The sequence below is a fragment of the Lygodium microphyllum genome, chromosome 7, assembly GCF_053477565.2.
Source record: "Lygodium microphyllum isolate KBCC chromosome 7, Lygodium_microphyllum_v1.1.10, whole genome shotgun sequence".
In the NCBI taxonomy this organism is placed as follows: domain Eukaryota; kingdom Viridiplantae; phylum Streptophyta; class Polypodiopsida; order Schizaeales; family Lygodiaceae; genus Lygodium; species Lygodium microphyllum.
In genome coordinates, this window is record NC_141141.1 from 82,037,498 (window position 1) to 82,109,586 (window position 72,089).

Consider the following 72,089-nt stretch of genomic DNA (forward strand, 5'->3'; position numbering starts at 1 on the left):
TTCAACTTCTTGGCATATGCTTTTACATTCTCATGAGGATCTTGACGTGTCACATTCAAGACCCGCAACCAATATTGGCCACCTCTTTCAGGGGCATATTCTGCTCAGAAAGCTGCATAGAATTGATCAATGGTAGTTATGGTTCCAGACTCTATGCTGTGATACCATACCGCAGCCCTTCCTTTTAACGTCATATTGAAGAACATCATGAGATGTTCCTCGTCTTGGATGTGATAATTGAACATCAATCTCTGAAATTCACAAATGTGAAATTCTGCATCCTCTTCCGTTAACCCATTAAAAATGGGCAAGGGCACTCCTAAGGCTGGTAAATCCGGCATCCCTGCACAAGTTGCAATACTCTGTGCCATGGTGACAATCCGATTAGCAATAGGAGCTTGAATTGACGGATTCACACCCCCACTTGAAGTGGGTAAACTTGGTGGAGGAGAAGAAGATCTTACACTTCCTCCTGCACCTAATGGAATAGGTGGAGTAGTTGCTTGACTAAGACCACTGCTTCATATACGTACTTGACTACTCCTTTGAGGAGAATAACGGCTTACGATCTCTAACCGCCGTCTAGCCCTCTCAGCACGTTCGGCTTTTTGGATTTTAGCTTGATGGTCCTTGTCAGAGGACATAAACCAACTTTCTTTTGGTCCCTAAAAACCCTAGATCCGAAAACCACCACTTATAAGTGTCTCCCGGCAGACGCACCATTGATGGGATCTAAAACCAGTCGACACTGGCTATAGCACTAGCCGGACCTCATGCTCATGACACACAAACACCCTCATGGCCTCGCAGACCAGGAGCGTCAATCTAAGGCTGAAGGACAAACTACCCTAAAGCTTAATTCTCGCGTTTATAGTTTATAGTGCAACATTTCCCTTAAACTCCTCAGTGGGAGAACCCTTATACATAGGCATAACGCCTTGATTACACACACGTAGGAGGCACTCCACCGACTAATAGTCGGAGCCCCACTGCAGCTCTCCTACATCTCAGGGATTGGCCCTTTGATGCGCTGCTAAATATATAACACAAACGAACACAAACTCCTCTCTTTTATATTTCTTGTATTTCCAGGAGATATACTATGCTTTCTCACTTCACAGTCCCTTAGGAAACCGACCCTCTACCTTACAGCAAGGGATAATCTCACATTCTCAATCGTGGGTCAAAGTCCTAAGAAAACAATTGCTATGCAGTCCAAGAGATTTTCCTTCGATACTGTGAACCATGCATAGTGCATAATGTGAATGGTTTAGTGCACAAACAATAGAAAATCAGCATTGTGCATCGTGCGAAACCAATCTTTCCATGATTTCCATGCTAACGTTTATGTGTTGAAACAAGGAGAGACACCGAGCCTTACGCTCATGCTGCCTTTTCCTTTATTTTAAAACGATGTCCTATAACCATGATGCAACACATAAATCAGATTTAAGATTGTACTTTGATACTCAAACTCTCCTCTCACCCTACCGTTTAATGTTTTGCAATCGTTGATAGGTGTAAGAGTCATTTTATGTGTATTTCTTTGTAGAGAAAGCAATAAATATGGACAAAAACATAGAAATGAGGGTAAACCAGGCTAACCTCATGCTCTACCTTCATTATACATTGCACAAACACTTATGTAATTTTTTGGAAATTTTCTTTTATCGTTTCCTAATTTTCCCCCATTTAAAACCCATTTTTCACCATTTTTAGGCATTTTTCCTCTATTATTTTGAATAAAAAATGACTAGAAATTGAAATTGATTATGGGCTATGGCCCTTTAGTTCTTTGACAGCAAAATTTCAGGTTTTATGAATGTTATGTCTCATGTTTCCCCTTTATTTTGCAAAAAACTCCCATTTTGCCTCTTAAACGCGTGTTTTACGGGTTTTATACCATTAATTTCAGTCATAACACTTATGATTTTCTGATTTTCTGAGCATAAACTAATCAAACTCATAGCAAAAAACATTATGATGCATAATCAGCCCATGGGAACAAATATTCACGAAGAAAATTGCATAAAAACATCAATTCCCTTTGTAAAAATAAAATTACCGTTCTTTGCGGTTTGCGGGTTTTTATTTGCCATGTCTCGGGACTGATTTCCAGCAGCCATTAATGTCCATGATAGTCCGGAATTAGCAATCTACCCTCCTCTTGCATCACAGAGCAATCCCATCTCGGTTGGACAAGCATCCGTCAATCCTTCTTCTTCCCACATGAATCTGCCTCTAGAAGAGAGAGAGGGAGGAGAGAGAAAGACTAAAATCAGAGATTTCCATAGAGACCACCATTACGCGAGTGAAGCACGGCGAAATGACCAGGATCCAGAGGGAAATGAAGCCCCATAGTCATTATGTATGGTTGTTCACAGGCAGGAGGAGACATCCCCAAGATCTAGGCGCATTTTTCGGCGCCATACTGTTCACGCCATCCTTCTCTCTCTCTCCTCATGTTTTTTTCCTTCATCCCAACATTTCATGTGGCATTAAAAATTTTCCCCAAGGGTCACTTACCCATTTGACCACTCTAATGTCCACCTCTTCAAATCTTGAACAATTTCTTGGCTCCTTCCCCGTCCGGACTCCGGATTGAGCTCTCAAAAATCCTGGGCATCCGGCTTGACATCCACATTGGCCGATAACTCTTGACAACCCGCATGTCAGTCTGAAAAATTATCAAAAATCAACAAGTGTTGCTCGGGCACCTTTAAAGCACTTTGACGCTTAAAATCACCACTAGCAGGTCTTAAGCCTTCGTACGAAAGATGATCTTTCCTTTCAGTGGCCAAGGATCTTGCTGAGACCTCGAGAAACGACGTAGTGACATGCATCAAGGAGTTGGATGACACCTTCACCACATTCGCTAGGAGCTATGAGAGGCTTGACCTAGGACTTCTTGACGAACCCCTTGCTTCTGATATTCATACATTGCCATGCACTTGGGAAGACTACGAGTTTATGACCATCAAATTTTCCAAAATTGCCACCGAATTAATTGCTAATGGAGAAATCTCAAAGGAGCAAGCTGCTCTCAGAAGACTAATCACCTCTTACCGCAAGCTTGCTCGCTCTACACCTGAACAAGGACTGGAGGAGCTCACGCACAGCTTTCCAACTCTACTTCTTCATTCTTACAACTGTGGTATGCCTTATGACTCCAATGGGAGAAAAAAGACTGCCATATCATGACCAATGCTGAGCAAAGGAGGGCAATCAAAACAATTGAACACGACCCTACTTATGTGGCACCTCTTTCATTTAGGGTTTTGGACATTACATGCAACATACACTTAGATGACCAGGTGTTGGTCCACCCTTACATTGACCAGTTCCTCATGGAAGAGGAGTTACACATTGCTAGTCACCTCAACTCCGGGGACATCTTTCATGATGTCTTGACCTACATCACTCAAGCTTCCATACGACCATGCGAACTTGATCGTCATGCCCATCTTGAATATAACCCTAACCTTTATACTTGGATGTTGGCCAAGTAACTCGCCCCACACAGCCCATGCGAGCCTTCCTCCTCCCCTTGCTAATCCTAGGAAGGACTCCCTTAACACTTGAGGAAAGGGGGGGGGAGAAAATGAGAGCCAAGTGATGTAGCAAGATGTATAATGGATGAAAATGATCAACTGAATTCAAATAGGAAAGAATGAAAGGAGGAAATAGATGTTGGTTGTGAATTATTTCCAAGTTTCATTCCTCTGAATCAGCACGACAAATTGTCACATGCATTCTTTCTTGGGTTTTTGTTAGTGATGAGTCAAGTTATAACGCTAATGTTGACTTGGTGTGATGACTGATACCTACCATGGCTGGACAAAGTAAACTCCCATTCCCTGAAGCGGAGCTAACAAAGTATGGAATCAGCGTCGAGATGCATGGATCTAGCCAATTCACGTTCAAGTATACCATGAATTTAGATGAAGCCATCCTGGAAGAGCCAACCGTGAAGAAGTTGGTGGACAAATGTAACCTCCAAAAGTACGTGGAAAAGGTCAGACAGACTGTAGACTACAGCATATGCACGGACTTCTTAAGGAGCTTTGATGAAGGAAGGAGTTGTGGCATAGTCATAGTAAGGGCGGGTGACCAGGAAAGAAGGGTGCAAGGGCCCCTTAACGCAGACATTGTCGAGAAAGCCCTGGGGCTTGTGCCCAAGAAAGAGAGGCGCCCCAAAAAGAGATGTGTATGCCATGATGGGAATCAGAAAAGAGGGTGTGCACACGGTGGATGGAATCAGTTTGGCTGACATTCTAGACCCTACGACAAGGATGCAAGCTAAGATGGTCAACACCCTTTTCTCGAGCCATAGATACAATGCACTAATGAATAGAATTGGGGTGCCATTGCTGGAAAGCATCGCAGTAGGAGTTCCAAAGGAGGTGGATTGGAATGGCTTTGTCCAAAAAACTATCACGAGTTTAGATGCGCTCCTAGCTCCAGCTGCAGCACCGCCTGCTGGGGAATCTCCAGCCTCTACCACACAATCGACAAGAAAAAAACCTACCACAAAAGCCTCTACAATCAGATACGGAGGTGTCCTCACGGCAATCATCAATGAGGCTATCAAGGATGCCCGCATAGAGGAAGAGCAAGCTATGCACAAAATATCACCTCACCATGAGGAAGACAGCTCGGGCGAAAAGACAGTAAGTGACGAAGGAGAGCCGAAAATACCACCCACTCAAACGGCCAAACCCAGAAGCAAATGAAGACTGAGAAGAGCCAAAAGAAGAAGGAGCAAATACTAAGAAAAGAGGAGCGGGCCGAGGTGAAGAGGGCTCAAAGAGAGTCAAGGAGGGTGGAGGAGCAATGAAGGAAAAAGAAAGAGGAAGAAATCAAAAGAGTTAGAGAAGAGTCAAAAAGGGCAGAAGAAGAGAGGCAAAGAAGGACGGAGGAGGAAGCCGACGAGCTAAGAATGAAAGAACTAGTTGAGTTAGCAAAGGCCACTCGTAGATCTGTTGAAGAAACCCATGGAATAGGAGAGATCAACCCTTTGAGTCCCCACCATGAGGCTGAAGAAAGTGGTAGTGTGGAAGCGGCCCCAGTGATTGTAGGCAAGGGAAAATCCATGTTGCACCCCCTGCCTTCCTCCTTTGTGCCAGTGCCAACCGACACCACAATTGCCCCGCAACCCACGCCCTCTCTAAACACGGCCCAACTGATGAGCATGATGCAGATGCTTGTCAGTAAAGTGGCTGAGATTGTACCGAAAACCAGAGCGAAAAGACCCGCTGCTGCTGCAGATGTTGAGTCCAGGAAATATCCGAAACGGCAAAAGCTAGAGGCATCAACCACTACAACCCCTACTCCCATGCCACCTGGTGCGGACTACGACGCTTATGTGGCTAAGCTCCTAGCACACTTGGACAAGGCAAAGGAAGAAAAAAAGGTGGCCTTGGTGGAGTTGGATAAGGAAAATGAAATTTTTGCAGCCTTGAGGCTAGAAGTTTCAAGGCAAGGAGCCAACCGAAAAAGGGAGGTGAAAGTACTACAAGATCAACTAGAAGCAAAAATGAAAGAAGCCTAGGAAAAAGAGAGCCACCTGAGACAAAGGCTGGAGGAAAAAGAGAAAAACATGGTGGCAGAGAAGTGGAGCTTAAAGTTGCTAGTGTAGCAATATGCTGACCTGGAATAGAGAAATGCCAAACTAGAATGGTATGGACAGTTAGCAGCTCAAGAAGGCGAGCCAAGCGAGCGGCAAGAGGATACCATAGCAAAGCTATGGTATGAACTCAAGGAACAAGACAGACTAGAGAGAGAGATAGAGTTCCTAGCACAGGAAAGGTTGGCAATCCTCGCAGCAGAAGCACAAGGGCTGCAACAGGAGGCACAACGGCTGCAAGGTGCATCGGAGATTGCCAAGGAAGACACAGAGGCCCTCATGGCCATGGCCTTCACACAAAGAAGATTGCACCTTGCGGAGATCCAAAACCACGAACAGCTAGCGTAAGAAAAGTCAGAACTAATTGTTGAGAGATTCAGCATTGCAAATGAAGTGAAAAATTTTGCTGAAGAACAGCTAGCTCGGAAATCCAGGGAGTGGAACCAACTCTAGATCTTAACAAATGAATAGCAGAGCAGGTGGTAATCACCTTGGCAAGTGAGATGGAAGAGGGAAGAATGAAGATGGTCCAGAGAGACAACGAGTGGGAAAAGAACAACTTTGAAAGGGTTAGGCAGTTAACGGAACACTTAGTAGAGGTTGAGTGCGAGAGAGTGCTTGCCGAATCCAGGGCAAAAGCAGCCGATGTATGCGCCAACGCACAAAGGCAAGCCTTTCTCAGCACAATACTACATGTCACCCAAGCAGAGGGCAATGATTCAGTGGAGAAGGTAAGAGGGAAGCTAGAACTGACTACTTGAGCACTAAGATATGGCCTCCAAGAGTGGGAGCTTCCAACAAAAATAGGAATCATGAAAGAGCAGAAATTTCACTATCTACGCCGTGTCGGCCTCTCAACTGATGAGCTTAAGGAACTTGGGTTCGAAGAACAGGAGCAGCCAACACCACCACCACAAGTGGCCCCAGCATTGGCTGAGCAGAATGTCGAAGAGAGTCTAGACTTGGAGCAAGATGCTGAAGAAGAACAACGAAGAATGCCCAGTCCGCCTCTACCATATCTCCCACTTGAAGAGCTCGAAGATGCCCACATGCCCGAGTGCATTGTGGCAGCCAAAAGAAGAAGGCAGGAACTGGCAGAGGAAGCACAATGCAGAGCACTGTCACTGCCCAGACAATTCCCTGAAGAGCCGGTGCCACTACAAGGGGATCCCAACCCTATCGATTGGCCTCAGGAATTGATCATATGGCGTGACAGGGAGTTACAAACGAGACCATTTGAGCTTTCATTTGCTTATCCATGCTCTCTAGACCATGCGTTGCCTCTAGGCATTCTAGCCAAGATCAAGGACCTGGCCAATGATCTTGCAAACAGGTGGATAGAAGAAAGGAGCCTCATAATAACTAGGTGGAGGCAAGAGCCTACAGATTACTGGTAGGACAAGGTAAACAGGGTTCCCAAAACCGTGCAAGGCTACGAGGCACAACCGAAGTGGTAGAGGAGAATTTGGGATGCCAATTTTGATGTCTGGACCGCCTTCTGCAGCTCACTTCCTGAAGAACGCAACGACCCCATCTACATGCCCTACCCCTATAAGCATGGAGTTGATTATGACCGAACCATTCATGGGGATTTTGACTTCCCTAGAATATATAACGTAAATGCCCGGAGTCTCAAGGAATGCCTAGTTTTAGAATAGAGGATCTCCTCCCATCCATCAACCACTTTCTCGCGGATTTTTCTTCTTGCCCGGATCCAACCTTCCTAACCACCTGTAATTATCTTATTCTTATCAAATTCCTATTAATATAGAGACCTACAGCCGAGGAAGCCCATCTCCCTCCCCTCTTTTTTGACATAAACCTAGGGATAGATAGTAGGGCTATGACTAGATTAATGATGAGGGAAACCGTGCTTCCCTCCTTTTTCCTAAAAATCTTAGAGAATATGAATGATACCCACTTCACAAGGTGTAATCATCCCTTCTTGTCATCCACACCTCTGAAGGCATTGGCCGCTATTAAAGAATATCTACAAAGTTGTGCATTTCTATCCCAATGCTTGTGACCACCCCGTACTCTCGCTGAAAGTGATAGGCATTAGCCAGAACGCCTTCTTTGTATGCAGTTCTCAAAAAAAAAAAAAAAAAAGCACGAGGGCTCACTTTGCTCACTACACCTAGGGTTTACCCCTAGCCCCTCCCCCCACTTTAGGCTTAGGACACATCAAGGTTAGGACTTCTAGACCTGTCACCCTAAGTTCTGCACTACACCTCCAACAACACACGAACTAGGTCCTTAAGTCTGGGACATTACCAAGGGCCTACCAAAGGTTAGACCCATCTCCCAGCTCCACTGCACATGCACTTACACCACACCGTGAGACAGACACACCCCTTAGGGAGTGCACAAATTTCTCTTGCAGGCTATGATCGTGACTCAGTGACTGACGACCCAACTATGGAGGACCATCCATGACATCTACTAATAACCAGGAATTTTTCCATAAGTCGGACAAACACCACTACATCAGCTTTAGGAGCTTTTGCATACTCCGACAATTAAATGGACCAACATGCTTGATGTGGCCGACCATCTGCCTACTGATGGCTACCATGACTCAACCAAATCAAGCAGACAGAAAACTCAGTGATGGACCCACCATTGGCATAGATCTTGGAACCACATATTCTCCAAATGATTACAAAGCCCCAATTTTGACAGTCGTCGCAGAAGGGAAGCTACAATTGTGTGACAAATGTCGAGCATCTTCATGAAGATCAAAGCACGCCGGAATCTCTCCCAATCACCAGGATTCAAACTCCATCATCTCTCATTCACAACAACACCTTTTGATTGTGGTCATCTACCCACCAATTCCACCTAGCAGCAACCCCAACTACCCTACTGCTCCCCACCCCAGTGCCATGGGACTAGCACTCAGCTAAGAGGGGGTGATGTTTACCACAACACAGAGGATCGAAAAATGGAGTAGAGGTGCAGAAAAAATGGAAGAAGGAGATAACCGAAAGGGAACAGAACAAAGAAAGGAAAAGGCACCCCGGATGGAGATTAGACCCCGAAAATTTGAATGATGACCTCTCCAGAAGGCTTCAGTGTCGCCTCGAGAAAAGAAAAGAGTAAAAGCACGCCATTAAATGTGAAGGCGCTCCCAAATCCTTGTGAAAAGAGTGCTGGGCTCACTCTTGTGCAAACTGTATACATTAGTTGTGAATGGGATAAGTTAGAAGGGTGAGAAATAGGAAAAGCAGGCCTAGGCTAATGGCCGGCCATGTAAAAAGTGGGGATGACCGCCCAAAAAGTAGGGCATGTATATAAAGTTCAAAAGTGAATGAGAAGCTCATTCTTGTGTGTGGCCAAAGCTTCTTCTTCTTCCTCTCTTGTTTCTTGCCTTCTTGCTTGTGCTTGAGTGAGGGAGTGAGGGAGTGTGAGGGAGGGAGGGTGTGAGAGTGAGGGATCGTGGAGAAGAAGCTCCCCATCTTCTCTCTTCATCTTCTCTTCTCTTCTCTTGCGCGGATATGGAGGATGGAGCCTTACAAAGGGGGATTGAGCTTGCTTGATCTTGCCACAAGGATCTGGAGCTACCGGAGTGCAAGAGAGAGGAGGGAACTCAATCGAGTATCAAGGTAAGCTCACTACACCCGTAAGGTAGGCATTGTGCATCAGCTATGTGAGAGGTAGCCATGGCCGCTTGGCTTGGAATGCTTGATCAATAAGCGGTCCGTAGATCTTGGAGTAGAGCTCCATAGCTCCCCTCCCCAAGGCATTGTCGATGAATTGCTAAACACCCATCTGTTCAACCTTTCCAGTGAGAGAGATTTGTTCAAGGCTGATCTAATGCCATATTGGACAGATGACATCGTCCAAGTTCTGGAGCATGGACTTGAACGCCTCTCGAAAACTCTCCTTCTAGCCACTCATGCTCTCATATGCAAGAAGGCACAACATAAGAGCTGGTTTGACAAGCATGTCAAGCAGCGTGACTTTGAACAGGGCGACTTAGTGCTCCTATACTCACTTGAAGAAAACAAGCAGAAAATGAAGTTTAGAGGTCTTGGGCCTTTCAAAGTTCATGCAGTCAGCCAAACTAGCAACATTGAGCTCAAGACTCTAGATGGCAAGGGCATAGACTTCTTCAATAGCAGTTGCATTAAGAAGTACTACCCTCCCACGCATCCGCTCCATGAGCCAACAATGTTAGAACCCCTATCAAAGTACGAGTTGCCACAATCATGGAAATTGATGATGAGGATGAGGAAGCCGTAGAACCCGCATACCTCCACATCATGGTCACTACTAAGCAAACATGCACTTTCAATGTTTTGATCAAGGAGGGAGCAAACTTCAATGTCTTAACTCATGATCATTGGACTCAACTTGGTAAATTACCACTACAGCCCACTAATGCCAAATTAGCCCATATGGGGGCCGCTCGTATGCACTTCTTGGCAAGTGCAAGGGCGATGTTGCTATCGAGTCTGAGAATGTACCAATGATCCTTTACATGTTTCCAAACACTAAAGACACAGGCAGGAGTCATTGCTAGGGTGAACCTTCAAGAAGCAAACTCACTGTAATGTTGATTATGAGTTGCAGCGCATCCACCTCGCCATAGGCAACGTCCGCATTGTTACAGCCTTTAGCAAGGGCTGCGTGACCTCATCAAAGTCCGCAAGGCCACCAGTAGAAGTACTCGTAGCCAAGTCTAGGGAGCGGGATAGTGCTGAGCCACCATCCACCGAATCTCACAAACCGTCACTCAGAGCAGTAAAAGCTAAGGCCCAACAACCTAAGTTTTAATGGAGGCCTAAACAACCGCAATCACTGCCTAGGAGAAGACATTCACGTCCTCGTAACACAAGAAAATCAAAACCCAGGAGGTTGAAATGCAATTACAGAAATGAAAGCATGATCAAGCCAAGATGGGTTCCTAAATCCCTCTTGCAAGCGCAAGGCTACTATGAGGGAAATGCCTCGATATGGATCCCTAAGGCCCGAATGGTCCAAGGCTCTACTCACACACCACCCTCAAGCTCGATCACCCGAAGCCCCATAGAACCTCATAACCAGAATTCGCAATGCTTCCAGGACTTGCCACCTACAAGATCACCCGTGCATAAGCCCAGAAGTGTTGAGCAAGCCTATCGGCCCAAACCACAAATGCCTTTATACACTTCAACCCCTACTAGTGCTGATAAGACTTTCCAAACCCAATCCGAATGTAGCAGCCCATCCATAGCAGCTACTACTCCGATGCTCATCCACGAGGCTCAACCACTGCTTCATGGGTAACTACCACCATCTGCCACCAAGCCTTCTAGCCCTATCAAACCACAGCCACCTGCAGGCCTTAAACCCTCCTACGAGTGAAAATCATTCTTAACTCTAGCCGCAGACCTAGCCGAAGACAGAGGGGATGACGTTATTTCTTGTCTTAGATGCTTAAATGCCACATTTATGTCACTGGCTCTCAGCTATGACCGTTTGGACTTAGGCCTATTGCAAGAGCCTTTAGCAACTGAAGTTTGCATGATGCCTTATTCCTGGGAAACATTCGAATTCACATTTGTCAAAACACCCCACTTAGCTCCTGCCGAGTTGCTATGCACTGAAAAATCAAGAGAACAAGACATCAAACAGTGCCTCATTACATCCTACAATAAGCAAGTGACTTCTTCCATCACTGATAAAGAAGTCGAGGAGTTGAAAGCAATAGCTGACACCGACTTCCCATTTTTACGAAACTGGTACACTTGGCAATTGCAGTGGGAACTCAAAGGATGTCAAATCATGACCAACGCTGAGCAACGTTGCGTAATCAAGACATTGGAGTATGACCCAACCTATGTGTCACCCACCACATATAGAGTGTTAACCACTCTTTGTGGCCGACCCATGGAATAGCACGTCAAAGAACACCCATATCTTGATCGTCTCTTGACCAAAGATGAGCTACACATTGCTAGCCGTGTTGACTCCAGAGATTTCCTAACAGATGTCCACACTTATATCACACATGTAAGTGCCTGACCCTTCGATCTAGACCACAAGACTCAGTTGGAGTATAACCCACAATTCTATACTTGGCTCATGCGCAAGTAACCCTTATATCTGAATGCTAACTGCCCTTGACCTCCTAACCTTCAATCCTAGGAAGGATTCTTCTCAATCTGGAAGGGGAGGGGGTAAGGTGAATCAAATTAAAACCAATCAAGATCAAGCAAAAGCATAAACACATAAGAAACTGGTGACGTAGGAGGAATGTCACAAAAGCTTTGAGATAAAAGGCAAAAAGTCTAAAGGGAAGAATCTATGTTGGATCTTACTGCTTTCATTCAACAAACATAAAGTCTTTCTTTTCAACAAATTATTATTTTTGAAAGCACTAATGGGAATTATGGTTCATGACAAGAACAAAAGATGTCACAACAAGACCGTGCCCACATCGACTCCCCTTCACAGAAGAGGAGAGGACCTAGTACGACATCTCCTTGGAAAGTCGTTCCTACAACCAACTAAAATTTCAAACCATCCATAATATTGAGAAAGTAGTAGCCAAGGAGGAAGCAACCAAGAGGGTCGTAGAGCAGTGCAACTTTGCTAAGTACCTCGAGAAGTTCGCACAAGAGCGTAACCACACAAAATGTGTGGAATTCCTCAGAACATACAACCCAGATCATGAATGTGAAACTGTAATAGTGGGAAGGGGGGAGAAGGCCAAACAGGTACACGTACCCTTGAACCCAACCTTGGTGCAAAAGGCACTAGGGTTAGGTCCTAAGGTGGAGAAGAAGTAGAAAAGATATGTCTATGCCTTGCTTAAGATGAAGAGGGAAGAGGTGCTGACCAACGATGACATCAACATCCAGGATATCCCTGATGCTAAAGTCTGCATGCAAGCAAAACTTGTGCATGCACTGTCCTCCAACTAGCACTACAATTTCCTCATGCACTGGATCAATGTGCCTATGCTGGAGAACATAGTAGCTCACACCCTAGATGAGGTTGACTAGAATGGCTATGTGCGCAAGACTATATACCAGGCAGCAAAAGCACTAGCCTTGGGGAGCAAGCTAGCAGGGGGGAGTACCCAGCCTCCAAAAGCACTGAGAGGAAGAAAGCCTCATCCAAAGCCTCTTTTGTTGGCTATGGAAGTGTTTTGATTGCCCTCATCTAGGAGGCAGTAAAAGAGGCATAGGATGCAGAGGAAGGATAAGGAGAAACACCCAACAGGTCGCCCCCTCTCACCAGGACCAAGAGTTGTCTAGCGACAGGACCGAAAGTGACGAAGAAGGGGGAGAACATAAGGAACAATCAAGAAAAAATCAAGCAAAGAAACCTAAGAAGAGGATGACACAAAAGAAGAAGCAGGATGAAGGCCGCAAAAAGGAGAAGGAGGACTTAGAGAGAGCAAAAAGGGACTCCCTCAAGAAGAAGAAGAAGAAGAATAATAATAATAATAATAATAAGAATAAGAAGAAGAAGAAGAAGAGATTGCCTTTTGGCCACACACAAGAATGATCTTCTCATTCACTTTTCAAATTTATATACAAAACCCTAAATCCCTTTTGGGCAATCATCCTCTTATCCCCTTTTTTACATGGAAGGCCATGGCCTAGGCCCTTTTTCCCACTATCCTCCCATCTTCCTAGCTTCCTCCCTACCGCTCATCTACCTTTACAATTTTCACCGGTGAGAGCCCGCCACTCTTTAAAATAAATCCTAGTGCACCTTGTGCTCTTTTATAAGAGTATTAACTTGCTCTTCTCTTGTGCGCCTTTCTCCTTGATTTAGGACTTTTCTTCACTCCTTGCGTGTTTGGATTCTTCTTGGCGTGCCTTCACCTTCTGTTTTGCTTTTGCCTTGGCCTTGTCTTCTGCTTTAGATTTTTCAGATTTTCCACCTTTGTTCCTTTGAGGGTTAACAACATGTAAGATTCCTGAGTCTCAATTATGGTGGCCTACACTATTTTGTGATGCAGCCAAGCTTGTGAAGAAGCATTGTGATAAGTGCCAACAATCCAAGGTCCCAATTCATAAGGATAAGATGGATTTGACCCCAACAATAGCATGCCAACCATTTGAAAAATGGGGATTGATTTCATCAATCCAATCAGCCCTGTAGCACAATACTCATAGCCTAGGCAAGGTACATAATCATAGCCATAGACTATTTCACCAAGTAGACTGAAGCTTGAGCTACTCAAAAAAATGACATTAGGACCATTGTCAAATTTCTTTGGGCGCAAGTGATTTCAAAGTTTGAATGTCGCATATAATTTTTCAGTGATCAAGGCATACACTTCATCAATGAAGTAATTTCCCACTTAACACCATATTGGGGAATATGGGAATTTCCCATAAGTTTGGGACACGTCATCAAATCTTGTCAAGATTGTGGGAGAGAAGGAAGGAGTCTCGCTTGAAGCTTTCTTGCTTGCACAATGGGGGAAGACACACAAGGGTGGAGGCTGAAAACAGTTTTCCTCTTCTTAGTTGTGTAAGCCAAAAGAACTCGAGTACAAAGAAATAGAAGAACCCTCTATATGGGTCTCAAACCAAACTCAACTAACTAAGGTGGCATACTAACTGAGCCACGAACTAGAGTAGATAAGGATAGCTATCATGTAGCTATTATTCATGGGTGGTGTACCAACGGCGTCTGCAACTGACAAGTCGGTGACATAAATACACAACGGTCACCCTGGCGTATCACGAGTGGAGCTCGATATCTCAACACTCCCCCTCGAGCTCAATCCCAATTCCTGCACACCAAGCAGGTCTCTGAACTTGCGCAGCTTCTCTGTGCCCAATGCCTTCGTGAATATGTCAGCTACCTGATCCTCTGTGCTGACATAAACTAGATCAATAAGACCTAGTAAAACCCTCTCTCACACATAGTGATAATGCACCTCAATGTGCTTTGTTCTAGCATGATAGACTGGGTTATTTGCCAAGTGTATACTACTCATGTTGTCACAATAAATGACGATTGGTCCATCTGTAGACTGATGCATATCATAAAGTAGCTTATGCAACCAAGCTACCTCACATGCAGCCATTGCTGCACCCCTGTAATCAGCCTCTGTGCTCGACAAGGCAACTGTAGGCTGTTTCTTGCTGCTCCAAGTGACTGCAACACTCCCAAAAGAGAACACATATCCACTGGTAGATCGTCTATTAGAAATACTACCAGCCCAATCAGCATCACTGTATCCATGCAACTGTATTTGAACCCCAGTCTCATAAAATAGTCCATACTGCAATGTGGACTTCACATACCTGAGTATGCGTCTAGTCGCATCCAAATGTGGTTTCCTTGGAGCCTGCATAAACTGACTTACCAATCCAACAGCATAGCTCAAATCTGGCCTAGTAATAGTCATATAAATCAAACTTCCTACTATGCGTCTGTACATAGTAGGGTCTTCTAGAAGCTCACCTGCATTTGTGCTCAGCTTCACATTTTGCTCCAAAGGAACTGAAATAGGCTTACAGCCTGTCATCCCATATTTGGACAGCATGTCCAATCCATACTGCCTCTGCAAGAGTTGTATCCCACTTGGTGATCTAATCACCTCAATGCCCAAGAAATAACGCAGCTCTCCCAAATCCTTCATCTCAAACTTCTGCTTCAATAGCATTTTCACATGAAGGATATCTTCATCACTGTCACCTGTCATAATCAAATCATCAACATAAATGACAAGTAGCATAATACCTTTCTCTGTTTTTCTCACATAAAGTGAGAAATCTGCCTTGGAAATCTGAAAGCCAATAGTGACAAGATACTGTCCTATCTTGTCAGACCATGCTCTAGGTGCTTGCTTCAAGCCATACAAGGCTTTCTTCAACCTGCAAACAAACTCAGGATGAACAGCATGCACATAACCTGGTGGCTACTCCATATAGACCTCTTCTTGCAAATCACCATGCAAGAAGGCATTCTTTACATCCATCTGATGTAAAGACCATCCCTTTGATGCAGCCATAGCAATGACTGCTCTTACAGTTGCCATCCTTGCAACTGGACTGAATGTTTCTTCATAGTCAATGCCATATGTTTGTGCATACCCCTTGACTACTAATCTTGCCTTGTATCTGTTCACAGAACCATCTGCATTGTGCTTCACCTTATAAACCCACTTACAGGCAATTGCATTCTTACCTTTAGGCAAAGGTACTAACTCCCATATAGCATTTGCTTCCAAGGCATCCATTTCTTCATCCATGGCTTTCTTCCATTTTTCTTTTCCCATGGCTTGCTCAAAAGATGTGGGTTCTGGTTCCTGTATCACTTTGACCATATATGCATAGTGAATGGCTGTAAATCCATCATATTTCAGTCTATCCACAGGATACCTAGCTCTCGTAGACCTGTGCAAAGTAGGTTCACTCCCAGGTGCTCTCAAAACATCCCTGGTCTTCCTTACTCCAGGTGTAACAATAGAAGGAATACCCAACTCATCATCAATGCTCTGTTCTGAGCCACTGAATTCACCATCCACATAAGAGTGACCTGCATTCACATCAAACATGGACTAATCAACCTTCTCTTTTCCTTTTCGTGATACCTGCATACCACTATCTGCATTACTTTGAGAAGATTCTCCTGATCTCAATCTGCCTATCCATGGTGAAGAATGTGAACCACTACTAGAGGACGCTCCAGGTCCACTAATATTTTGTGACTGCTGTTGTGAATTTTGTGCAGCATTACCATTTTGTGCATCTACATCATCAATCACATTTACTGGTTTATACCAGCTACTCATCTCATCAAAAACAACATCTCTGCTCACTGTAAACTTACGAGTAGAAGGGTTATAGCATCTATACCCTTTTTGCTGCAGAGAGTAACCAATAAAGATGCACTTCTCAGCTTTTGGATCCAACTTGGATCTCAACTCATCTGGCACATGTACATAGGCAATGCAACCAAAAATTTTCAAATGAGAAATATCTGGTTTCCTACCAGTATACCTCTCCTCTGGAGTCATTCCATGTATTGCTGCAGTGGGAGTCCTGTTCATTATGTAGACTGCTGTAGCAACTGCTTCAGCCCAATAAAAATCTGGCAAGTCTTTTTCATTGAGCATGGCACGAGATACCTCTCCAATATGCCTGTTTTTCCTTTCTGTAATTCCATTTTGTTGTGGGGTATAACTGCATGAATATTGCTGCTTTATGCCATGCTCCTGCAAGAACTTTTCAAACTCATTTGAGAGGTACTCTCCCCCTCCATCTGACCTTAGGCATTTTATTTGCAGACCTGTTTCTTTTTCAGCCATAGCTTTAAGGGTTTTGAAAAGCCCAAAAACTTCACTTTTCTTTTTCATAAAATACACCCAAACTTTTCTGCTATAGTCATCAATAAAAGTGACAAAATAATGACAACCTCCAAGAGATGCAGCTTTAGTAGTCCACACATCAGAGTGGATTAATTCCAATGGCTTCTCACTATCTTGAACATGTCTAGGAAATGGTTTCCTTGCCTGTTTTCCAAATTGACAAGCTTCACATACCTTATGCATTTCTGCAACCTTGAATTTCGGCAAACCTACAACAATATTTTGGGCCTGCATTGATTTAAGTCACTGTACATTAACATGACCAATGCGTTTATGCCAGATATCAATATCTGCAACTACACCGGTCCCATGTGCAAACATTGCTGCACTCAATTCAGACATGTCTGCATCCAATGTAAACATTCTGCCCTTCTTCTTTCCTTTTGCTATCAAGCGACCTTTATTTTTCATATCCTCAACAAAGCATCCATGAGGATTAAATCTGACCTGCAAGGCCTGTTCAACCATTTGACCAACAGAAACCAGATTCTTGGTGATATTCGGGACATGAAATACATCGCACAGGTATTTCTTTTTCCCATCCTGCATAGACAAGGGAATTTTTCCAATCTGCACAATAGGATGTGCAGTATCATCACCAGTCTCCACAAATCCTGGTTTTTCCATTTTCCTTGCATCCTCCATCCATTCTGCATGACCTGTCATGTGGTTTGATGCACCTGAGTCAACATACCATACATCATTGCTTTCTTCTACACTTGTCACAGAATTGTTCATGTGCTGCACCATAAACAAGTGCTCATTTCTGTCATCACCCTGTCTACTAGAAGATGCATAATTCCCTTGTTGCAGTTTTCCATTCATGATGTCATTCTGCTTTTTATAGCAGTCTTTAGCCATATGACCCATTTTACCACAGTAGTAGCATTCAACATTATTGTTTGCATTTTGGCCTCTTTGCTATCCACCATGACCTCTTTGGCTCCCCCTGCCTCTAGAGTTACCACGTCCTCCTCCATAGGATTGGTTTTCTTGAGTTTGCTGCATATTCTGATTTCTACCACGGCCTCCATATCGGCCTCCTCTACCTTTGCCTCTACCTCTTCCAGGATTTGAGTAGAAGACATCTTCTTTTGAAGTTCCACCTGAAGAAGATGCACCACCATTTATTTGCTCCTCAGAAATTAGAAGAGCAATCAGCTCCTCAAAATCAGGAAATCTTTCGCGAACTGAAATGGATGTCCGAAACTGTGCATAATCCTTTCCTAGACCATTCAAGGTCACAGAAACTAAATCATCATCTTCCACTGGTGACCCAATGGAAGCAAGTGCATCTGCAATCTTCTTCACCTTCATGTGGTAGTCGTTGATGCTCATATTTTCTCTTTGCACATTATGCAACTCTTGCTTGAGCTGCATTTTCCTGGCTTGCGTATTTGTGCTATACATTTTTGACAAAGTATCCCATGCCTCCTTTGGCGTACTTGCATCCTGAATATGCACAATCATAGAGTCTAAAATGCTGATAGACAGCCAATACATAACTTTCCTGGCTCTCTCATGCCATGCTTTAAATGCATGCATTTGCTGTTGATTGGGAACATCAGGAAGAACTGGTTCTTCTTCATTTCCTGCAACAAATTCCCAATATCCTTTTCCCATGAGGAAATTCGTCATTCTAAACTTCCATGCTTGGAAGTTGTTCTTGTCAAGCTTTTCAGTTACAATCTGTGAAAGAGAATCAGACGCCATTACAGAACACTGCAAAAAATTCTGTCACTGCAAAGAACACAGCTTCAGCCTCACAAGGGCTAATCTGTAAAACTGGCGAAAGTGGTATTTGACCACACAGTCACTTCCTAGTGACGATTTTGCATCAACAGGTAACAGGGATGATTCTGTAACTCCCAATGTCTCTGCGCACAAGCATACGATGCAATTTCTATAGTAACTTTTCACCGACCTGTAGAACAGTGGCTGCACAGCATAAAACTGGGCCTTTTTCTGAGTGCGTGCAGAAAACTTCCGCCTCCAAAACAGGCCCCGAAATGGCCTCAAATAAAAAAAACAAGGTCGCCGAGAGCTAAAGCTCGCTAAATCTCTCGCCCACAGCATATACTGCCCTCTTGCTTCACCGCGAAGGGCGTCTCAACCTGAGACAATGCACTCCTGCAATTTTCGGCAGTGCTACCTGCAGAGATCTGCTCCCAAAATAGAAAATGAAAGCAACACTGCTCCTCTTACCACAACACTGCGAGCTTGGCTTGCTTTCTTGAGCTCCTTACCACGAACAAGGCTCTGATACCATGTCAAGATTGTGGGAGAGAAGGAAGGAGTCTCGCTTGAAGCTTTCTTGCTTGCACAATGGGGGAAGACACACAAGGGTGGAGGCTGAAAACAGTTTTCCTCTTCTTAGTTGTGTAAGCCAAAAGAACTCGAGTACAAAGAAATAGAAGAACCCTCTATATGGGTCTCAAACCAAACTCAACTAACTAAGGTGGCATACTAACTGAGCCACGAACTAGAGTAGATAAGGATAGCTATCATGTAGCTATTATTCATGGGCGGTGTACCAACCGCGTTTGCAACTGACAAGTCGGTGACATAAATACACAACGGTCACCCTGGCGTATCACGAATGGAGCTCGATATCTCAACAAATCTTTGGATTTCTCATAACTTGAACACTATAATTCTAAATCAAGTTCTCTGTAGCTCAATAGATTCCATTTTTCAAGTGCTTTCCAATGATAGGTCATATCATATGGTTTTGAGAAACTTATGGGCATGTTATCCGGGTGCCACTCTTTTAGTATTCAAAAAAATGAGAATTGGGAGATTCCCAAACTCACTAATATTGTGTTACTTATTGCCTACCTTGATAATCCATTATTAATCCTCACCGTATTACACTCCAACCAATAGTCAAACTAAAGCTACAAACAAAATCCTAGTGATTGTCCTAACCAAGGTGGTCTCTACCTCTTGCAATGAATGGGACAATAAGCTAATGGTAGCATTATGGGCTTACAGAGGATAGCCTATAAAATAACCGTAGGATTAACACCATTCAAGCTAGCCTATGGGACTGAAGCAATCTTACCAGTAGAGTTCTTCATTCAAAGCTTGAAATTAGCAATCTAAGAGAGATGGGATGGCAAGGAAGCATGGACAAATCGCTTAGTCGAACTAGAAAAACTATTTGAAATCTGGCTCATTGCAACCTATGTCCTACTCTATGAAAAAGCACAGCGTAACCGTTGGTTTGACAAGCAAGCAAACACTTTGACTTTGAATGAGGAGACTTAGTGTTTTTGTACTCTATAAAGGGTAACAAAAAAAAGATGAAGTTTAGGGGGTTGGGACCTTTCAAAGTGTGTAACATTAGTCAGATTGACAATGTGGAGCTTAAAATCATGCAAGGAGAGAGTATAGGCTTTTTTAATGGAAGTCACATCAAGAAGTACCACCCTCCATCACACCCACTACATGAGCCTTCAATGATAATACCACCCATGAATGTGAGTGGCAACCATCACAAGCATAGACAGAAGAACAAAGAAACAGTAGCACTAGCTACTTGCACATAATGGTAAACGCCCAAAAGACACACATATTTAATGCATTAATAGACAATGGAGCCGAAAACAATATCCTCACTTATGACCATTGGACCCTCATTAGTTAGTCCCAAGTGCAACCAACTAATGGCAAGCTTAGCCCATTTGGGGGTAATCCTATCTATCACCAAGAAAGTGCAAAGTAACGGTTTCTATCAAGACTTAGAGCCTCCCAATTATCTTTTATGTACTACCTAACAAAAAACGTGTTGGCAAGGAATCACTTTTGGATCATGCTTTCAAGAAATAGAATCACTGCAATGCTGACATACAAGTCTCACCACATCCACCTTTCCAAAAGCAATGTTAGGATAGTCACAACTTTCAACAAGGGTAATGTGGGTTCATGAAAGCCCACAGCACCACTGGTATTTAAACATAGTGTCAACACTAAGTAGAGGGGTAGTGAACCCGCACAAACATCCACTAGGAAATACTCATAACACTTAGAAGCACCAACCAAAGCTACAATGCAAGTAACCAAGTGGGTTTCAAAATGCAAATCCTAGCGTACCAAGGGCGCATCTGCAAGATTTCATGGCTCTTGTATCCTATACACCAGACTTGAGAGAAAAATTTGGCGTTACATAAATAGACAAAGGACCATGACAAGATGGGTACCAAAATCCCTATTGTGTGCCCAAGGCTTCTATGACAACAACACCTTGGTGTTTTTGCCTAGATCCAAGATCCACACACTTTCACATCCACCGCAATCTTCCAACCAACATCCACGTACCCATCTCAAGGGGGCTCATTATGTATATATCCTCTATATCACGCCATGCATTCATATCCTATTTATAAATATCCTAATCTGTGAATTTTTATTGAATAAAACATAACCCTTTTTTATTGAATCTGTAAGTAACCCCTTTATATGACATCCTTCTGTATGTAAAAAATGTATAAAAATAGTATTTTATAAACCTTTTATTTTGAACTCACGTTATACATACATATATTCATGAGTGACCACCCCCCCTCGAGAGGTATTCGTGAGAGCCAACAGGAGGTAAAAACTAGAGTGAGCAAGAAAATGCTCAACCCATGAACACTGAGTGGTTCTATGGCCTAAAAGTTAGACCCAATACCAATAGGACTTACCTGAATACCTCTAATGCACCACCCACTACATAGATAGAGATCCACATGGTCCATGAATTGCAAGCTCCATCAGAAGAAAAAAATAACAAACACTTCGATCACCAACTCATAGTAAAGGCTACTATAGCTTAGTAGTCTAGTCCAATCAAACCCCAACCATCCATAGACCTTAAACCATCTTATCAACAATGAACAATTCTCAAATTGGCACTTGATATGGAAATGAACATGGGAGATGACTTACTAACATGTATGAGATGATTAGACTCCATTTTCACCCTATTTGCTACAAGCTATGAATGCTTGGACCTCAACATGCTTAAAGAACACATCGCAAATGATCTTGGGTAAGTTACTCATGAATATATGTGTGCATCAAGTGGGTTCAAAATAAGGTATTTTTTAAAATACTATTTTCATATATCTTTTACATACAAAAGGGTGTAATGTGAAGGGGTTATTTATAGATTGAATAGAAAAAGTTATGTTTTATCTAAGAAAAATTCAGCGATAAGGATATTTATAAATAGGCCTGGAATGCACATGATGTAGAGGATATACCTTTATGAACTTCCCTGAGAAAATGATGTATGCTCTTTGCCTTGTTCTTGGAAGGTATTTGAATTCATATTCACAAAAGCTTCACGATCACAAAGTAGTAATTTGCCACTAAAATTTCTCAAGAAAAAAGCTTTAAACCAATGGCTAATCACATCCTTCAAGAAAAGTAAAGTTCTAATGTTGCCCGATGAACTAGATGAGTTGAAAAAGCTAGCTAAATCCGAGTCCGATTTCCTATGAAAATAGTACTCTCTTCACATCCAATGGGAGCACGTGGATTGTCAAATTATGACCAATGTAGAGCAAGGATGCAGCATCAAGACTTTTGAATATGACCCCATCTACGTGGCCTCAATTTTTTAGAGTACCGGTCTTGATATAAAAGAGACCATTAGAGGACAATATCATGTCAAATCCATACTTAACCCAAACTTATACAATTGGCCTCATGAAACACTAGAGCCCATCAAGAGCATCCTAAATTCTCTTATCCCCTCATTCTCAAATCATAGGAAGGTTTCTCATTGCTCCAAGAGGGGAGGGAGTAAGGTGAAAAGTGAATATGATTCAAAATATGATTGAACTCCAAGAGGAAAGATGAATGGAATTTCATTCAATGAAACTTTCTGCATGCATTTATTGCATGGAATGTATGCATTGTTGATATGTAATTTTTTTTCATTCGTTGGCCTATACATTTCACTATTTGATAAAGTTTCCTTCTAACTACTTTGTTGTCCTAACCAAAAATTGTCCTTCAAAGAGAACTCATTAAGAGCTGTTGTGTTATGTTAGGGATCCAAATGGAAGGACTACCATTTTCCAAAGAAGAACAAAAAAAATATCACCTCACCATAGAAATGCATGTGTTCAACCAATTGTTACGATACCAAAGCATACACAACCTCGAAGAGCTCATGGCAAAATTGAGGATGTGGCTAGGCAGATTGTCAAACAATGCAATCTAGCCAAGTACCTAGAGAAGGTCGGCCAATACATAGTCACAATAGGTGCACAGAGTTCCTCGGATCCTTTGATGCCATGAAGAATAGCAATATAGTGGCAATCAAACAAGGAGACAAAACCAAGAGTGTGGAAGATGTGCTCAGCTTGGAGTTGGTTGAGAAAGCTCTAGGATTGGTTAGCAAGCTAGAAAAGAGGCCAAAAAGAGATATATATGGCATGCTAGGGATGAATAAGTAGCAAGTGCACACAAATTATAGAATCAATATAGCAGACATCCCCAATCCTACTATCAGATTGCAAGCAAAGATGGTGCATGTTCTCTTCTGGAGCTAGAGGTATAATGGATGCATGAGCAGGATAGGGGTACCATGTCTTGAGAGCATTGCAGCGAAGGCCTTGGATGAAGTAAGCATGAACTCCTTTGTCTGAATAAAAATTCATGCCATTAGCTAAGGTACTCACATTAGCCCTAAGATCCACAGGTAGAGAATCCCTAGCAATGAGGAGGCCCGAGAGTTAGAAAGAAAAAAACCCATATCCAAGGCATCAAACATGGGTTTTTGAGGAGTGCTAACAACACTAATCTAAGATATTGTGGGGGGAGATGGGAAGAGAAGAGAAAGGGGAGGAAACACCAGAACATTCTGCCAATCCATGAGCTCCACATACCCATTCCAACAAGCCCTCCTATCTAATACTCTATAGGGAACCTTGGGGAAGAAGAAGTTAATAGGTTTCAATAAGAAGAATTGGAGCAAGCAACTAAGAAAAGGGAGGCTAACCATCAACCTAAATGACTAGGAATCTGAAGCAGGAGAATGGTGAGCGAGCATAGGCAGCAAGGCTCAACACCATCTAGCCAAGGGGACAATCAAATAATCATGCTAAATATTTCCATCAAGAGAGCCATATCCACCACTAAAGAAAGTAGAGAATTGCAGAGGGTTCAAAATTCAAGGAAGCTCAAAGAGTAACGTAAAAAGAGATAAGAAGAGGAGGAAGAAAGATTAAGAGGAGAGGAGGAGGAGTAGGTGGCCATTGCTATCGGAAGATGAGTGGAACAACCCTCTCAATCTTAGGAGCTAGCCATGATGAGCCCAACACATGAGGACATGCCTGGCATAAGTGCTGCTATAGAGGAGACCAAGAAAAGACCAATGGTAGAAGGAAAGGGAAGGCCTCCATGCATGCAATATCACTAGTCATGGCCACCACAACCACCCTAGTACAAGGAGCCATAGAAGTGGTGGTCATTGAATGTAACATGATGGCAATACCTACTAAGAAAAGTGTAGGAGATGGCACCCATGACATCATAATGGGTCCTAATGGTAGGAGCCAAGAGATTGGAAACAGATGCAGAATCTGGCCAAGGTCTAAAGGTGCCAAGACTTGAGGTATCGACCACTTCAGTCTCGTCGACAATGCACAACACAGAAATATAATGAGTTGGTGAAAGAGCTCTAGAGCTAATGTGAGAGGATGAATGAGGAAATAAAATCTATGATTGCCAAGATAGAAGAAAAAAAGGAGGCTTTTGCAGCCTTTTGAGTGGAAAAAACAAGGCAAATGATGGCATACACTAGGGAGGTGAGAGCTCTGAAAGAGGCCTTGAAGGCAAGGCTTGGAGGAATCGAGATGTCCTCATCTCGAGATAAACTGGGGATATTGATGGTTGAGAGTGCTTTTTTCCATCCAGGTGGCATCTGTTGAGATATCGAGCTCCACTCGTGATATGCCAGGGTGACCGTTGTGCATTTATGTCACCGATGTGTCAGTTGCAGATCCGGTTGGTAGACCGCCCATGAATAATAGCTACATGACAGCTATCCTTATCTACTCTAGTTCGTGGCTCAGTTAGTATGCCACCTTAGTTAGTCGAGTTTGGTTGGAGACCCATATATAGGGTTCTTCTATTTCTATGTACTTGAGTTCTTTTTGGCTTACACAACTAAGAAGAGGAAAACTGTTTTCAGCCTCCACCTCTGTGTGTATTCTCCCATTGTGCAAGCAAGAAATCTACAAGTGAGACTCCTTCCTTCTCTCCCACAATCTTGACATGGTATCAGAGCCTTGTTCGTGGTAAGGAGCTCAAGAAAGCAAGCCAAGCTCACGGTGTTCTGGTAAGAGGAGAAGTGTTGCTTTCATGTAGGTAGCACAGCCGGAAATTGCAAGAGTGTATTGTCTCAGGTTGAGACGCCCTTCGCGGTGAAGCAAGAGGGCAGTATATACTGCGGGAAAGGGCTTTAGTCCTAGGCGACCCTGTTTTTTTGATCTGAGGCCATTTCGGGGCCCGTTTTGGAGGCGGAAGTTTTCTGCACGCACTCAGGAAAAGGCCCAGTTTATGCTATGCGACCACTATTCTACAGGTCGGTGAAAAGTTACTGTAGAAATTGCATCGTATGCTTGTGCGCAGAGACATTGGGAGTTACAGAATCATCCTTGTTTCCTATTGATGCAAAATCGTCACTAGGAAGTGACTGTGTGGTCAAATACCACTTTCGTTAGTTTTGCAGATTAGCCCTTGTGAGGCTGAAGTTGTGTTCTTTGCAGTGACAGAATTTTTTGCAGTGTTCTGTAATGGCGTCTGATTTTCTCTCACAGATTTTCACTGAAAAGCTTGACAAGAACAACTTCCAAGCATGGAAGTTTAGAATGACGAATTTCCTTATGGGAAAAGGATATTGGGAATTTGTTGCAAGAAATGAAGAAGAACCAGTTCTTCCTGATGTTCCCAATCAACAGCAAATGCAGGCATTTAAAGCATGGCATAAGAGAGCCAGGAAAGTTATGTATGGGATGTCTATCAGCATTTCAGACTCTATGATTGTGCATATTCAGGATGCAAGTACGCCAAAGGAGGCATGGGATACTTTGTCAAAAATGTATAGTACAAATACGCAAGCCAATTGCTAAGGAGTGAATCCTTCTTTTTGAATGCATCCAGCACTCGATCCGAGATCAATTTTAACTTGGCAAGATCCCTAAGGTTTATTTTTTAACCCTATATCCTTGGGTTAGGGTCGTATCCTATTAACCGAACTTAACCAATACCTTAAGTTCTATTAGCAATTAATATGTTATTCCAATTTGCTAATTGGTCCTTTGCTTCCAAGCAAATATCTAATTCCCTTATCTTGGTCACTTTTCCCAAGAAAGGTGTTATGTCAGGATGACTCCTCATCCTCTTGCAAGATAAACTTGCGCAAGAATCTGCCAATCTCATTCCCGGGAATTGGCCATTCCCTTGTGATCAAATCACAAGATCATGCAACTCTACAACTTGTTGCACAAGTGTCGCATCCAATCTATGGGACTATTTTACCCATCAAATGGCATCTTCTAATCACAGAGTCATGATTAGATAGGGAATAGGGTTAGGGAGTCTTCATAACAATCTGTTCTCGATTGCATTAGGCCGACATTATCAGTCCTAGGGTTCCAACTCAATCCGAGCTTTATCTCTTTAGCGAGCGATCCTTAGGGTAAAAACCCTAGATCGTTTCTCGCAAGTATGTCCTATTGTCCCTACATTCCATGAATGTGGGCAGGTCTTTAGGTTTATAAGAGTTTCAACTTGACAATAAGAGCGATTAGGTCACGTCCTTAATGTGCTAAATCCCTGTTAGCACTTGGGATATGTTGCATCGATTTAACCCTTCCTAAATGAGTCCCTCGCAGTCTAGGTGTTTAGGTTAAACTAATTTACTTATCTATTCTTGAAGATATTTACGATACTATTTTCGTAACCACATGATTCATTGCCTACATATGAGTAGATTTACAAACCCTAACTTTTCTGGTTAAGATCAAAGCATATGCTAAGTTAGGGCATAACTTCTATTGATTCTTGTAGAACATGCATTCAAGATTCATGCTACTAAGCGTAGGGTTTTATGTGAATGTTGAGAGTGGAAAAAGACTGAATTTTTGACTGATTTTTGTTGTTTTTGAGGTTTGAATGATTGAGTTTTTATGGATTCAGAGTGATGTATGGTTGTTAATGGAAGTATTTGAGAGTGTTTTGGATAATATTGATTATGTTTTGGAAGTTCATGATGATTCTCAGTGGAGATATGAGGTTTTGTGATGTTCTGATAGGTTCTACTTGGTTCTGTATAGCTTCTGCTTTGTTCTGATTTTCTTCTGTATGAAGCATGGATTGATGATTGATGAAGATTGAGATCTTTTGAAAGATTATTAAATAGTTTTTGATAGTTTGGAATGGTTTGAGTATGAGTTATGAGGTTCTAATGACCTTCTGTAACCCTTTGTAGACCTTCTATAGAGCCTCTGTCTCTGTTCTGTCTCTGATCTGTCTCTGTACTGTAACTGTACTGTAGCTGTTCTGGTTCTATATTGTAACTCTTCTATAGACCTTCTGTAAGTGTTTTGTAGAATGTATGTGTGACTTTGGGAAAGTTTTCTAACCTTTGGAAAGGATGAATCTAAGTTCAAAAGAGCTAAAACAAGTGGAAGAAGCAACTGCTGAAGAGACTGAAGAGGAGACTAAGTGACAGTGACAGTAGTGAGCTATGAAAAGACACTGTAGTGGCTCTGGTGACTCTTCATATCAGACATACCTCTTGGGAGGTGCATCCCGACCTAAGAAGGATTATTGAGATTTATTAAGAGAGTATTTTAGTGAGAAGATGATGTACTATTGATGGAGAGAGAGAGAGAGAGAGAGCCAGAGATAGTCAATTCTATCAAAACAGTGTAAATGTATATGAGAGATTGAGAGAGAGAACTATGAAGACATTGAAGAAGGATAATATGTGATTTATTTCCATTCAAAGATGGTGTATTATTTTGTGTTCTTTGTTCTATTGAAGAATTTTATGAAGATGTTGAAGATTATGGTTGATTCTATCAAATCCGTGGGAGATATCTACTATGATGCTACGTGAAGATTTGTTGTTTTCTTTGTTTTGATAATCAGAAGAATGAAATAAAAGCTTGTTGATGTTAAAAGATAGATTTTCTTGCAAGAGAATTCTCTGTTCCTTGGTGTTCCTCTTGGGGCTCCATGTTTTTGGTGCGCAGCCGGGGAATCTTGCCATCCACAAGCACTAGAAGAGGCTGAAAATGAATGAAATTGCATTGCCAAGAAGAGGAGAATTCAATGGATGTTTGCAAAGTTCCTTCTTCCACTAAAGAGTTGGAATTTCTCATTATCAAAGCCACTTTCCATAAGAAGTTCATCCCACAATGGCGGAAACATATCACCATCATGATGCATGGTCATGGTGGATTGTTTCCTCTTCCTGTGAAGTAGCAGAAACTTGCATCTTGGTGGCAAACTTTTTGGGAACAAACTGAAGAGCAGAAAAAGAGAGTATGACCATCCATGGAAGATTTGGTATTCATTGAGAAGTTTCCAGACATCATCAAGTGGGAGATTATGAAAAAGCTTCAGGAGTCTTGGTCTGTGGAGGTTCACGAAGACAAGAAGGGAAAGAGTTGGAATTTGTTCGTGGATGCTCAACAACAAGATACATGGGATGCTTGGTGCACTGACAATCTTCTGTTTGTCCAATTAGCAACCCACTGGAAGTTGGTAGAGAGAGTGATTTTCACAATGTACACTGATGAAACCCTCAGAAGCTGGCATTATTATAATGATGCAACAACAATCCTAAGAAGAATGAGTTTTGATACTTTCAGAACAGAATATCTCCCCCTCTGTAGTGGTTTGAAAGCTGAATTCAGAGATGTTGAAAAGAAGGAAGTAGAAGAGACGTTGGCCAGAGAATCCATCAGAGACGAAGCCCTCTCTGATACTATCCTATTGAGTCTAGACCAACTGGTTGAAGCCAACCCTTGATGAATGACGCAATAAAGAGGCAAGTGTTGGAACGAGTCTAGAGATACATGAGAAGAGAGAAGGCCAAAATCAAAGTTGAGAACGAGCTTGCAACAGCAGAAGCCTCCTTTGACGCCCTAAAAGCACTTTTTACAGAAGTCCCCATGGTGACTCAAGGTCCCCTTCCTAGTCAGATCCATCCTGGAAATATTGATGATAGGCCAGCAAATGTGGTCCCATTGCCAATTTTTAAGGGAGAGCTGATGCCAGGAGGCATATTCCACGGATTCCGTGAGGTTTTACGGTGGATTCTGTAAACTTAGATGACTGGGGCTCATACACAAAGTGGATTCTTTGTGCGAGAAGTTGATGGGACGCCTGTCCTTTTCGGGCGTTTCATTAATTTAGTGTGTACATGGGTGATTCCATAGCGGGTGATTCTGCAAAATACATATTAAATTAATAAACGTTTATGAGTTTAGAGTGCGCACTCGTAATAAATTAAGGTTAGGATTTATTTCTAACCAGTTGATTTATTTATGTAGCTGAAGACTGCTAGGTATTCACTTTTGTTGGTTTAATTGTAATATTTTACTAACGATTGTGAATGCTTCAATTGATGTGTAGAGATAGCAGCAGTGGCAGAGGAAAGCATTGGAGTCTAGCGAGTATTCGACCTTTGGATTATATTTTGATAGGCGCCACGCCTATATTTTGTTATGTCTATTGAGGCATTGATTATTGTTTATTATTTTGTATGCGCCTATGCGCACGGATATGTTATTTCTATTTGGACATTGAGATTGGGCATGCCAGACTCTATGGGCACCGTCCATTAGCTTTATTTCCTATTTTTGTAAAAGGCAAATTCAAAAGCTAAAAGCTTGTCATATTTTTGTAAATTGGGCTGTTATTGACCATGAAGATGGAAATATACATAAAAATACATGCTTTGTGAAGCGCTCACACAAGGCATAGGGGAAGATTGAACCCAATTGGTCTCTTTCTCTTGTCGTTCATGCTTTTTACATTGTTTTTTGTGCAAAAAGGTAGAGTTCATTGTTCTTGGGGACCTTCCGGGATTCACTACGTGAGCATACTGCAACCGATCTGCACATCAGTGGTATTAGAGCGGAGCTGAGATCAAGAGCTTCCAATCGCTACCCATCTCGTGCGAAGGCGGAGCTCCTGGAACGATCGGGCTCTATAGTCAATCTCGTTGCGAACTGTCGATACAGGCAGACTTCTGGCGATCAAGAACCCCTGTTTCTGCTATCAGATTGCGAAGGACCAGGCTGTACAGGCGGAGGACCACGCATTCATCTCCTTCATCAAGTCGTCAAAAACCAGAGCTAAGTTTCAATTACAAGCCTAAAAGCTTAAAAAAATCAAAAGTATTAAAGCTTAGTTAAGCTTTAATAAGCTTAATCTCGAAAATTCATCTCGGGCGGCGTCAGTATAATCTCGCCGAGTTCAGTCACGTTGTCAACATACTGCGATACCCGAAAATCAGATTTGGCTTGGTAAGCCATAAGTTCCATAACTAAGCTAAGTCAATCAAAGCTCTTAACTCCAGCAAGTCAACAAACTTCAGGTCCTGCGTACCAGAAATCAAGTCCTGCAAGTCGACTGTAATCAAGTTCTGCAAGTTCACTGAGTCGGCCTAAGTTCTGCAAGTCTGCAACTCTGCAAGTCACCTAAGTCTGCAACTCTGCAAGTCAGACTAGTCAACTGGAGTCAGAACTGACTTGTGCTCAAAACTCCTAGAAGGGTTGTTCCTGTGCAAAAACTCCGAACTGCAAAGTTGTTCGTGGCAAGGTATTCTACCAATACGCAAGTCCGCTGAAGTATTTTCAGCATACGAAGAAGGAAATATCGCAGATTTTCTGAAAATTGAGAAAGAAATACCCAAAAAACACATAGCCTTGTAACCCCGAATTTGCGCTACGCTCATCCCGCTAACCTGATTTTGAGTGAGAAAGGTCTTTTGAGTTTTACAGGATGACGGAACCACATATGGATGATCCTATGGCTGAAGACGACCTACCTGAGCCTACCATGAAACAAAAGCTGGATCTCTTAAACTATGTGCAAACTAAATAATACTTGTAGAGTTATTAACTCATACTAGGATTTGAAAAGTTTAATTTTCATATTTTGTCATACAATATTATTATGTAGATATTAATTTTTATTTTATAATATAAAATTTTACTTATGTAAAAGCAAGTTGACAATATATTTGTGAAATGATAGCATGTTAATGGTCTATTTTATTGATCAAAGATATGAATTGGTTAATGATTGTATATTTTGTTAAAAAAGTACAAGGAAATCTTTCTTGCCAATTAAGCATCAAAGTTCTCTTGATTTAATTTTTCAAGTTTTAAGATAATTATCATGTATCATGTCTAATTATTTATTAAGTTTTAAAAAAATTAATGTATATTATGTAAACTTTATGATATCAAGATACTAGCTTGTCTATTAAAAATCCTTCAAAAGTGATTTAATTTAAAAAATCACAACACCATGATAGTTTTTATTTAAAACCTTATAACATTAAAATTTTTGGAAATATTATATTATTTTTCACCCAAATTTTCAAAAGGAGTCATTTTCCTAAGGTTTTTAGAGAATTAAGACGAATCTCCCTTGGAGAAGTATGTAGCTTACCCGAAAGGTTTGCAAATATGTTCTATGAAACCATAGTCCTCTTGGGTTTTTTGTGAGTGGACAGATAGTGCCATGACACTATAATAATATGAACAAGAGCTTTCTCGATGCAACACCACTATAGTCCCACCTCAGTAGTACCAATCATTGAAAACTCGCTTCCCTAAACTCTTTCACGTTTGGTGCCAGTGATGGTTCCATACCATGTCTCTACTTCTAGCATGATTCACACACATAGCTAAGAACTAGATAGCTAAATTTTCTATCTCTACTTCTAATTCATGCCTAACTTGACCCATTGTCCAACACTTTTTTTTCCATATAGACAACAATGATATATGGCTATCCCAAAAGAATCGGATAAGTAGAAGTACCCTCTAGATATAAATATTTATCATGGTGCATGTTACCAATGGTAACCCTCACATTTGTGCAAGCTACATAAATATTGCATTCATAAAGATCATGCCCCATGAGTACACAATGAGGGGGAGGGGGAAAGCCAGGGAGTTGTTGGTTGTAGAGCTATGGTTGGCGCCACAAGTCTACAACCAATAGCTCCCTAGTTTTTTTGTTTGCGAATAGTGCATTTAAGTTTCCATGAAACAATGCATGAAATTTACAAGAAAAGCATGTTTAGATTTTATCCATCTATAAATTCATGAAATTTGTGGAAACTTTTCATTAAAAAATAATAAAAAATCACATTATAAGCTAAGTTATAAATGTAATTTAAGAGCTAGTCATGTGCTATTTATTAGGAGTGTAGACTGCCCATAAGTTTTTTTGTTATTTCAGAAAATGAGTCAATGTCTCAACCTATGATTCTCATCCCTTGTAATATATCTATTTTTTAAAAATCTACATAAAGTATATTTATAGTCACATGAAATGACATATATAAATTGAAAAATTATTGGTTTTAAAACATCATTGGTGCACATACTAATGCATATACCAATTCAGATTAGAAAATATACTAGAATTTATTTTGACTCTAGTAAAAAAGACTCAAGAAACACTTATCTTTACGCTAGTCATTTCGTTGTGCATTCATTTAAACAAGGTAACCTCCATAGCTTCTTCTTCTTCATTTTTCCTCTTTTTTTTTCCCTTCTCCTTCTAATGTTTTGCAATGTTGATACATACATGACCTCAAGGACACACATTATACTGAAGCTAAGAGGTAAGCTTCAAAACTCTACTTTGTATTCCTTCTTGTTCTTCTATGTATTTGTTTAATTACTTTGAAAGTTTGTAAACTTAAAAGGAGATTAGGATTTCTTTCTTAAGTTAAAATCATTTCAAGTGTTTACTAGATAGAGGTAGAGGGAGAGGGAGAGAGAAATAGAAGAAGAATAGAGCTTTTCTTCACTATATTTGTTTAGTCTCTCTTGTGGTTTATCAATTATGGAGAGCTAGAATGAGAGGAGAAAGAGAGAAAGAACGACATATATATATAGGAATAGAGAGAAAGAGAAATTAAAAGAGAAGCAAATAGAAAGAAAGAGGGAGAAATGGAGATAGAGAGAAGAGAGAAAGGGGGAGAGGGAGCTAGAGAAAGAGAGATGTTAAGATAGAAATATCAAGAGAAAAGGAGAGGTTAAGGAAGAATGAGGGAGAGAGAAAGAGATAGCTAGAGAGAGAGAGAGAGAGAGAGAGAGAGAGAGACAGAGAGACAGAGAGAGAGAGAGAGAGAGAGAGAGAGAGAGAGAAATAGAGACATTAATAGAGAAAGAGACAAAGAGGGATAGAGAAGATCAAGAGAAAGACAGAGCTAGAGAGAGGGAGATAAAGAGGAATATTCACAAACTAGGAGTGAAAACGAGGGAGGAGAAAGAGAAAGAGAGGGAGAAAAAGTGAAAAAGGAAGCTAGAGAAAGGGATTGAGAGTGAAAGAGAGGGAAGAAAGAAAGAAAGAGGGGGGAAAAGAGGAAAACAGAGAGGTAGAGAAAGAGATGGGGAAGAGACAAGGAATAATGAAAGAGGAAGATAAAGAGATAAATTAAGAGACAAAGAGGGAGAGATGGGGAGAGGGAGAGCTAAAAAAAAAGGGGAGAAAGAGGGAGGTACAGAGAATAAGAAAAAGAGATAGAAAGGGAGAGAAAGAGAGAAATTAAGAGAGGAAGAGGAAGAGGAAGAGATAGAGATAGAGAGAAGAAAGTAAAGGAGAGCGGGAGCTAGAAAAAGATAAAGGATAAAACAAAGAGACAAAGATGGAAAGAAATTTCTTTCTTATGTCAGTAAAATTGGTAGTGTGTGCTAGTGATAAAATTTTCTGACATGTATTTTGATTTTAGACCGATGGTATTACTCGTGTAATGAGATCAATGATTTTATAGACACATATTTCAATGGAAAGGCCCAACATCTAAAAATAATTTTAGCCAAAAGTGATCAAGTTTTGAAGGAAAATGGCCGCAAATTCAAAAGAATCCAAATTTTGTTAAATTCGCTATTTACTAGGAAACAATAAGCATTGAAAAGGCTAATATATGTGCACATAAGTGTGTGTGCGTGTGTGTGCGTGTGTGGGCCATACCCTAAATGACATCTTCTAGAGCCCTTGAAAGTATACACCTGGTTGTGCATAGGTCTACTATGGAGAATTCATTATCATCAAAGGTATAGAAGCTAGTGATAGGTAGTTGAGGGTTGCATATGGATGTGGTATAAACTATCCAAGTACGTGCTTACATCCTTGGATACCTTTTGAAATGGGTTGGATAGCATGATTGTTGGTTTGTTACAAACTTGATTAGTATTACGATGATATTCTAGAGCACCACCTATGATGTTAAAGGTATGAACATGATTACATGAGAATGTTTGTAGCTAGTTATCTCGATGCCCTTGAATGTCCATGGCATAATGATTGTGTCTACCCTCATAGGTAGTCACCACATATTCTGGGTGGTCTTGTTGCCTCTCTACATGCTTCATCACACGTATTTTTTGTGAACTTATAGTAACTCCTAGATCACATTGATTGGTGATATAATGAGACTAAAGACACACTAATGAAACTATTTTTATCCTAGAATGAGGACTAATAATTACTCAAAGAGAAAATTAAAAAAATAGTGCTCATGTTTTCTATATTGATAAATAAGAATGTAAGAATTATATAAGAAATGAAATATTAATACTTTAGTCAATATTAACTCCTTGGGTCTCTTATATGATCATTCGTATATGATATAGTTAGGGTTTTGCACTTGTGTAATTAAGTAGCAATGTGCCTTATTTAAAGGAATCTATTGTAGGAATAAACTCAAAATTTCAACCCATAATGAAAATTTGTTTTGACCATCACAATGATTGCCCTCATTTAAGACCTACCAAAACTTATGTTTAGTACACAAAGACAATTAATTAAAAGAAGTATTGGAGACAAGAATAATAGTATAGATAAAGTACCTATATACAAGGTAACTTGTTTGATTTAATGGGTCAATGGAAAAATATGTAACTCCTAATTTAAAATTTCATATGATCTCACCCAATGGACCTCTTTAGAAAACACTAGACATTTGGGGTCGATAAAATAAAAACAAAGACTATACTTGGTATTTAAAAAAAAGAAGACAATTTTTCACACATAATCATAACAAGAACATGTTTTTGGTCCATAACATTCATTACTTTATTTTATACATCACAGATATACACATGAAGTGTAATCTTTAAATCTAGAGAGCTTGGGACATAATGAGCTATTTCACTCATTACCACTAGTTCTATCATATTAAACTATATATTAAGTACTCATAAAACATATGAATAAATTAATAATATTTAAGAAAGTATGATAGGACACATTTCACACATAAGAAGAATAAGCATTTAGTTTGCATCTTAGAATTTTAATAAACAGATAATAAGATAAAGCAATAGAAGAACAATTCCACTAGAAATGTCTTAAAAGTTCTCATGATATAAGTGTTGAAAGTCAAAGAAGGGTTGAAGCAACATAGAGTAGCAGTGAACTATCTCCTCTCATTTCTCATTATTCCATAATCACACATAAGTGAAGTGAATACAACACTTAAGTCTAACTAACCATCTACACTAATTGTGATTGAACCTGGAGTCACCGACTTTTTCAATGTCCATATATGGAGATAGCTAAACAATAGCTAAGTGTCGGGCACACACTAACTAATGATGAAAGAGCTTGTAGTCTTAACATTGAACTTATCTTTACCCAAAGACTTGATAAAGATATCTGCAACCTGTTCATCCGTCTTCACATACATAAGATCTATTCTGCCTGTACAAGAACCATCTCTATGATAAAATGGTAGTGTATCTCAATGTGTTTAGTTCTAGCATGGTATACTTGATTTCTTGCAACAAGTACACTACTGATATTGTCACAAAAGTCACTAGAGGATCCACCTATATGTCCAAATCATCCATAAGATTGAGTAGCCATGTAATCTCACATGCTGCCAATGTAGCACCCCTATACTCTACCTCAGTGCTAGGCAATGCAACTGTTGGTTGCTTCTTGCTGCTTCAGCTGATCATTCCACTTCCAAAGACAAAAACATAACTAGTTGTAGACCTGCAATCATATGAGCATCTTGCCTAATCTGCATCCGTGTATCCAACTAGCTTTAGGGCCTTATCTTTCCATAGAATAGCCCATAATCTTCAATGGACTTTACATATCTCATAATTCATCTAAGAGCACCCAAATGTGGCTTTTGAGCTTTTGCATGAACTGACTTATGAGCCCAATAGAAAAACTCTGTTGATGGTTAAGTAGATCAAGCTTCCAACCATCTACCTATACATAGTCACATCATCAATTTCAACTTCATTGCCAATGTCCAACTTGACATTCTGATCAAGAGGTGTATCAAGCGGTTTACATTCAGTCATGCCATATTTCTTTACCATTTTCATGGCATAGTGTTTCTACATCAGCCACAAACTAGTTTTAACCTTGCATGATTACCTCCTTGGGGAAGTTACTATATGTATATCCTCTATATCAGGTGCATTCAAGACCTGTTTATAAATATCCTTATTGGTGAAACTTCCCTAAATAAAACATAACCCTTTTCTATTCAATCTGTAAATAACCCCTTTATATTATACCCTTGTGTATGTAAAAAATGTAAAAATTTTGAACCCACGTGATACACACATATATGCATGAGTAACTTACCTTAGTTTACCTCAACACCCAAGAGATACTTCATCTCACCTAAGTCCTTCATATCAAATTCAAATTTCAGCTGTCTCATAATATTATGTATCCCAAAGTCATCATCACCTGTGATTATCAAATCATCCACATAAATAACCAACACTACCAAGCCTTTTTCTGTCTTTTTTGTGAACAAACTATGATCAGCCTTGACACTATGAATCCCAAACTCTACAAGTAATTATTGATCCTTGCATGTCAGGCTCTTGGAGCTTGCTTTAGCCCATACAATGATTTCTTTAGCTTGCATATATAATGATGAAATTTAGGGTGTACATATCCTTTGGGGTAATCCACATAAACATCCTCTTCCAAGTCACCATTGAGGAAAGCATTCGTGGCATCGATCTACTGCAATTTCTAGCCTTTAGCAGTAGCCAATGTAATCATTGTTTGTATGGTTGCCATCTTGGCAATAGGGCTAAAATTTTCTTTGTAGTCTAGTCTAGACGGCTAAGCATAACCCTTAGCAACGAGCTTGGCTTTGTACCTATCTACACTCTCATCGGACTTGCATTTAATCTTATAGGCCCATTTGCAGCCAATGGTCTTTTTTCCATCTGGCAGTGGAACAAGATCCTAAGTATTATTTTTAGCCAAGTCAATTATTTCCTCATCCATAGATGTGCATCAATTCTTATCCATCATTGCTTTAGCATAAGTGGCAGGTTCCTTAACTTCCATAACCTTTGTCATATAAGCATAATGCTTCGCATAGTAACCATTGTAAGTCAATCTATCCACGTGATACCTTACCCTCTACGAGTAGCAGAGCCTACTTGATTCCCCTCTCTCATGAGGCAGAATGTACGTGCTTTGCCTAGTATCAGGCATATAAATAGTTGGAATACAAAGTTCACTATCTAAACTACAAGCTAAGTCATAGCCTGAAGTAATCATGCCAGGTGTCATCATACCAGATGCATCCTCAAAGACTTTCTCTTTCTATTTCTTGATGTCCATCACATCATATCTCCCCCTCATTGACATAGTGGTGTTAGTGGACAGTGAGCTATAACTACACAATCTTCCTGTCCATGGAGATATAGAGGAAGATACATTTGTCACACTAGGACCTGTCAATGTAGTACTCTATTGCAAATTAGTTGTAGAAGCATGTGCAAAAGGCATATCAGATTGTGTTGATGTAGGAGATGCATACCAAGTAGCCATCTCATCAAATATAGCATCTATGCTCACAAGCATTGCGTGTGTAAAGGGATTATAACATTTATATGCCTTCTTTTCCAACACATAACTGATAAATACACACTTATTTGCTTTTGGATCTAGCTTCTTTCACTTCTCATCAAGAATATGCACATAAGCAATACACCCAAATACTTTCATGTGACTCACATCAGGTTTGTAACCATACAACCTCTGAACGGGTGTCACATCATGAATGCTTACAGTGGGAATCCTCTTCAAGATATACATGGTTGTCATAACAGCCTCAGCCCAATAATAGAGTAGCATATTCTTCTCATTCATCATTGCACCATAAACTTTCATCAACACCTTGTTCTTCTATTCAGCTATACTTCATTTTGTTGTGTAGTGTAGTTGCATGTAAGCTGCCTATGTATGCCATTTTTAGCCAAAAATTTGTCAAACTCATGTGATACATACTCCCCACCATTGTCCGATCTCAAACAAGATATGTAGCAATCAAATTCTTTCTCAACTTGCTTCTTAAACTACTTAAGAAGAGCCATAACTTCATCTTTTGTTTTCAATATGTACACCCAAGTATAGTGGCTAAAGTCATCAATCAATGTCACATAGTATTTGGAACCTCCCATAGATGCTTATGGGATGTCCCCCACACATCAATCTGAATCAACTACAACGGTTGCATACTATTTTGTACATGCTTGACCAAAGGCAAACTTGACTATTTGTATCAAATTGACAAGCATAGCAAACATGACCAATATCAATGTATGCAAGCTTGGGTAGACCTATCACAAGTTTTTTTTTTGCATCATTTGTAGCCGCCAAAGATTAATATGCCCCACTCTCTTATGCCATGTTTCTAAGTCTCTAACTATGCATGATCCATGAGCAAACATGGCTGATTTCAATTGTGGTAAAGTGGCAACCAAAGTGAACATCCTACCTTGTCTATGACAGCAAGCAATCAATATGTAGCCATTACCAAACTCTTCAACGAAGCATCCATACTTATTCAAATGAACCTACAGATTTTTGCTCAATCATCTAGCCCATAGATAGTAATTTTATAGTAATAGATGGGACATGCAATACATCATGCAGATTCTTCTTTCTACCATCATGAATCACTTCAGGTACTCTGCCTTTATGCTCAATGCTATGCTGCGTATCATCTCCTGTGCATACATAGCCATTCCTGACAGGCACCATGTCAGTAAACTAGTCACCATGAGGCATCATATGATTCGGCACTCGTGAATCAATATACCAAATTGCATCCTTAGTAGACTTCTCAACAACCCTCTCTTTCACATATGTCATGGCAAACAATGTATCCCTAGACGCATCTTCTATCTACCTGGACGATGCATAATGGAGGCATAATCTCCATGTTGCTTGCCCTTTTGATTATTCTGCTTCTTCTAGAAGTCCTTGGCAATGTGATCGTACTTACCACAATAGTGACAATCCTTATCCTTGTTAGGATTGTCAGAGATCCTCTATAGTTGCCATGAGCCTCTGCCTCTAGGGCTAGATCTCCCCCTGCCTCTAAAATTTCCACCTCCTCCTGCATTTGAACCCTGCTTGTTATTATTGCCATAGGAAACATTCTGTTGAGATCCTTTGCCAGAGCCAAAACCTCTACCACAGCTGCCATAACCACATTGATTCGAATAAAAAACAACATCATTGCTCTTAGAGCTTCTAGAACCTATAGCCAATCCCTGTTTAACTTCCTCATGAATGAGCAATGCAACAAGCTCATTAAAATCCGGCATTTCAGCCTGCACAAATATGAAAGTATCAAACGATTTATATTCAATCCTCAAGCAATTTAATGGCACTGCAACCGTGATTCCATCATCCACCTATGTGCCAATGGATGATAATGGGTTCGCAATGGTCTTGATCTCAGTGACATAGTCCTAAATAGATCTACCCTTTCTGTCCATATTATTGAATTTCTAATTCAACTATATCTTTCTAGCACTTGTGGTTGTGCCATAATACCTGATCAAAATGTTCCATGCATCTGTTAGTGACTTGCAATTCATTATCTACATCACCATAGCATCTGAGATACATAGTGACAACCAAGGTAAAACCCTGCGTGCTCTTTCCATCCAAGATCGGTGTGCTCATCTCTAATCAGCTATAGGATTCCTCTCTGGGAGCTTGCGTTCAACTTCAACACCCATTACCAAATCCGAATATCCTTTTCCTATCAGGAAGTTCTCCATGCGGAACTTCCATATGGCATAGTTATTGCTATCAAGCTTTTTGCCCACTCTGTGGGTTATGTTGTCGGTTCTGTCTACATTTTCCATATTACAAACATCGCTTGACTACCTACAAACCAAGTCTTCTCAAACTGATGAGTTTCAGCCTTCCAATGCAATGACAGTTTTCAACATCAACATGTACTCAAATCAGTGATATTTCTGTCCAAAATACTTGTCACATACATCTGTGTCAATTGACAAACCACCTAGCTATTACAACCCATTTACTTAAACTACGTTCACTACATATTATACATTCATTCAAGCTAATTGAGACAAGCATCCTATGAGCAAATTTTTTTAGTGACAAGTAGCCTTTTTCAAGCCAAAAACTGAGTATATATGTCTCAAAACACCCCTACAACACTTGAGACAGTTACCTCTGCATATGGGAGTCCATACATGTCAATCTGGGCACAATGTAATTCATCTATAGTAAGTACAAGAGTCAAATAACCTTCCTAGAGGTTGCACCTAGCTCAAACACAATCAAAACAAGGTGTATCGTAGCCCAAAAAACTTTTCAAAGTGTCATATAAATATGCCACCACAGCTGGAAATCAATACATGATCATTTCCTCATCCAAAGAGGTTTTGTCTTCAAGATCTAGTGTCGTACAATGCATTTATTGTTCATAAATAGCCAGAGCCATGTCAATACATTTGTTTTCAGCTCCAAACATTAATATTCAATCCCCTTCTCAATCCACAAGACATTTACCAAACATATGCCATGTCATACATCTCACAGAAGCCAACCAAACTCATGGAATGCTTCAACATAAACCAATGCTTGATGCCAACAATCTATGATAGATTTTTAGCCTATCATGAACTCTCATATGTGTGTATTTTCTTCAAGAAATTGCAACTCAAAGGCATGAAAATTATGCATATGTCTTCCAGGATGTATGCATGCTTTAATGAGGTATATATGGCATGCGAAATAGCTCAAGTTTCCATCCAAGATCAAGCGTATGCTGCCTATTCCCTATTTATAACGTGCCTGCACTTACTTTCAGATTTGTACCTCTATCTCACAGTCCATAGCTAAGCTCCTAGGCCAGCATTAGAGCTCCATGGTCTTCAAAAACCTTCCAAGGTATGTTTACAAGCATTTGATAGCTCAACCAATGCTTCTTACCTTTATTTGTAGCGAAGGGAATCTCCTACATCAGTAGGTGCAACTCGGGTATGTTACTTATGAATATATGTGTGCATCACATGGATTCAAAATAGGGTATTTTTAAAATACTATATTTATACATTTTTTACATACAAAAGGATGTAGTATAAAGGGGTTATTTACAGATTGAATAGAAAAGGGTTATGCTTTATTTAGGGAAAATTCACAGATAATGATATTTATTAATAGGCCTTAAAATCACGTGATGTAGAGGATATACATATAGTAACTTTCCCAAGAGGTGCAATCACACTGGCAACCGAGAGTATGTTTCAGCATATCCCCATGATAATGATGATCAATGCTCTCTCTAATGTGGTCAATGAAGCCTCCAAATGCTCTAGGCAAAACACATGCACACTCCAATAGAAAAGAGAAACACAAATGACCTAACACTTACTCAGCATGAACAATGGTAGCCTGCTCCTCTTCAGAGAGATAATGTCTCTTCAATCTTCAAGGCTTCTTCACTTTGTTAAGTTGTGGAGAGCCCATCCAAGATGGCTCTGACACCATGTTGAAAGTCAAAGAAGGGTTGAGGAAACATATAGTAGTGTGATATCTCCTCTCATTTCTCATTATTCCATAATCACACAAAACTGAAGTGAATACAACACTTAGTTCTAAGTGACCATCTACACTAACTCTGATTAAACCTAAAGTCACCGACTTATTCAATGTTCGCATATGGAGATAGCTAGACAATAGCTAAGTGTCAAGTACACACTAACCAAAGGTGCATTTTCTTTGAGGGTTGAAATATTGTCTCAACAATAAGATGCATTTTCTTTGAGGGTTGAAATACTGTTGAGTGTATTTTTTAAGGCTATTTGTCTACATAAAACTTTTGGATGAATGTCCTTAGGGACAATAGAACCTTTTGTAAATCTTTCATAAACAAACTCAAGCTTGAATAATTCTTTAACTTTGATTAATATTCTCAAAAGTCTTTGGTAAATAAATTCATTTATATAGGGAAGCTTCAACTTCCTTTAGCATGTAAAGATAGGATATGCATTGTTTGATATGATAAAATGATAATTTTTAATCTCTCACTCATAAAAACACACACACACTCTCTCTCTTTCTCTCTCTCTCTCTCTCTCTCTCTATATATATATATATATATATATATATCTCCACACATACACACACACACACACCTCTCTCTCTCTCTCTCTCTCCACACACACACACACACACACACACACACACCCCATAGCTATTGTGGATGAAGGGTTTGATGATAAATGGATGTTTACCAAACCTACTCTTTGAAGCTTGGTATGACAAGCTCGTTGAGGTAGCCTTAGGTCACTTGAAGTCCTTCATTAACAATGGCATTTTGGCCATATAAAATCTTGGACATATTGGACTCCAAAATAAATGAAGCCTTGCTACCATGAAAAGCTCACCACAAATAGGAATGATCTTACTTTTGTTATAAAATCTAGTAATTGAAGATTGAAAGTTTTGGGGGATAACCATATACAAATTACAAATTCTTGAAAAAGATCTATCAACAATTCTTAGGGTAATTTGCATTCGTGCAAGAATTGGATGGACCCACCACAATAATGGAATGACCTAAATAATCAACCCAATTTTCAAGGAAACTCTCGCAAAACTAGCCCTCTTTTCCTTCCTTTTATTAAAAGCGTGATTTGTAAGGTCTATTATTCACATCGTTCATGGGCTACCCATGTATACTATTATCAATGAGGGCACTGAGAACTTCTTGAATAAGTCTTTTTTGAAACACCACCAATCCTTCAAGACAAAATTAATTTCTAGATTAGAAAATTAGTAAGTACAATGTTTGAATAGATTATTTTTTTATAAAGTCCATTTGGATCAGATGTAATTTAGCTCACCAATGTATTTTGAGAATTTAGGCTAGTATAGGAATTAATATCATATTAGAGAATTTGGAAAGCTCCCAAGTTCCACTTTGACATAAGGAGTAAAGATTTGACCAAGTGGCTAAATCTTAACCCCATATTTAAGAGAGGGATTTGGGGGAATTCCTTATATAGTATCTAGGGAAAATTTCACCTTTAAGTAAGGGGATAAGATTTGACCATGTGTCAAAACATTAATCACATTAGGAACTTCCAAAATTTATGAAAATTCCAAATTTCATGAATATGTGGTTAATTGCAATTTGATCAACATCCCATGGAATTATGATAGAAAGAGATGCTAAACAAAAAAAAAAAAATGGAGAAATAGTGTGTTGTATCTATTACTGAAATGAATTTCTTTGCCAAACTATTGGCATGAGTGTACCTTGCTCCTTAGAAAAAAACGTATAGATATTTTCTCATTAAGTTTTTAGGAATATGCAGAGATTCACTTTAAATAGCAAAGTTAAAAATGACAATAAAAGAATGATTAGTTGTAAATGATGAAAAAACAACATCTAGTTGATATAGAAGGGAGACTCATATGAAATCCCTTCCCAATGTGATGTTTATAGTATGTTCAAACAATGAATGTAAAGTCTTCACTCACATATCACGAAAAATCTCACATAATTACATAAAAATAGTGTCATGAAATAGAGCGAGGGTCTAATTAAGTCATTATAATCTTACCAAGGAATGAATCACATATTGCCTTGGAGCTTTGACCTAGAAGCAACATTCTCAAACCTTTAGCAAATGTAAGTTATATATATAGGGTCTAGCTCCTCCATGAGCTTTTATGGCAAACATGGTTTGGCCACCTATGTTGCGCCACCCAATGTTGCTACTTCCTACAAGCATTTCAAAATACTACTACAATTTCATGGTTGTAATATAGTGAGAAATATTGAGCATTTGTTCATATTCAACTTTGAACTTTTGCACTACTTGTGAAATGGGTAGTTCTCATATAACCTTCATCTTCAAACTAAGTACACTAAGTTAGGTGAAGTGTCACTCGCTTATATACCTATGTTTAAATTACTCAACATCAAGTATTGTAGTCTGATCTAGTGGGCATCCTAAATATTTATTATTTCCTTGACATATTTAAAGATGGGCAAGTTGTTACCCTAGAGCTACTATTTGATACATTACTTCCTCCAAAAGTTCCTCTAAATTCTCCTTCCTTTATAATAGTGTTTGGTTGTCCCATAGATGGCCAAAAAGTAGACTCCCTCGAGTATCTCCCAGCATATCTCTCTGCTAATTCAATCACCTTGAATAAACTTGTAGGAGATTTAGCCATTACATTAGTGAATAAACTTGGTTCTAACTTACATATGTACTTATGAAACTTAACATCATCACTTATACTTTCCACATATATTGTAAGGTTTTGAAATTGATTGGTGTACTCCCTTACAGTTAGTCCTCCTTGCTATAGGCTGAAGTCATCTTTGAGAAAGTCTCTGTTTTTCCACCATGGAGACAAAAAATTGCACTCTAAGTGCCTTAAACTCTTTCCAAGTCTCCATATATTTTGTTTCTTCATATAGGGCCACCAAGCATGAATAAATCCTTCAATTTGTAGGGTTCCAAAATCTATATTGTATTCATTGCTCCATGGGAAAATTTCATAATGAAATCCTCAATATTGCAAGGAGATAGTGATTGAATGATTTATTTTGACAATGTTACCGTATCTCTTACTCTCAATCATTGGAGACCAATTGTGCACTATATGGATAATCATGTTGACTATCCATTTTGCATTTATTTCTTGAAAATTTTCTTTCAAGAGATTGTGGAAATCTTATTGCAAGGATTAATCCTCTTTTCCCATGAAAATTTAAACTATTTTGATTTCTAAAATGCTCTTTGTTCTATTGGGATTGCTCTCCAATTTTGTGTTGACTTTTAATAATTCGCCATTTCCTATGATACTATGAGAATTTAAATTAAGTGATTTAAAAGGTACTTTATCCGCATTTACTTGTGATTTTTCTCTATCCTTCTTATCCCCCATTTTAAATGTCATCCATTGTGTAAATTGAGCCAAACAATCGACATTAGATTGTGTACTTTGAGATGAAAGATAAGCATTGGACTTCACAAGCCTATCAATGTGGTTGACTTAGTTTGATCCATGGCTACCACCAAATCATTATCTTGTAGCATGATAGTGTTAAGATTGTGGGAGAGAAGGAAGGAGTCTCACTTGTAGCTTTCTTACTTGCACAATGGGGGAATACACACACAGGTGGAGGCTAAAAACTGTTTTCCTCTTCTTAGTTGTGTAAGCCAAAAAGAACACTCATATAGAGAAATAGAAGAACCCTATATATGGGTCTCAAACCAAACTCAACTAACTAAGGTGGCATACTAACTGAGCCACGAACTAGAGTAGATAAGGATAGCTGTCATCTAGCTATTATTCATGGGCGGTGTACTAACCGCATCTGCATCTCACAAGTCAGTGACATAAATGCACAACGGTCACCCTGGCATATCACGAGTGGAGCTCGATATCTCAACACTCCCCCTCAAGCTCAATCCCAATTCGTGCACACCAAGCAGGTCTCTGAACTTGCGTAGCCTCTGTGTGCCCAATGCCTTCGTAAATATGTCAGCTACCTGATCCTCTGTGCTGACATAAACTAGATCAATAAGACCTAGTAAAACCCTCTCCCACACATAGTGATAATGCACCTCAATGTGCTTTGTTCTAGCATGACAGACTGGGTTATTTGCCAAGTGTATACTACTCATGTTGTCACAATAAGTGACAACTGGCCCATCTATAGACTGATGCATATCATAAAGTAGCTTATGCAACCAAGCTACCTCACATGCAGCCATTGCTGCACCCCTATACTCAGTCTCTGTGCTCGACAAGGCAACTCTAGGCTGTTTCTTGCTGCTCCAAGTGACTGCAGCACTCCAAAAAGAGAACACATATCCACTGGTAGATCGTCTATTAGAAATACTACCAACCCAATCAGCATCAGTGTATCCATGCAACTGTATCTAAATCCCAGTCTCATAAAATAGTCCATATTGCAATGTGGACTTCACATGCCTAAGTATGCATCTAGCCGCATCCAAATGCGGTTTCCTTGGAGCTTGCATAAACTGACTTACCAATCCAACAGCATAGCTCAAATCTGGCCTGGTAATAGTCATATAAATCAAACTTCCTACTATGCATTTGTACATAGTAGGGTCTTCGAGAAGCTCACCTGCATCTGCGCTCAGGTTCACATTCTGCTCCAAAGGAACTGAAATAGGCTTACAGCCTATCATCCCATATTTGGACAGCATGTCCAATCCATACTGCCTCTGCAAGATCCGTATCCCACTTGGTGATCTAATCACCTCAATGCCCAAGAAATAACGTAGCTCTCCCAAATCCTTCATCTCAAACTTCTGCTTCAATAGCATTTTCACATGAATGATATCTTCATCACTATCACCTATGATAATCAAATCATCAACATAAATGACAAGCATGATAATATCTTTCCATGTTTTTCTCACATAAAGTGAGAAATTTGCCTTGGAAATTTGAAAGCCAATAGTGACAAGATACTGTTCTATCTTATCATACCATGCTCTAGGTGCTTGCTTCAAGCCATAGAAGGCTTTCTTCAACCTGCAAACAAACTCAGGGTGAACAACATGCACATAACCTGGTGGCTGCTCCATATAGACCTCTTCTTGCAAATCACCATGCAAGAAGGTATTCTTTACATCCATCTGATGTAAAGACCATCCCTTTGATGCAGCCATAGTAATGACTTCTCTTACGGTTGCCATCCTTGCAACCGGACTGAATGTTTCTTCATAATCAATGCCATATGTTTGTGCATACCCCTTGACTACTAATCTTGCCTTGTATCTGTTCACAGAACCATCTGCATTATGCACTACAAGGGAATGGGGCAATAGCGACGCCAATTAGCGACGGCGGATATCGGCATCGCTATAGGCATCGCTATTGGCGTCGCAATTGGCGTCGCAATTGGCGTCGCAATATGCGTCGCTATTTGCGTCGCATTTGCGACGCATATAGTGACGCCAATTGCGACGCCGCAGGGAAAAAAAGCGCGGCCGAAACCAGAGCGCCGTTTTCATTTTCTTTTCTTCGCCTTTTGAGAGCGAGAGCGAGGGAGAGAGCCAAGGCTTTGTGAGAGAAGAGGAGGAAGAGACTTGCTGCCGCCGCCGCCGCCGCCATCGCCACCGTCGTTGTTCGGAAGGAGAGGAGGAGCCCTCGTTGCAAAGAGAACCGCCCACGCTCGCCATATCTCATTGGTGAGTCTCCCTCTCTCTTTCTTTTACTTGTTGAAGGTTTAAATCGTTCTCTTTTGTTTGTTTAGGAGAGGAAATGAAAGAGAAGGAGAGGGAGAGGGAGAGAAAGAGAGGGAGAGGGAGAGGGAGAGGGAGAGAAAGAGAGGGAGAGTGCATTCTCTCTCTCTCTCTCCCTTTTTCTTGTTTAATGTTTAAATTACTTTCTTTTTTGCTTGTTTAGGAGAGGAAACGAGAGAGTAAGAGAGAAAGAGAGGGAGAGGGAGAGGGAGAGGGAAAGAAAGAGAAAGAGAAAGAAAGAGAAAGAGAAATAGAGGGAGAGGGAGAGGGAGGGGGAGGAAATAGGAGAGGGAGAGAAAGAGAAAGAGAGGGAGAATGAGGGAGAGTGCATTCTATCTCTCCCTTTTGCTTGTTTAATGTTTGAATCACTTTATTTTTTGCTTGTTTAGGAGAGGAAATGAGAGAGAAAGAGAGCGAGAGGGAGAGGGAGGGGAAGGAAATGAGAGAGGGATAGAAAGAGAAAGAGAGGGAGAGTGCATTGTATCTCTCCCTCTCCCTTTTGCTTGGAGGATGTTTAAATCACTTTATTTTTTGCTTGTTTAGGAAATGAGAGAGAAAGAGAGATAGAGAGGGAGAGGGAGAAAAAGAGAAAGAGAGGGAGAGGGAGAGGGAGAGGGAGAGGAAGGAAATGAGAGAGGGAGAGAAAGAGGGAGGGGGAGGGAGAGGGAGCGAGGGAGAGGGAGAGGGAGAGGGAGAGGGAGAAAGAGGGAGGGAGAGGGAGAGGGAGGGGGAGGGGGAGGGGGAGGGAGGAAATGAGATCAAGAGCGAGAGAAAGAGAACGAGAGGGAGAGGGAGAGGGTGAGAGAAAGAGAGGAAAGGAGGGAGAGGGAGAGAAAGAGAGGGAGAGGGAAGGGAAGGAAATTTAAGATAATATACGTATTGATAATGGTATGCAATGTGCTTTGCATACGGCCACGTACTTCATCAAAATGAACCCAAAATTATTGTTATAGAAGAAGAAACCCTTAAATTGAGTATAGGATAATTTCTCTCAGGTCTTATGACTATGAGTAGAATTGATTGAAATAAATTTTATTACTATAGTTATAAAATTTCATAGATGGCGCGCATTAATTTTAAAATGGATTACTTATACTCAAAGCCGAGATATAACAAAAAATTATCTACCGGGACAAACAAATCGTTGAGCATGATACAAGGCCGAGATATAACATCGGAAAATCTCTCCACTACTATACACAATGCAAGGTTTATGGTCAACTTGCAACTTGACGTACATCTCCATAAAGCTATCCATTTAAGCCTTGTTTGCTGTAATGTAGATAAGATGGCAAACGAAGAAGGTCCTATTGTTCAAGACCGCGAGTCGTATCTTAATCAGCGTGTCCCATGTCCTTGCTCTCAATGCAAGTTCGCAATTAGACGAAAACGTCGATTGTCTATAGAACACGTACGACGATTTGGCGAGTTTCAATCTGAGATCATTGATCAGGCGATTGCAGATTTTCAGCAAACGGTAATTTGAAGTTAGCATTTTTCATGCATTATACTCTCAAGCTAATTGAAAACCATACACAATAAGATTGGGTCTTGTTGGCAAATTTTGTATCCAGGGGGGTGATGTCTCGACCCAAGGGGGAGTGCACCCTTTGCGGCCAATTAGAAGAGTTCATGGATGTGCGATGGATGGATTGCAAGAGCCAATCGACCACTCGCAAGGCCCATCTATACCGTCAATGCCAGAGGAGACAGACAACCTTCCCGACTTGCCTACAATCTTGGAGCCTGAGATGGAGGCAACGATCGATGCATTGATTCCCATGGATGTTGAGACATCTGACCCACTTAGAGAGGAAGCATCCATACTATTATATGATGGGTGCCGAGTATCTCGGTTGAAGACATTGCTTGCACTCTTAAGTGTGCAAGCAAAATACGGTTGGAGCGATACGAGTGTGACTGAGTTATTCAGGTACCTTGCACACAGACTTCATTGTTTTTTTTAAAAAAATAGTATTATTGCAAACATGGATGGATTTTTCAAGGTGTTTTATGATCTTTTCAGGTTATTGAAATATCATATATTGCCACCTGCAAACACCATGCCTGAGTCTCGTGATGATGCGCGACATGTTTTACGGAAGCTTGGCATGGACTACAATAACATCCATGCATGTATCAACGACTGCATATTGTTTCGAGATGAATACGAGACTATGGAGACATGTCCAAAGTGTGGTGCTCACAGGTATCGACAGGACTTGCAAGGGCAGACCATCCCTCAAAAAGTCCTCAGACACTTTCCGCTCATCCCCCGCATAAACCACATGTTTCGCACGTCTGCCATGGCAAGCTTGACAACGTGGCATGTGCAGAATAGGTCCACGGATGGAGTGCAACAAATATCAGCAGATTCGCGCGCATGGAGCCACATTGACTCTACCTTCCCAGGCTTTGCGCGAGAGCCAAGGAATCTTCGGCTCGGTCTCGCCATGGATGGTGTGAACCCATTCGGTCTACGCTCGACTTCTTACAGTGTGTGGCCTATAGTGCTTGCCAACTACAACATTCCTCCATGGCTTTCTACGAAGAAAGGACATCTCATCCTTAGCTTGCTCGTCCCAGGCCGCCACAAAGTAAAAAATATGGATGTGTATCTTCGTCCATTAGTCGATGAGCTTAAGATTTTGTGGGAGGAGGGGGTCACGGTGCAAGATATGAGCAGGCGCGATGGGTGGCGGTCAGCCAACATTCGAGCCATTTTCATGTGGACGATGCATGACTTTCTGGGATTGGGAGAGTGCTCAGGTGAGCCGACCTTTGTTCTCGCCGGTAATATCTATGTTTTATTTCATTCAATCAAGTATTCACTAGGTCGTGGATCGCCTTGCAGGTCTCGTTACCTCAGGTTATCATGCATGTCCATTGTGTGGGCCACAGTTAGACTCCCGAAGGTCACGAACCATGAAGAAGATGGTATATCAAGGACACGCCGCTTTCTTGTCGGAGGATCATGAACTCAGGGAAGGTTTTCTTGGATGACCTCTAGCACGTATGAACGCTGCAAGCTGGTACGAGCTGAAAATGGTAAACCCGGAATCACATCCAAATGGAATGCGACGGCTCTCAGTTTTCTACGAGTTGCCATATTGGACCCACTTACAGGTCAACCACTTATTGGATCCCATGCATATTTTCAAAAATGTGGGCAGCTTGCTATGGGACCACATCACAGGAAAGAGAGACAATATAGGGTCACGAATGGATTTAAAGGAGGTAGGTAAGATGGAGGCGCTTTGGCCGCAGTCGAGAGCTGAAGGGGGAGTGCAGCTTCCTCGCGCTCCCTGGGTTTTGTCTACCAAAGAAGAGTGCATTGTGAAGCAAGTAATCAAGTCTATCCGCACTCCGACGGGTATGATGCGTTCTCTCAGGTCCGCATTTTCTAAAGATGACCAAATGTCTGGGCTAAAATCCCATGATTGGCATAAGATATGTCAGGTTTGTGAACAGAATGGATTTTAATTAGCGTGGACATTTTGAAATTTGAAAAGTGACCATTATTCTTAATGCTTTCTCATTTGTGGCAGTTTGTCCTACCGATCGCGATCGCGGGATGCCTAACTCCAGAAATTCGCGGGGCCATTTACAAGTTGTCAACTTTGGTGCAATGGATCTCATAGAAAGAGATTAAGACGTCCTCTATTGAATCCGCAAGGCGGGGAGCAGTTGAGACGGTCTGCCTCTTTGAGAAATACCTGCCCACTAGCATGCTCACGATACAAGTTCACCTTCTTGTGCATCTTGTGGAGGAAGTGGAGATTGCTGGACCTATCCATACACGATGGATGTTCTTCTTGGAGCGCTTCATGAAAACCCTGAAAGGCTTTGTGCGACAACGAGCTCGTCCGGAAGGTAGCATGGCGGAAGGTTGGTTGTTGTCAGAGGCGTTAGTGCATATCTCACAATGGCTACCAATGGTGGAACCAGACAATGAAATGCTATGGACGTTGAAGGACGATGACAGGCTGACTGGAGATGTGGTGGTTGGAAATGGGGTAGAAAAAAGAATGGATGCCTCAATGGAAGAGAAGGTGAATCACTTTTGTATATTGCAGCATGCCTCCATGGAGACGTGGCTCGCCAAGTACTAGATTAAAAGGCAAGATCGAGAGGAAGCGCGAGCTGAATTCCGACGTAGTACGCGTCACCGACCGATTCGATATCCCGAAGGCATGGAGGAGATGCCGCGGTTTATGTCAACACGATGGTTGCATGGAGCCTTGACCGTAGCATCCAGCGAAGGGACAGAGGTCTCAATGGAGGAGTGGGAGTTCTCGAGGGGATGTAGTCCAAAGGTAATGAGGGGTTTAGAATGTGTCGTATCTAAATTTGCTTGCTACATCTAATTTGAGTGTTTCAATGTGCAGTACAAAATATATAGTGCAGCGTGGTCGCGCGGACGGCATTTTCGGGTGGAGTGTATTGACAAAATGCGCTCCACAATGGACTGTGGTGTCATGGCAAGGTTTGAGCAAGAGAGCTGGCGACGAGCAACGGATCCGAACACGGTTGTAGATGAGATGGAGTATTTTGAAAATTTGCAAAGTATTATTACGGTGGATTACCGTAGCTTCTCCATGATAATATTCGATGTGCAGTGGTTCAAAGTGGAACTTGGAGGAGCTGGTGCAACAGTTCGACGAGGTCCATCTGGATTTCTCGAAATAGATTCCGAAAAAAAATTGATAGATTTGCGCGACACCTTTGTGTTGCCGGCCCATTATGAACAGGTATAACTAGTCATTTGCTTGCTAATTGTAATACGACATGGTTTATGTCACAATGGTTTGAAGATAGTTTGTAAGTGTTTGTGAATAGGTAATCTTCTATCCAAATCCCCGACAACCTCGATGGTGGTATGTTATACCTTCAACTCCTCGAGGTGCGAGAGTATACGATCAAAGCGATGTTCCAGGCATAGATGAAGAAAATATGCAAATAGAGGGATCGAAATTACAAGGGGTGGAGGCCACCGCAAGCTTGGAGCACGCATCGGCTAACAATGATGGAAATACAGAAGTCGTAGAATTTTTTGAGAATGAGGCAGACTCATTCTTTTGTGGTGACATGTTTATCGACCTTCCAGTGTATGCAAAGTTGTGTCAGGAGATTAACATGGGGCCATAGAATACTTCATTCTTGGAGAATTGTATTACTCAATTCGTTGTTTAGATCTTCCATAAAGGTAGATAAGATATGCATTTTAAGAGGGATTTTTCAAAAATGATTTATATTAATGTGCTTTGTATAGTTTAAATTGATTATTCTAACATTATTTTTTATCTGTGCAGGTGTCGACATTTTCAGGATGAGTCGAGGGATGAGCGATGAGGAGTTTCAGGAGATGATGGCACGTATGTCTCCAGATCAGCTCGCGAGATTCAGAGAGATTGCAGATCAGGAGCTGTCTCGTTCTTCGTCAGGGCGCTCTGCTAGATCAGCTTCAGCGCGATCAGATGCTTCAGCTTCGAGCAGACGATCTCGACGCTCGCGACTTGGGCCAGAGGGAGGGATTGCGATTGCAGGAGGATCAGGGGGATGCTGCTGTGGAGACACGGACGCGGTGTCCCTGTCTCGTCGTTCAGCTGGAGCTTGGTCACCTCCAGGATTTGTCACACCTGTGGGGACGTCCACTCCAGTTACTCCGGCTTTTGCGCAGCCGTCGGCAGATGTCACGCCTTTTGGTGGCACTCCTTTTGGTGGCACCCCCTCTGGTGGCACTCCTTTTGGTGGCACCCCCTCTGGTGGCACCCCTTTGAGTGGCACTCCGAGAGAGGGTACCCCCGTCGGTACACCGGATGTTCAGGGGTCTCCTGGATATGCCCAGGAGCATGGACGGAGATGGGAGAGGGCCCATACAAGGCACACTCCTAGGGATTATGGATACCTAGTGGATGGCAGGTCAGGAGCCATCATCATGAATGATGAGGGGAGAAGGGTGATGGCTCGCATGAGGGAGTTGTGCCAACAAGTTTTTCGGCACAACGTCCTGGATCATTGGAGGAACATACCGGAGGGGAGCAAGGAGTACATAGTAGCATCCTTGCACGAGGAGTTCCCGGTGCCAGCCGCAGTGGATAGATTCTCGACGGGCTGGATGATGGATTGCATGCGTGCATACATGTCACATAGACGATCCGACGCACGCAAGGCAATCAAGAGTGGGGCTCCAAAGCCCGAGTGGTTAGATGTAGACAACTGGCGCCGATTGAGGGAGGAGGCTACAAATTCACCAGGACGTTGGAGTCAGCAGCGGGAGGCGGCGAGGGCACGAATCGAGGCCGGATCGGTACATCATCTTGGGAGTGGCGGCCACAGGACATATTTGGAGGACTTTGTAAGTTTCTCTTTTGTTTTGCTTATTTGTTTTTTTGAGATATTCTTTGTACTGACAATCATGTTTCTAACAGCTAGCATTTTGTTTTCTTTGCAACACTCCATTACAAATCGCGATCCGCAAGGCCTTGAGACTCGATATGCAGAGAGGCACGGTCTCAGATCATTGATCGACCGATTGTATAGACGCGGCGGCCTAGTAAGTCACTCATCTTTCTTGTCCGTAGTTACCATGAGATATTTGAATGCATTATTGTATGGTGGATTGATATGTTGTTTCTTTTTCTGTAGAATCCGTTTGATGCTCCTTTACAGCGGGAAGAGCTTTTGGGGGACGACGATTTGTAGCTCGCCCTTGGATCCTTAGAGCTCACATACCTTTAGTTTTTAGTCACCCGATCTATGTAGACATTTTCTATGTACTAGTGATATTGTTTTATGATTGTACCAATCGCATTTTATGCGATATCATGTATTTATTTCATCTATCAGTTTTATGATTTCAGTATACATTCTTTTTGTTTGCAAACGCTTTGTATGCAGCAGTGCAGAAACTATTTTGTATGGCTCTCATACAGCACACAGTGCTATATGTGGCAGGGCAGCTTGCTGCTCTGCCACAAATTTTTTTTTTCTCTGTTACCGTCGCTATTTGCGTCACAAATTTACTGCACGCGTCGCTATTGTCGTCGTTATCAGCGTCGCAAATTCTCTGTAACCGTCGCTATATGCGTCGCATATAGCGATGCATATAGCGACGCATATAGCGACGATTCTATGGCGTCGTCAATAACGACACTTTTTGTGACGACGGGGGAAAATTTTGTTGTTTGTATTTTCATCGCTATAAGGTCTATATCTTGTAGTGGTGCTTCACCTTATAAACCCACTTACAACCAATTGCATTCTTATCTTTAGGCAAAGGTACAAATTCCCATGTAGCATTTGCTTCCAAGGCATCAATTTCTTCATCCATGGCTTTCTCCCATTTTTCTTTTCCCATGGCTTGCTCAAAAGAAGTGGGTTATGGTTCTTGTATCACTTTGACTATATAAGCATAGTGAATGGCTATAAGTCCATCATATTTCAGCCTATCCATAGGATACCTAGCTCTGATAGACCTGCGCAAAGTAGGCTCACTTCTAGATGCTCTCAAAACATCCCTGGTCTTCCTTACTCTAGGTGTAAAAACAGAAGGAATACCCAACTTATCATCAATGCTATGTTCTAAGCCACTAGATTCACCATCCACATAAGAGTGACCTGCATTCACATCAAACATGGGCTGATCTACCTTCTCTTTTCCTTTTCATGATACCTGCATACCACTATCTGCATTGCTTTGAGGATATTCTCCTGATCTCAATCTGTCTGTCCATGGCAAAGAATGTGAACCACTGCTAGAGAACACTCCAAGTCCACTAATATCTTGTGACTGCTGCTGTGAATTCTGTGCAGCATTACCATTTTGTGCATCTACATTATCAATCACATTGATTGGTTTATACCAGCTACTCATCTCATCAAAAACAATATCTCTGCTCACTGTAAACTTACGAATAGAAGGGTTATAGCATCTATACCCTTTCTACTGCAAAGAGTAACCAATAAAGATGCACTTCTCAGCTTTTGGATCCAACTTGGATCTCAAATCATCTGGCACATGAACATAGGCAATGCAACCAAAAATTTTCAAATGAGAAATATCTGGTTTCCTACCAGTATACCTCTCCTCTGGAGTCATGCCATGTATTGCTGCAGTGGGAGTCTTGTTCATTATGTAGACTACTGTAGCAACTGCCTCAGCCTAGTAAAAATTTGGCAGGTCTTTTTCATTGAGCATGGCACGAGATACCTCTCCAATATGCTTGTTTTTTCTTTCTGCAATTCCATTTTGCTATGGGGTATGACTACATGAATATTGCTTCTTTATGCCATGCTCCTGCAAGAAGCTTGCAAACTCATTTGAGAGGTACTCTCCCCCTCCATCTGACCTTAGGCATTTTATTTGCAAGCCTGTTTCTTTTTCAACCATAGCTTTAAGAGTTTTGAAATGCCCAAAAACTTTTCTTTTTCATAAAATACACCCAAACTTTTCTGCTATAGTCATCAATACAAGTGACAAAATAATGACAGCCTCCAAGAGATGCAGCTTTAGTAGTCCGCACATGAGAGTGGATTAATTCCAATGGATTCTTACTCTCTTGAACATGTCTAGGAAATGGTTTCCTTGCCTGTTTTCCAAATTGATAGTCTTCACATACCTTACGCATTTCTGCAACCTTGAATTTAGGCAATCCTGCAACAATATTTTGGGCTTGCATTGATTTAAGTGATTGTACATTAACATGACCAATGCGTTTATGCCAGATATCAATATCTGCAACTACACCGGTCCCATGTGCAAACATTGCTGCACTCAATTGAGGCATGTCTGCATCCAATGTAAACATTTTGTCCTTCTTCTTTCCTTTTGCTATCAAGTGACCTTTATTTTTCATATCCTCAACAAAGCATCCATGAGGATTAAATTTGACCTGCAAGCCTTGCTCAACCATTTGACCAATAGAAGCCAGGTTCTTGGTGATATTCGGGACATGAAATACATCCAACAGGTATTTCTTTTTTCCATCTTGCATAGACAAAGGAATTTTTCCAATCTGCACAATAGGATGTGCAATATCATCACCAATCTCCACAAATCCTGGTTTTTCCATTTTCCTTGCATCCTGCATTTATTCTGCATGACTTGTCATGTGGTTTGATGCACCTGAGCCAACATACCACACATTGTTGCTTTCTTTTGCACTTATCACAGAATTGGTTATGTGTTGCACCATAAACAAATGCTCATTTTTGTCATGACCCTGTCTACTAGAAGATGCATAATTCCCTTGTTGCAATTTTCCATTCATGATGTCATTCTGCTTTTTATAGCAGTCTTTAGCCATATGACCCATTTTACCACAATAGTAGCATTCAACATTGCTGTTTGCATTTTGGCCTCTTTGCCATCCACCACAACCTCTTTGGCTCCCCCTGCCTCTAGAGTTACCACGTCCTCCTCCATAGGACTGGTTTTCTTGAGTTTGCTGCATATTCTAATTTCTACTAGGCCTCCAGATCGGCCTCCTCTACCTCTGCCTCTACCTCTTCCAACATTTGAATTTCCTCCTGAAAAAGATGCACCGCCGTTTCTCTGCTTCTCAGAAATTAGAAGAGCAATCAACTCCTCAAAATCAGGAAATCTTTCACGGACAGAAATGGATGTTCGGAACTGTGCATAATCCTTTCCTAGACCATTCAAAGTCACAAAACTAAATCATCATCTTCTACTAGTGACCCAATGGAAGCAAGTGCATCTGCAATCTTATTCACCTTCATGTGGTAGTCATTGATGCTCATACTTTCTCTTTGCACATTGTGCAACTCTTGCTTGAGCTGCATTTTCCTGGCTTGCGTATTTGTGCTATACATTTTTGACAAAGTATCCCATGCCTCCTTTGGCGTACTTGCATCCTGAATATGCACAATCATAGAGTCTGAAATACTTATAGACAGCCAGTACATAACTTTTCTGGCTCTCTCATGCCATCCTTTAAATGCCTGCATTTGCTGCTGATTGGAAACATCAGGAAGAACTGGTTCTTCTTCATTTCCTGCAACGAATTCCCAATATCCTTTTCCCATAAGGAAATTTGTCATTCTAAACTTCCATGCTTGGAAGTTGTTCTTGTCAAGCTTTTCAGTGACAATCTGTGAAAGATAATCAGACGCCATTACAAAACACTGCAAAGAATTCTATCACTTCAAAAAACACAGCTTCAACCTCACAAGGGCAAATCTACAAAACTGACGAAAGTGGTATTTGACCACACAGTCACTTCCTAGTGACAATTTTGCATCAACAGGCAACAAGGATGATTCTATAACTCCCAATGTCTCTGTGCACAGGCATACGATTCAATTTCTATGGTAACTTTTCACCGACATGTAGAACAGTGGTCGCACAGCAAAAAAAGGGCATTTTCCTGAGTGCATGCGGAAAACTTTCGCCTCTAAAACAAGCCCCGAAATGGCCTCGAATAAAAAAAATAGGGCAACCAAGGGCTAAAGCCCTTTCTCGCAACATATACTGCCCTCTTGCTACACTGCGAAGGGCGTCTCAATCTGAGACAATGCACTCTTGCACTTTCCGGCTGTGCTACCTGCAGAGACTTGCTCCCAAACTTGAAAAATGAAAGCAACACTGGTCCTCTTACTAGAACACCGCGAACTTGGTTTGCTTTCTTGAGCTCCTTACCACGAACCAGGCTCTGATACCATGTCAAGATTGTGGGAGAGAAGGAAGGAGTTTCACTTGTAGCTTTCTTACTTGCACAATGGGGGAATACACACATAGGTGGAGGCTGAAAACAATTTTCCTCTTCTTAGTTGTGTAAGCAAAAAAGAACACTCATACAGAGAAATAGAAGAACCCTATATATGGGTCTCAAACCATACTCAACTAAATAAGATGACATACTAACTGAGCCACGAAATAGAGTAGATAAGGATAGCTGTCATCTAGCTATTATTCATGGGCGGTGTACCAACGGCATCTGCATCTCACAAGTCAGTGACATAAATGCACAACGGTCACCCTGGTATATCACGAGTGGAGCTCGATATCTCAACAGATAGTTCTTATGTTCACACATTATACTATTCAATTGGTTTAGCTCTCAATATACTTGAGCATCCTTTGAGGGTCCTTGGTCATTACTATCCATGAGATGATACCTTATTTGATGTGATAACTCCTCCTAGACCTTGATTTTACCTTTATGTTCTGTCATTGTAATGTAGCACAACAGTATCCACCATTGTAAAAACAGAGAGAGCTTCTACTAGAGAGCTTTCAGTAAAAAAAATCAAAGTAGAGATGTAGATGGATGCTGCAGTTTTATGAGTGCATTTATAAACCCATGAGAAATCTCATTTAAGTTTGTGGGACTAGTTGAGGCCTTGCAAACCTCAAAAAATGCAAAAACAACCATGACAAGTGTTGATTGTACTTAAGTTTATGTGAAAATGAAATAAAATTACTCATTTAAAACACACATTTTCACACAAAACACTATGCATTTTGAATTTTCTACAAACATGCACTTTAACAAGACACCAAAAACTAAAATAAAATATCCCATCTTCTTTTCATTTCAATTTGAATATCTCTTTTGAGTGAAGCACAATAAGAGAAGGGTTGAGAGAGCATTGTATGATAGATGAGACACAAGACAAGACTACAAGCTCTCATGTGAGATGTCATGGTTGAGAGGTTTCGTGGAAGAATACATTTGACTCCTCATCTCCTATTCTTCTCAACACATATAAAGGCGAGTTCATTTTTAATACTTTCCCTCTTTATCTCTCTTCGTTGAAATCTTATTTTTCTTCTTCTTGTTTTCTTTCTTTGTTAAAGGAGGCAATCCATATACATTTTTAAGTATGCAAAGAAAGTTTGGTTTTAAGGAAGGTGATTTCATCTTCAGGCATAGTTTCTTCTCCTTTTGTTTTAGGTTCTCTATGTTATATCTATTTTCTTTATGTATTACTATTATACTTGTTTTAATCGATTTTTTATTATCATGAGCTTAAAAGAGATCTCTACTATGATAATGAAGCATGAACTATGTGTATTTTAGTGTGACAAGATGCATAGTCTATAGAGATGAACTAAAGCAACCTTTTTTATGCATCCACAAATGCACCTATTGGTTTTATCACGTTTGTATAAGAACATATCTCCATATTGTGCAGATCACGTTTGTGTTAGAATAACTCTCTGTACTATGATGGAACAGAGAGTTTTACAGGGCATGTAGGTAAGTTGCAAGTGAAACATGAAGTGTCATCCATATGCTAATGCATCAACTCCATAAAATATGAATTTCAAGTTGTGTGGATATTTGTTTAGTGAACTTCAAATATAATTAGATATATTTTGAAACCATTTGCAGGAAGTTTTGAGCCTAAATTTTTATTTTTTAAACTTTCAATTATGTCACTTTATTTTTGTATATACGCACACAAAGGGCAACAATGAGAGAACAAAAAGAAAGAGAATAACAATGAGAAAGGCTTTTCAGAATTTGGTATTTGTTTTCTCTTTCTTATATATGAAAAAATCATTATTTTTACTTGATCTTACATTATGGGTTTTAGTCAATCTCCTTTAAAAAAAAATATTAGTAAGCTTTATTTTATTTCTTTTGGATTTTTTAAATAGATGGAGGCACATATCCTTATCTACATGGTCATAGGAGTCATAATCCTTTATGATGTAATGGCTTGCTTATTAAGCAAAGAATTGTAAAGGAGGATGGAGGCATGTGTCAAAAATCAAAACACTGCACTCACTCCGTGCATGATACATACATTGTCTCATGAAGGAGATCCAAATCCTCATTCACAACAAGCACTTCCTAGGAAGCGAGTCCCATGTGCACCAATAAGACATGCTCATTGGGATTTTCTAGAATTTGTGCTTAAGAATCAAAGATGAGCTTGAGTGGCTTTCAATTTTCATTGTACAATATGCATACAAAACTTGGGCTTTATGTAAAGTCATATTTCACTTATAATGCAAACAAGAGTACAATGTAATCCATGTCTTTTTTCGATGAATGCAAATACAAGAGAGAGTGGCAGTGGTAGTCATGGATGTCCTTAAAGTGGTGAGAGAAAAATCATATAGAGGATACTTGAGACTCTATTTGGGTGATGATATATCTTCAATTTCAACATCACTTCATGAGAAGACTAGATCATACCTAATAAGGGTGAACTAAAGTGGTAAATGTATAGACAGGAATGATGAACTATTTGTGTTTCATAATGCATGAGAATTAGGCATTTCTCCTTTTACTTAATTTAAAAAAATCCAAATGTGCTCAAAGAAACATCGAGGTGATGCATAGGAAGTGTTCCCATTCCAAGGAACCATCAAGGCTATGCATACGGCATATTATCATTCCAAGGATGTGAGTTGTCTTAACAAATGGGAGACAAAGTAAGATCCCATCAATCTTGCACATCAAGAGGACATTCTCAAGGAAAAATCCTATTGAACCTAATAGGAGAAGAGAGCAAGGATCTCCTCAACTAGCCCATTCTTCAACAACTCACAAGGGCAAGTGGCTTCTTGTGGGGGGGAGCATAGAGCCGCCACATGTCACCCCACTAAAACGTTTTGTATATATATTGAGAATATACATTAAGTTTGTAAAATTACACTTCATAAGAATTAGATAGAATCAATCACAACATAAATGTATAAACTTGACATCATGATTAGATACTTACAGCTTGGTTGTTTATGTTTTGATACCGTCTAATCTAAAGTGAGATGATCCATGCAACTCCATCTAGACTTGTCATGTCTCTTTCCATAGTATAATGAAGATTTCTTCCATCAATTCTTCTCAATCTCTACCATGAGTGCCTTGACCGAGCAACCTTGGTATGCACATTAATCTATGCATGGATCTAATTATAAACTTCTCAATATAAAGCTAGCATTTGTTTTTCACATCAAGAATTGTGACAAGATTTTACCTCAAACTTCTCAGTATGAAGGAGTTTTAGTAGAAGGCTCAATAACTTCGAAGGTCTCCAATAGGTGTATCGAAGAAGGGATCATGATTTAAACAAAATGTTGATGATCATCAAGCTGCTCAATCATCCTATGTCACGAAACCTTTAGTTAGGACCTTCTTTGGCATACGAGGTATAATTTGTTGTGAAATGACTCTAAAATTGCATCATACTTGTACCTCCTTTCTTAGGTTATTTGTGGGTCTGGTTGCCAGTCTTGCACGTATTCCCTTAAAAGATAGGGCAAGGTAAAGAACTTCCCATGATCCCTCTTGCCACATGAAACTTGTTTTCAAATCCTAGTGCCAAGCACTAGAAGAACATTAGTGCAAAGTGCTAGGAGAATCTAGGCATAGAGCACCTAATCATAGAGTACTACCAAGACTAAGGCATAAAAAACAAAATATAGGACGATGAAATTATAATCTATATATATTTTATTTTAATTGTTGCTAATAGCTATATTGCCTCATGTATAGGTGGATTGACAAAAAGAAAAACATAATGAGCCAAAGGGAGAAGAGGATATTCATCTAAAGGAAGAGAAGAATTATTGGGCTTAAAAGATAGAGAATCCAAGGAAAATATCTATATCTATGACTAGTTCTTTTTGTATATCAATCCAAAATTTGGATTCACATGTATGTATGACAGGCTGTCGTAGATTTCGTGTAAGAGCTGCTGAACAAGGATTGTAGGAAGGAAAGAGGCTAACAAGAAGAAATCAAATTTTTGATGCCAAAGTTCACTATATTGCTTGTCCAGTAATTTACATGAGGTCCATGTTCAGAAAAATCTGTAGTATCTCATAACCAGCTTTGCATTCAGGTGTTCGAGAACAGTTTTGCCATTGGTACATAGGCTTGATGAGTTCTCTTGTCTGTGGGAAACAATTCTGAGTCTTTTTTCGATCTAATCGTTTGAGCAATCAACCCATAAGTCTACCCAACATTCAGCACCAGTTCAAGGTTGTTCTCAGCATTCAAAGTTCAGCAAGAGATTGCCACAGGAGAAGGCAATAGCAGTGGATAGCAGGCTTTTTGAGAGCAACCCTGTTTGACTGTGGCTAGCAATACCTCCTGTTTGGGGGCAACGAAACCCAATATTTTCCTAGCCAAACTAGCCCCATAAATACCAATTACATCAGCTTAAATATCAACAGCACTAGCAGCCCAATATCACCTCCAACTGAGGCAAATAAGTAGCCCAAAAGGCAGGTGCTGTTGATGCCTGCTTCAAGACAACCCAACACCTTGTTTAAATCAGCATCATTGAGCTCATAAACCTGTTAGGCACCCAGAGAGTGTCATAGATGGTGGTGGTGAGCAACTTGTTGATGTGCGCCAGCATGTGCGGCCTGTTCCTTGAATCCATGGTCGCTGAGACTAAGAGCTCCGCCTACGATTAAGAACTTCCTCTTCCCCCGAAACTCCCTACATCCGAATCAGGCCTGCGTCAAACCATTAGCTGAGATCGTGATGTCGTTTACTGCTGCATCAAACTGCGGATTCAATTTCCCCTCTCCACTCGACATTCTCTATCGATCCAGAGGTCATCTCATTCGCATCAAGCTCTTCATCTCGATCATCTGCCGCCTTTTAGAACGCATGAATGTACAAAGGGGAGGATGGGTGAGGGAGCGAATAGGATTCGATGAATTAAACTTCTCAGAAACCAGAGATATTCTCTGGAATGGAAAATTCCCTGTAGTTTGCTAGATTTCAAACGATTCAGGATCGAGAGGTTCCCAGTAAAGGCGATGGCGAAGTTCCCCCCCCGATCATTCAGATCCTCATATCGATCATCTGCCACCTCAGTCCTCTCTGTCAACTGCTTTTTCTCTTTTTTTATTCCAGGAATGTCAATCTCTAAATCGGCGAGTGAAAAAGCGGCCTAAAGTTCCTGGCTCCACGCATCATGTCTGGGGTGTCCACTCGAGCCCTGTTCTCGTCGATGACATCAACCATGACCACAACCTTTTCATAGCTTGGTCCATAATTCCCATAGCAATGCGCCCCAATCTCAACATAGCATTGGTAAGGCTATATTGAGGATGCGAAGCTTTTGATCTTTCCCTCCAACTTTCGAAATAGGAAGCCTATCCCACCTCTTACACTTGTTCTAGACACTTGTCTTTTATCTTACCCAAGATTGTTTTGACAGAGAGAACAGAACCAATCTCCCTCCGATATGCAGGATAGACCAACACATTCTATGTGATATGGTCCTGAGCATCCATCACAGAGAACAAGATCTCCCCCATCACCACATTTTGCACAAATGTCATCATTATCATTGGGGCTTATACCAGCATAAGCTTCAAATGATGAACAGCTAATCACTTCATTGCAGCATCCACAGCGAATTCGCGAGCCTTCCTTTGTGTCACTCAAAAACAAGCTCTGGGCCACCTAAAACCATTCCTTCTAAAACATTATGAATGAGATTGCATTCCGCACTACAAACCACTCCCCATCAGGCAATTCATGTAGGTCTGCCACACTCTTCTTCTTCATACAACCCACATGATATTCTCGTTCGCATTGATCACATAACATTATGGTTTTGGCACCGAACCCTGATTTTAGAAAGTCACCATTCTTGCAAATTACACAGCCACCAATTGCATTTTTGGATGCTTTGACCACTCATTGACAACGTTCTGAAACCCTCTCTTTAGAAAGAAGCTTCCTTTGATTCCATGGTATCCTGCACTTTTCTTGGAATTCATCATTGAAATTGACAACATAATATTACTCTTTGGCATCAGTTTTTCATATTTTTCTGACACACACACAACATGCATACAAACTGAAACACACACAAACAAAAACACACAAGTGGAGTATGTACATTGGATGCGGGTACTGAAAAGGACGGAAAGATAATGCAGCAATCACACACAATGAAACACACGCGAAAAGATAACACAGATGCACAACAAAAATGGAGGTGTTTATGGCTCGGATGCGCAGCATCACGACATCCACCCCCTCTAAACCTGTGCATCCTCCGGATGAGCCAACTATCCAGGATCATCCAAGTCCACAAACAGGTCTAGTCCTTCATCCGTTTTCGGTAGACCTCTTTCTTCATAAGCTTCATCATCCATATTCTTTGCTTCTTCTGCTAGAATTTCTTCTGACTGCTCTTCTTCTGCCAATGCTTCAAGTGCATACTCTTCATCTTCTCTTCTCTTGAAAATCTTGACTCGTTTTTTAGCAATGGGCACCCTTAATACCATCCCATCCAATTCAGCTAACTCATAGGTAGAATTATCAAAAACCTGTTTCACCTCATATGGTCCAAACCATCTTTGAACCATTTTTCTCATGCTACTATGCTGATTCTCTAGGCTACTGTCGTAGACTAGAACCCAATCTCCCTCTTTTATGGCTCTAGGCCGCAAGCGATGCCTCAAATCAAACCTGTCTTTGTTTCTGAGTTGGGCTGCCTTCAAATGATCAAGTGCTAGCTGTACATCTTCTGCACTTCTCTCTAGTTGACGAATCCAAAGAGCTAGAAGCTCCTCTCTTGATAAATTCTCATGCCATGGAAGAGCACTCCATGTGAGAGCACAAATTTCAGTAGGCATGACACGTTTTTGCCCATACATCAACTCTGCAGGCATATATCCAGTAGTCACGCTATGTGTAGAGCGATCTGCCCATATTGCAAAAGGTAATAATCTCGGCCAATCTCCAATCTGACCTCTACAAGCTTTTTCCAATGCCTTAACTATCGGCGGATGTCCTCTTTCGCTCTTGCCATTCCCCACTGGATTATAGGCAGTAGTAAGAGCCAACTTAATCCCAAGCTGTGAGAAAAACTCTCTAGCTTCATCTGCATCTAGCTCTCCACGATCAGTAGTAATCTTGCCTATACATCCATACCTGCAAAATATTTCTTCCAACAAGAATTTACATACTATAGTGGTGGTCTTCGTCCGCAAAGATCTGCCTTCAACATAGTTTGTAAGAGCCTCCCTGGCCAAGATAAGATATCTCATCTGCCAAAGTCCCACTGGCAAAGTAACCAAGTCAACCACCCATTTATAATGCATACATAGCGGATAGGTCAGATGGAACTCATCACGATACCGTACTAAAGAGTAAAGCTGACAGTCCCTGCTAGTCTCCACAAAGTGGGAAACATCTTTATACATCCCTTTCCACCAGTATCTTTCTTTGATTTTCTCATAGGTAGCCCACACACCTCTATGTCCAGCCCAAGAACTCTCATGAAACTCTCGCATAATCTGTATCTGCATTGCTCCCTCACAAACTACTCTCAAGGGTAGGCTGCCTCTCATCTTTGGGTGCTTCCAAAGAAAACCATCTTTCAAGAAATACCCATAAGCCTTTCTTCTAATTTTCTTGAATACATCATCTGTCCAATCAGCTCTTCGAGTCAATGAACTCAGATACTGTCCAATTTGCAGCCACTCGCCAACATAGAGTTCTTCAGTAAAGGCTTCAACAATAGATACATGACAATCATGAACAAGGACAAAAGCTGCAAACTCTATCTCATCATCTTCTGCAAGCATTGACTCCTCATCCTCATATCTCGCTCTAGACAGCATGTCAGCAACTCAATTATCTTTTCCTGCTATGTGTCGAAATTCTGGATTCAATGATTTGATGTAGGCAATCCACCGAAGCATCGCTATATCTGGAGTCGAACAGCTAGTAATCATGCTAAGCAAAGGCAAACAATCTGTTTCCACAACAACTGAAGCACCAATAAAATACCCTTTATCACACTTCAATGCAGTGACTACTCCCCACAACTCTCTTTTAATCTGCGGATATCTCCTCTGTCGCTCATTAAGAACTTTAGCTCCAAAGCGGATTGCATATCTGTTTCCATCAGCATCATCATGTCCCACTGCCCATCCTATGCCAATAGGGCTGGTATCAACTGTCAATATGATTGGCCATCCACACTGATAATCTGCCTTGCGAAGAGTAGGAGCTGACTGCAATAGCTTCTTGAGTTTACGCATGGCTTTCGAATGCTTCTCATCCCAATGAAATTTCTACCCCTTTCGAAGCAGCTGATAGAGAACATCTGCTATGTGAGCAAAATGAGGAATCCAAATCATGTAAAATACACAAGCTCCCACAAATCTCTGCATGTAACGTGTCCACTAGAATCATCCCGGACACGTCTTAGCAGTCCACCGGGAAGGATGTCTAGAAAGCTCCGCCCGGCACTCCCATGGAATGTTACGGGACTTGCGATCTAGGTCTTCCCGCGTCTGCCACGTAGCGGAAGTATCCTGGCCGTTCCCACTTAGGATCGACCTGAATTTGGGTTTTCCTGTTTGGTCATTAGCTAGCAACAACTAGCGTCGGAACCGAGCGAACTACTTTACACAGAAACGCCAGGTCCGAAGCGGATTCACGCTGCACTTGGTTCAAGGAGAATGGGAAACGAGAGGGATGCAAGGCTCGACCTCTCTGCCACAAGGCATAGCCCCATTCCGTTCCCCTAAAACAGCGTGAATCGGGTAATCGGTAATTCCAAGTCATCGTTCTCATTACTTGTTTCAGTGATGTTGATCATCCTTCTATTCATCGAAGACTTTGAGAAAAGTTCCCGGCTAACCGGGACCACCCATCCGTAGGACGGACCCATGGTCCATCCTCCGCACTTTCCTCGGTTTGTTTTAGTTATGTAATTACCTACCACATTAGTTTGACATATACAAACAGCTTCTTTGATTAACCCTGTTATGCACTGGTTCCTTCACGTAATCTTATCACAGGACATAAAGAAAACAATGCCAAACAACTTCTTTATTATCATTTTATCCTTTTATCTTTGAAATACAAGGAGTTTCCGCCCGTAGGCGTATTCATAATCCGCTCGAAGGCTATCCAGTAATCCACCAGGGATCACTAATCTAAGCTTCCGCCCGTAGACTAGTATGCGGGCCTCGAGATCCAATCCCGAGTCACGTTAGTCTCTTGTGCAGGGCCCGGAAGGCGAGGGATTTACGGCCAGAGCCCCCCCTGGCACCCAAGCGTCCTCCTGCTCCAAGTAGAACTCAACGGAGAGACCTCTCACGGCGGATTCGGTCCACGTTCCCGGCGCGGTTAACAACCCCCTTGGTTAGGGTCAGGCAGGCAGTCGGGGGTAACTGAAGCTGCCTCTCCCTTCAGGCTTCAACCTGAAGCTTTAGATATCTTTTCATCCTTTAGTTCCTTGAGCAAACAATGCAAACAGTGCTTTCTAAACTATTACAAGCACAATCAATTCCAGTGGTCGTTTTATTTGGCCAACTGTTAAAAAGTGAATCATTCTCTCCGAATGCATCCAGCATTCGACCTGGGATCAAATTGCGACTTGGCAAGATCCCCAAGGGTTTGTTTGTTCACCCTTTTATCCTTGGGTTAGGGCCATACCCTGTTAACCCAACTTAATCAATACCTTAGGTAATAGTAAATCCTGGCGACCATGTCGCTTCAATTTATTGATTGGTCATTTGCTTTTAGGCAAATACCTAACTCTCCTTTTTCTTGGTAATTATTCCCCAAGAAAGGTGAAGTGACAGGATGATTACTCATCCTCCTGTAAGTTAAATTCTTTCAATAACTTGCCAACTTCATTTCGAGAAATGACAAAACTCTCTCTTGTGGACAAATCTCAAGTCTATACGATGTTGCAACCTTTTGCACATGTGTTGCATCAATTCCTCGGGATCATTTCACCCATTGAATGGCGTTTTCTGGTCGCGGAATTACCTCCAGCCAAGTAGCAGGGTTTAGGGTGTCTTTTTACCCAACTCATTCCTAATTATATTAGGCCGACCACGTTCGGTCCTAGGAATTCCAACTCAACCCGAGTTTCATCATATGAACGAGTGATCCTTAGGGTAGAAACCTTAGATCATTTTATGCATGAGTATCCAATTGACTCAACATTTAGTGAATGTGAATAAGATCTTTGGGTTTGCGGGTTTTGACTTGGCAACCAGTGTAAAACTAGGTCGAATTCTTATTGCACTAAACCCTAGTTAGCACTTGGGATACCTATCATATCGACCCAACCATGCCATAAGAATCCTTGTGGTTTAGGTGACTTAGTCAACTCAATATACTTGTCTTGCATCACGGATGAACCTTTCCCAAAGGTAATAAACTAGATCTAAAGGAGAACAATAGATACAACTTCACCAATACGTGTAAACATGCGATTCACTGCTTCTACGCATCACATGGTTCACAATAACCCTATCTTTCCTTGGCGAAGTAAAAAAAATGCCTGATAATCCGGACACTAACTTTCCTAGGTCCTACTAGGACTTACATCAAATAATCATGCCACTTGCAAGTCCATAGATCATTTTCGTGCCCTTCTATTCCTTTTCGAATAACATCTTATGGGTGTTAACTTTTCCTCCTGAATCATTACAAGGAAGATCTATCTAAAAATGGGACATGCCATTAATCTTTCCATGCCTAGTAAAAAGGTGTGCCTCAATAATTTCAACCTTGTAATGAGGCAACAGTTGTCCTAGGCTCGTCGCTTTTGAATGCACAAACGGAAACTTACTAATAAGGTCCTGCAAGTGCATAGACACCTTATGCTCTTTTCATTAACTCCATTGAACGTACCAATGATCAATTTTCATATCTTAAGCTATCTCTAATAAATGTTCAAATAGCCAATTCATTTTCCAATTGCAATTAACTTGACTAGTTGCATTTGACATGCATGAGTGCCTCCTAATCCATGAAGTTATCGTGATTAATCCAATACTTCTGTGTGGAATCCAAATAGATAAAACCTGGACTTGTGGACTCGGGGAGATATCCACTTGTATACTCGGAGATGAACCTCCCGCAGTCGCACCTTGTGATCTTTTTGGGGCCATCGTAGGTGTAGAGTCGGCTTCTGATTTGCCTTTGTGGTCTACGGATTTACTTGCCTCGGAATGCAGCCTTCCGTCCTTGGCCTTTTTCCTCGTATACAGAAGATTCCTTTGCGGGATGGCGCTCGCGGCAAAGGCTTTAGGAGTTCTTTTAGGAAAAACTCGAGTTGGTACAGAATTGATTCCTGGATGGCTTGTGGCTTCAAAGTCTTTTTGCGAAAGCCTTTTTCAAAGGGTCTTGTGGGAGGTCTTTATGGGCTTCACCTTCTCCTCTTCAAAGTCCCGGGGAGGGGGGTATGAATGGACCTTTGGGAAGATGTCGTGGGAAGGGGGGTTAAGGAAGCCCCCCCTTAGAAGCTTCTTAAGAAGCTTCTGGGCAGCAGCGATGACGAGGAGGGGAGGGTTCGTCGTGAAGAGGGCGGGGATGGGGCGGACTGAGGTGGCCTGGCGGCTCCTGCACGGCGGCGGCTGGCGACTTCCTGCACGGCGGCGGTTGGCGACTTCCTACACGGCGGCAACCTCCACGTCCCTCTCACAGCCCGGCCCTTCTGCACGGCCCTTGCTCTCTCTAGCCTCCCCCCCTCTAGCTAGGGGGGTGTTTATATAGGCATGGGGGGAAAAGAGGGCATCCAGCACGGGGCCCCCTTGCATGGGTCCCCCCCCCCCATGCAGGCCACGTCTGCCATATCCCCATCCTCCCCACACTCCCCCTTCTCCAGCCATGCATCGGCTGGAGAAAAAGGGGAAAAAATAAAAAAAATTTGCCTTGAATTACTCAAAATGCCCCTCCCAAGAGGGTGTTTTTGTGAGACTTGCGGTTTTGAACTCCCGGTTTTGATTTACCAATGCGGAGGATCCCATTTCACGCGTGCGGGTCACACATTACACTGCCAATAATTTCAATGCAAGAGATAACCTTTGCACAAGGTTTACGTCGTGTGCGGGACGTCAATATTTACGGTACGTAGTTGCGGAAATATTACATTCTCTCCCCCTTAGAAGAATCGAGATGTCCTCATCTCGAGAAAAACTGGGGATATTGAAGACTGAAAGAGCTTTCATCCATCCAGGTAGCATCCTCTTCGGGATAATCTTTCCACTGGACGAGGCATTCTTTCAAGGTTCTAGATCTCAATTGTCTCTCCCTGACATCTAAAATCTTTTCCGGTCTTAGTTCAAGGACTCCTTGACTAGGCATTGCAATATGTTGGTCATCAAGTACATGATTTGGGCTAGGTACATACTTCATTCTTCAATAGACTGTTATGGAATACTTTATGAACCTTTAGGTTTTCAGGGAGTTGCAGTCTATAAACATTAGGTCTTAAGCACTTGAGGATCTTGTATGGTCCACAATACCTTGGACTTAGCTTCCTGCAATCTCCTAAGGATAGAAAACTCTTCTTTGACCATACGCGAATGAAGACCATGTCTCCTTCCTCAATATTCTATCTTGACACTTCGAATCCGCGTATGCCTTCTGTCTATCCTTCGCAGCTTTGATGTCCCGATAAAGTGAAATCATGAGCTTCGCACAATATCTTCTATTTAAATAACTGGCTTGCTCGTATACATACTCTCATCCTATAGTAGACAAGTCCACTACTGACACAGAATTCATGATACTTAGCCTCTAGCTTTTGTTCCTGGTCCTTGATAGGGACTTCCCTTAGCATCCTTTGATAGGCTAGATCATGGCATCCTTCCTCTCTAGCTAGCTCAAGTATTAGATTGTTTGGCATGGACACCTCTGTAGCTAGAGATCTAGCTATTGATAGATTTTGCAAGATTAGTGAATTAAGGAATGCCTTGCGATTGAGTGCATCAACAACTACCTTCTTCTTTCCAGGTCGGTACTTGATCTTAAAATCATATTCCTCCAATACTTTAATCCATCGACGTTGCCTCATGTTGAGCTTGTTCTGGGTAAAAATCCATTTGATGCTCTTATGATCGGTTACTAGAGTAAACTTGTTACCCAACAGGTAGTGTCTCCAAAGCTTTAAAGCATGGATGACAGCTAATAACTCCAGATCATGCGTGGCATAATTCTTTTCGTGACTCTTCAATTTCCTTGATGAGTATGCTACTGGATGACCTTCCTGCATAAGAACACACCCCAAGGCAAGAATGCTGGCATCAGTTACTACCTCGAACTCCTTATTGAGGTCGGGAAGTTTCAGAATAGGTGCTGATACCAAACATTGCTTCAATTGGTCGAAGCTATTTTGTTCGGGAGTAGACCATGTAATAGAAGTCTGCTTCTTTAGTAAGTCGGTAAGAGGTGCTGCAATCAAAGCATAGTTTTTGATGAAGATCCTATACCATCCTGTCAAGCCAAGAAAACTACGTATCTTTTTGACAGATACTGGTATTGGCCATTCAAGCACATCTCTGACTTCGGATGGATCTACTGAT